Raw genomic sequence first — 60,948 nt, 5'->3', positions numbered from 1 at the left:
ATTCACAGTTAGGAACTTTATGTCATGGTGAAGAGCTTGTTCTATTCAGGGAGAGCGCTCTGATTTCAAATCCTGCTTACAACACTGACTAACAATGTGACCTTGGAAGAGTTACTTTTCTTTCCTTATACCAAGCTTCTGAGTGTGTCACATGAGGGAAGAACATGACATTGAATTGTTTAGATATTAAGATTCTACATGCACAACATTTAATTGTCCCAATAAACTGGTTTGCCTTTTTTCTACCATGGAATTTTTTGCATAGTGTAATACATAAGCAATTGTTCATTATTTGCTTACATATATGATTCTCTATAGAAGAATTTGATAGTCAATAGGTTACAGTTTGTAGAATTTATTAAATTAAAAGTTAGCTCAGATGTGTCCAATAGTTTTGAATGTCATTTTACAAAATTATTCCTGGTGATTTTCCTGTTGCAGTTTTTACCCCATTCAGGGGACACAAACCATACACCTTTCTATTTTTTTACTTGGTGTTTTCCTATTTCATCTTCCTCAAGATTACTAATTTCCTTAATTAAATACCTTTATCCTGCCAGTGCTTTCTCATTTTCTGTAACTAAGGTCCCCCCTCTCAATTTCTGGCCTTTATAAGTAACAGCTAGGAGAGATGGGTATTTTAGTATTCTGAAATCAGAAAAGACTCTTGTAGTTCTACAATTATCTTCTACATAGCTGCTAATATTTTAAATTTTTTGTAATAATTTCAAACCAAACAATTTCCAGTGCCTAAGAATCCTGGTAACAAAAATCCTATTGTATCCAAGACCTCACAAGTGGCTCTTAGGACATAGTCACAGCAGAAGGAACATCCCCAACCACATAAGTTCAACCACAGACTGCAGGTTCCCACTGTGGTCCTCGATACTTTAAGGAACAAGGTGTCTGACAAGGATCTCTCACCTTTTGGTAAGTGATGAAACTCATTCCCCCCCTTTCTTTTCCTTAAAGTGAGTTTTATTATTGTTTCTGAAAATTTGTTTTTTTTTTATACTTACACCCTGTAGTTGGGTTCATTCCAACTTTGTTTTATTTTTTGGTATTATGTATTGCTGTAATTTTCAGATTAGTTAAAAAAATGTTTATTTGGACTAACTTGTCTATCATGCTTGAATGTCTTTGTGACTATTATCTCCAAACTAAACAAATACTCAGCAAGGTACACTTTATTTTTACCAGTGATCAGACAGTTTCTAAACATAATATATTATTAAATAACATTTTTTGACTTGGCAAAATAAGGAAATAAATGTACAAGTTACACATTTAGTAACTTAATTTTTCTAGTAATGAGTTTATGTTCATATATGATTTTTCAACTAGTTTTGCCTTATAATCAATGAATTGTAGAAATATAGTCACAATATTTTCAGCTATGTGATCTGTGTGGAAATGATTATGTTTCTTTTTTATTCTACTATGGTACTGGGGATGGAACTCTGGGCCTTGTGCATGGTAGGCATGAAGGTGATTTCTTTTTATTAAATCACTGATTCTGAAACTTGGGAGCAGTGAGAATACATCTAATGCCTGAATGTTAAACAGCAAAAAACATTTTTAATTTTCCCTTTGAAAATAACTCACCTAAGGCTGGGGTTGTGGCTCATGGGTAGAGCACTCACCTAGCATGTTTGGGTGCTAGGTTCAATCCTGAGCACCACATAAATAAAATAAAGATATTGTGTCCACCTAAAACTAAAAAAAAAATGTTAAAAATAACTTATCTACTAACTTGGGCCCTTTATATGAATGTAAAACAAGTAAGTTTTATGAAATGGATGGGCTCTCTATTTCTACATATAGGTAGAAGGAAACAATGCTAATAAAACTAAAGAAATTTTAAAAAGGGGATGGATAGCAAAGAGTTTGTTTAGATAAAATTATTGGGCAGTAATGGAGTTCCTGCATTATGTGAGTTGGACATTATTAATGTGTTGGAACACTCACGGACTCTATCCTTGCCCTGTTTCTCTTGACCAGTGAGTGTCTTGTTGAGTTTTATGGGAATGTGTGAAAAGAACACCTTTACTTGACATCAGTCCTCTTTTAAATATTTTGTGTCATTCTTCCTATCTGAAAAAATCAAACTACAGGTGTCTTGATTGCTGTTGCTCTCAACAGATATGTATTCCTAAATTCCCTGCAGACTGACTTCTGTCTCCTGTGCTGACATTTTTATTTGGAAGATGATCAGTCTTCCTTTTAGCTAAAAACAGATTTTTAGCCATATTTTATATAATGCATGTGTGCCTACATATGAAGCTCTCTCCCACTTTCTATACAGAATAACTCAATATATTTTAGCTCATTTTGGATTTATGAAATTACATGTGCTTGAAATATTACTTGACATCTTATTATGTTTAGTATAATATATTTAAAGCAATGTTATATAAAATAGTAACTTAAAGGTAATAAGAGGGATTTTCCCCATTCTAATTAATGAAATAATTTTGTTTCAAAGTAAAATTTGACTTCTTTATTTCTGAAAAATAATGTTGATCCACTTTAAATCCTCATGCTACTGGATCCTGCAGTGGCCTACTTCTCTGCTGAGGTCTTCTGTCATTGTCTCTCTGACACAGTGTTTTTACATGGTGTCTCCTGCTCCTCTTTCATGTGCTTGTTTAAGTATCAGGGCACAGAATTCCTACAGCTCTTTCATTCACTGTTTGAGAAAGTTCCTCTTAACCCTTGCCCCTTTGCTTTTCTCCATCATTTCCACTTCTCCACAGCTAACATTTCCAGCCACACTACAATGTGTTTCCATCCTAAAGCTGAAACAACTGGAGTTGAAATTGGCTGTGACATTGTCATCCTAAATTCAGATGTTTTATAATTGTATGTTTATTCTTCATTGTTGAATAAAAGTGACAACTTTCAGGTTTGAAATACAAAGTAAAATATCAAAAACAATCTGTAGTAGTCTTGTAGATACCAGTCAAAACTAAAACCTCAGGACTGGGGTTGTGGTTCAAAGGTAGAACACTCACCTGGTGTGCGTGAGGCAATGGGTTCAATCCTCAGCACCACGTGAAAATAAAGATATTGTGTACACATACAACTAAAACTACATGTTTATGAAAAAAATCCAGGTATCTTGTGCCTTTGGTGATCTGTTTGTACCATGAGTAGTAACACAAAGAACATTTAGATTGTAGGTAAGATGAATCAGACTGTAAAAGTAAATCTTAACACAAAAATGTATTTAGTCATTACTATTTATTTTTGTCTTCAAAATGCATAACCTAAGTTATTTTTTCTTTTATAGGCATTGGCTCTCCAGAAGCTTTAAAGAAAATTCTTTCCCTAACTGAGGAAGGAACTTTGGAATGTCACAAGAATCCAGCTGATGATAAAATACAAAGGCATCTTCTCAGCTGTCTCCTCCTCCAACTTCCCCACAGAGTTCTCCAAGGAAAGGTAGAACAAAATGAGTTGTTCTTTTCCTTTATCAAAATTTATACTTTTCAGTTTTAGTAAATTCTTGAATTATTATATTGTATCGTATTATAGAATTTTAATATTATAATAATTTTTAATTATCTCTTTTATGATGTTCAATGGAGTTTTTGCCCTCCATGAATAAACTTGGAATTTTTAAATTTCTTTTTAATATTATTCTTATACTTGATAGAATTAAATTAATAAATATAAAATCATTCTAAAATTTAAGGTTTATATTGGCCCTGTGTATAAAAGATACTGTTTATGTGAAAATTCCTTATAACTAATTTTGATCGAAAAACATTAATACAGAAAAAAAGCTCTTTGGAAACAAAAAAATACTGATGTTCCTGATTTATATTTCCACTGTGTTAATATGGGTCTTGTGTTTTAGGCAATATAAATATTCTCCTTATATGGATACTTTTTTATGTTAAAATAGATGATAATTCTCTTCCCCATAACTCTCCAAGTTCCTTCCTTCTCCTGCCCTTTAATTAAAAGGGTGGGTGTCAATCATAAGTAAAAGAGCTAAGAATTAGTTTTCTTTCAAGGAAGATCTAAAAGGTTAATCAATTATTAGATTTTACTCACTCAACAAATGACTGCTCTTTTTGTATACATTTCAGGCATCTGTGCATTTTGTGTGGTTGTCTGTTCTAGGCCCTTGTTAAATGGTGGATATGTCTCAATTCATTTCTCATCTGGTTGTTAGGTGGTAGTGGAAGTCAGCTAAGATGTTCTGGCTCTGGGTATTAACCAGTACCTCCATTTCTCTTGAGAGTGAAAACAGTAATTAGAAAACCAAGGCACCACTGATCCATGGGATGATTCCTCTCTTTCCCACCCCAGTTTTGCTTCATCTCAATAGATGAAGGAAATGGGAGAATTCCTCCAATGTCAGGTGCTCCATCTGAGTGATGATTTTTCTAAGCAGTGTTTTCTTTCTTATTGTTTTTTTTTTTTTTGTTTTGCTTTTGGTTTGGGTTTGGGTTTGGGCTTTTTTAGCAAAATTTCAGGGAGGGATTTAAATCTTTCTTATTAGAATTTGTAGTTTTGTTTATAAAAGATATTTCATATAAGAATATGTTAAATCTTTAAACCCAGGTGTAAACTCTAAATGAGTAAATACCTGACTATTATATAGTTGGAAACATACTTCGGTTAGGAGCCCTTACAATACATATATATATTCTAAATATTTATACATAAAATAATATATTTAGGATATATATCTACTGTGGTGTCCTTAATACATTATAGAAAAGAAAAAAGTAAATCCTGAGAAGGTTTGCTTTTCTTTTCTATTAAACTTATCAAGACAAGCCTCTTCCTTGATATTTTCAGAAATATTTTAGGAACAAAGGAAATTTAAGGATATGGTGAACCTGGAGAATTATGTGGAAGAAAATTAACTATTTTTAATATAAGAATGAATCCATAGAAGGAAAAGATTTTGAATGCCTAAAATGTAGTCTCTTTAAAAATACAACAAAAAGATAATCAAGATTCATATTAATATAAGGAAAAAAATAAATCTGGAGTATCAGCATGTTTTATATTTTCAAAGAGCTCTTCTGCATTAATGTTATATGATCTGTTTAGGACAGGAAATGGAGATGTGTTGAGGCATTTTACAATGATGGTCTTGGGGAAAGTACACATTGTATCCTAAACAATTAGCTTTTTATGTGATTCAGCTAACACATTCTTCACTTATTTATGTATTTCTTTATTTAGTTGTGATTGGAAACAATACATTTCTTTTATTTATTTATTTTTATTTGTGCTGAGGCTCGAACCCAGGGACTAACATGTGCTAGGTGAGCACTCTACCACTGAGCCACAACCCCATCCTGCTAATACATTCTTAATGTTGAAAAATGAGTAGCAAAATTCCAAAGAGACACTCTTCAGGTGTTATTTCTTATTGTTTTTTGAAGACAATCTTCAGTTTAATTTTTCTCTGCTGCACTTATCACTCTAAAAATTGAAAACAAGATTAATGACTTTGAAGTTTGGAAAAAATCTCACTTTCTTTTTTTTTGGCACTGTAAAATTGGTTTTGTTTTTTAATGGCAGGTCAAATATCCTGAAACATAACATATATTTTGATAGTCTTCTAATCCCAGTTGAGTTCAAATATTAAAGTAACACACACAAGCTAAGAGAATTCAATATTGTTCCAAGGCACTTACTGAATCTCCATGACTAGATGAAAACAAGAACAATTAGGATGACGATTAGACAGTATATAATATAAAAATAACTTTTTGCTTACAATTTACAAAATGTATTATTATTACAATCTTTGATCTCTGATAACCTGCAATGCTGGCTGCATAAATCCAGCATTTTTAAAATTCAAAAACTATTTTCTAAAACTTCAGGGCAAATAATTTACAAATAAGGTACACAAAGATTTAGACCATGCAGAAATTTCTTACATCTTCTGTTAATAATATTTTATGACTGCAACTTTATCAAATTATACACCTACTTGCCCTGTACATATACAAAATAATGCATACATGATAAAACAGCAAAAGAGTAGTCCTTAAACTCAATTTATCATAAAAGTATTACTATATTAACATGTCTACAAGCAGCATGTAACAGGGTTAAGAGAAATTAATTCAATAATACTTGAAGTTACAAAATAAACCATATTTAATACTTTTTCCTAAGGCAGGTAGATGGTCCCAGCAAAGTAATATCATGGTAACAATCTACACTGCTGTTAGTCCCACATTTTAAAGATGGAATACTATAAATCTGGCTTTCAGTGGCACTTGGATTTTCCAGTAAATTTAAAGTGTCTTTTAGCTCCCTGAATCATGTTCGTTCTGAAGGTGGATCTCTTGGTCCTTTGGGTTTTCCACAGCGATTACCAAAACCAATATCTGTGGCTTCTGTTGGACTCTCTGCTATTTGATCTTTCTTCTCACTGGAAGTAGATGGACATTCTGTACAAGTCTCTGTGTGAATATCTCCTGCTGGATGATCACATTTTCCATTTCCAGAGGTTTTCAAGCCTTTAGATTCTATTTGTTCAGACCATTCCTGACTTTGGAGTTCATTCCATTCTGATCTTATAGGTATATTATGTTCACTTGCCAATACAAAAGATTCAGGAGTTCTTTCAGGTAGGGGCGGTGGTGAATCTTCACTAACATCACCATCTTTTTCAGCACCCAAAAGTATTGTTTCTGCCATATCATGTCTAGCAATGGACATTGGCGATACTTTCCTAGTAGAAATGCTTTCAGTACTAGTGGCAGCAGAAACCGTGGCACTTGCTGTTGAAATATTAGTTTTATTCTTGGTCACAGCACCATCAGAGTTCCTTTCATCTGAATCCAAGTCCTCAGAGTGAAGAGGATTAGTAAAGCTAAGGGGTGCTCTGAATAGAGGTGAACTATTTTGATGATCCACAAAGGTTTCAACTTGTGCTGTAGGAATTGGTGTTAAACTCAGTTTTCATAGTTTGACAGTGCATATCTGAGGATTTGCCTTCAGATAAATCAGGTGTGGCATTTTCAGGTCCATGAAATGACCACATTACATGCCCTTTTTTATCAAGAGGCAAGCAATCTGGCCTTGGAGATGTGTCTGAATTCTTCTGTGATTCTTCTGGTGCAGTAATAGGAGCTTTATTTGACTGTGCTGCGCTACAGTCCACACAAGAATTCTGTGATATGTCATCAACTTTTAGATCCCCTGAATTTACTTCCTGTGGCTTAGACATTTTATCAATTATACAAGATGAAGTAGATTTAATTTTAATTGCATGTCCCCTATTCAAGAGTGCGTTCCCATCGAAACTTTTTGGTCCCTCTTGGAGAGGGACTTTCTTAATCTCAAAAATTAAATTTTGCTCCAAGTTTTTATCTATTTGTTCAATAGTTGATTCATTTTTCCCTGGAGGATCTGTTGATTTATTATAGTTTCTGTTGAGGTCTGTTGAATGCTGTTCTGAAGAAACCACGTGCAATACTGGCTTTGGGTGGTATCTGTCATTGTCCTGCCACACAGTAGTGACTGTTGGAAAAGCTGAAGGGGGAGAAGGTGTCAAGATGGGCGGCACTGGATGAGGTTCTGGTGGTTGCAATATTTCTTCCTTAGCATCCCCTTCTACAAGGCAACTTCGAGTCCTTGGTGGTTTTGGAGAAGGATAATCTTGTTTTTCTGTATCTATGGAGCTGACCAAACTTTCAGTGCTAATTTCATTCCCTTCATCAGCAATTTTCTGGGTTCCATGAATTTCATACAACTGTAGCTGTTTTTCAAACAGTTGGGCAATAGCTCTATGAACAAGCTCATATTGCTCCTTTGTTTGCACTGCAGAGTGCCTTTGAGTTCTCATTTCTTGTATTAAATTAAATACATTAAATTCTTCTGGTATTTTCCCAGCTTTTAGTAAATTCCACGTATAATCTATGGCACAAATGGCACCTGTTCTTCCACAGCCTGCACTGCAATGAATACATATAGGAACATCTTCAGGTTCTTGGTGTTTCCTCATTAAGCTTAGCATATCCAGAATAGAATCAAATGATGAAGGAACATCATGGTCTGGCCAGTTCACATAATGAAACTGATAGAGCCTACGAGATTCATTTTGAAATTCAAGTAACAGTGTCCTAATGAAGTAGTCTGTCCTTGCTTGTTCATCTTCACAAGAAATTTTGAATGCTGCAAATGTTATAGGGTCTTCACCACACAAAGGCCAGTAGCCCTCACATTTTTTCCTTCCCATCTCAAATTCTTGACAGGCCATTACAATGATTACAACGTTGTACTCCCATATCATCCTCCAAAAATCGATTACTGGATTTGCTAATGGTCCTTGGGTCGCCACATATGCTTTTGGCCCATAGACACCCTTAATAAAATTTGCATTGATATAGGCTGAATCTTGAGAAGGAGTCTTTAAGGTCAATTTAACTCGGCTGTGATCAAATGGCAGTATGTCCTTATATCTGTTCTTTTTAACATTTTCTTCTTTTTCTCCAGTGGCTGTGGGATAAATCTTTTCTGTTCTATATTTGGTAGATAATCTTCTTAATCACATGAAGTCCCGGGCGAAGTTGTCCTCCCCATTGTGGTCCGGACTCTTCATGGCCTGGACCCTCTGGATGAATTTCCTCAGGATTTCCACTTGCTCCATCCTCCCGCGTCCCCCAGGCTGCGGTCGCTGCCTCCCCCCCCCCCCCTTCCCCCCGCAGAGCCAGCTCCGTCTTCCCCAGCTCGCTCCCCCTGCCCGTCCCTCCCTCCGGACCCCGCCAACCCTGCCGCTCCCTCCTCCTCCCCACCGCCCAGGCGGCGGCTGTGGTGGCACCTGCCTGGCTCCCGACACCACAACTTCCAGGAGCAGCCAGCCGTTCTCCCACAGTACGAGGACAGCCGCTGTGGCTAGCGCCAACCCCAACCCCCAGCTTGCTCCATCCTCCTTCCCCGCCCTCCTCCTCCGCCCGAGACGCCGCTGCCGCCTCAGGAACACTGCTCTCCGCTCGCCCTGCCCCCTTCCCAGGTTCTTCCCCCCCCACCCCCCACTCGCAGCCGCAGCCGCCGCCTCTCCCCACAGGCGCGCCCCCGCCGCCACCCCAAAAATCTCACTTTCAAGTCTACTCAGTTGTTTTTATTTTTTCCCAATATTGGAATTCAAACCGAGGCCATGGTTATATGCTAGGCAAGCACTACTGTGAATTGTCTCCAGCCCAATTTATACTTTTGGTAGGGAGGGTGATGTGAATTGAACTCAGGGGATTTCAACCACTGAGTCACATCCACAGTACAATGTGCTATTTTATTTAGAGATTCACTGAGTGGTTTAGCACATCACTTTTGCTGGGGCTGGCTTTGAACTCATGATCCTCATGCTTCAGCCTTCAGAGCTGCTGGGATTGCAGGTGTGTGTAATTGCCCCCAGACCCAGTGTCCCTTTATGCGTTATAATAGTAGTGTAACTCAAAGCCAAGGGAGCTAAAAATACTCAAGTTATGCTGTGGTTTCTGCATCATTTCATAGCTTTATGACAGTATAAATACACTTAGGGCAGTATACATACACACACACACAAAAAAATACAGATGTATGTGTCCCTTTTTAACATTTAATTACATAATTTAGCTCCATCAGATTAAACACTTACTTTAATGTTGTATTCACTTTGTTAATGAAACCCTACTTCAATGATGATAATCCATGGCTACTTTCTTTGTTGCTTGTATTTGGTGGACTTCATTCTGATGTTGTGAACCTAGAATGTCTAACTTATGTTGTTTTATTTCTCATGTAGGTCATCCTTTGGCTCCCAGTGGTACTGTATATAATTTTTCAGATTCTGGTCACAGTAAAATTTCTTCATGATCCAGTATTCTCAGCAATTCTTTGTTTGACTCTGTGCCAGTCTTGCTCTAGAGGCAACCTGTCAGCATTGTGGAAACAAACTTCGGTGTGGCAGGACAGAATGGTGGACCATGACTAAACCCCATCTACCCCTGAGGGTAGATGGCTTTCCTTAGCATTCTTTCACATACCTTCTTCCAAGTCCCTGTTAAGAAGGAGTTCCCCATGTGGACTATTAAGTATGGGTGACAGTATGCTATAGACCTCTTCTTTGATGTAAGCCGCTTTCCTTAAGTATATTTGTATTTACATTTGATAAAGAATAGTTTAGATATTCGAGTTTTATGACATCTGCTGTCTTACCTGCAAATAACAACAGTGATTTAAATGGAAAAGAGTTCCTTTTTTCCCTGCAAATTGTTTTGCTTCAAGTTGTGATAACAATTTAAGGTTTTCAAAGTGTGTGCTTTTTTATGTGAAAGATAAATGAATGATAAAGCTGATTTTGGAATTGTTTTCAAAACTTCAAATTAGTGACATATGACTACACTACTTCCCTAGAGTCTTGAAACTTTTACAAACACCCCTTCCCAAACACGCCTGAATGTGCACATATTCACACATAAACACTCACAGAATTTTTATCACTCTCAGTAAACACCTTTAATTTCTATTTGGGTAAATCGGAAAGAATTAAATTAAAATATTGATTACAACTCTATTCACACTTGTACTGGAATAGAAATCTCCATTTGGGGTAATCTGAGAGGACTATGGAAAAGTGGAGAGTTAGGAATTTGAAGCAAAATCCTCTCAGAAAACTTATGAATCTCCATTTTTCTCCTAACTGGACCTTTCCCATGCACATTTAAATGTGTCCCAGAAGCTCCCATTAAGACACATCACCATGGATCCCATGTCTCCTCCTCGAATCTTTCCTATCTCATCTTCCTTCCAGAGCTACATATGCTGGCCCTCTCCTTTTATTATCTCTCCCTCCCTTTCAGGTATCTCTGAACTGGCTTCCACCCATCATTCCATCTGTAGTATTAATGTCTCAAGGCCTCTACTCCACTAGGTCCTTTGACTATTTTGGAATTCTTCCTTAATTCATTGAGCTTCATGTACAATGTTGAGTATTTCCTCCTTCTGAAAACATTGTCTTCCACCACTGGTTTTTCTCCTGCTACTCTGGCCCCTCCTTCTCAGCCATATCTTCTGGCACAATCTCTAACACTTAGGGCTTTGTTTCTGGAGTTTTTGTCTTGACTTTGCTCCTTTTCACTATATACTCTTTTCCTAGGAAATCACGCCCAAGCCTTGTTATCATCATCATATAAAACTTAAAAATCATATCTCCCCCCCAGATACTATAAAGTATCAGTCAAGATATCCAGCTGCCTATTTAGCACCTATCTTAGCTTTTACCCCTTGTCCTTGTCCAACAGCCCCCACCTCAGTGAATGGTACCACAATCCTTCCAGTGGTCCATGCCAAGAAGCTTTGAAATGATTCATGTCATCTCTTACCTGCCACTCTATATTCACTTATAAACCAATCCTGTCCATTTTCCCTACAAAAATTCCAAATAACCTTTATCTTTAACTCACCTTTGCTCTCCAAACATGTGATACATTCCCAGATCCACAGTAATCTTTTCAAGGCAAAGATGACCAAGCTTGCTTAAACATTTCTGGCTTACAAGACATGCAAATCTATCCTGTGCCTGCTTCTTCTGTGTTCCATTACTTCCCCCTTCAGCTAGAAAGATCCTGATCTTTACATCCTTGGACTTTCTGTTCCCCTTCCCATAGGGCCTTTAGGTAATTCCTGACCCATAGCATATAAACTTCATGGGGCAGGGGCTTTATGCTTTTTACTGGTCATTATAATAACTAGCACAAAAAATGATGTGCAGTGTTCCTTGGAAAATTACTATTACAACATGACATAGTACACTGTGTGAAGTTCCTTGTTTCCATTGTAATTTTAATATTTCCTTCCGCAGAAAGATTTCCATATGCATTGTCCATGATAACTTCTAGTGTCTCTGAAGTATTGGTTCCATCCAATTACTCCCTAAATGACTCAATATGCCCTGGCTGAAGAGGGCCACATCTGTATTTGCAGATCTTTGGGATGCTGAGGCAGGCTGATGTCATCCATGTAGCCAGGGAATATATACACATCCTGTCTCAAACATGAAAAGGCTTGGGATGTGATGTAAGTGCTGTTGTTCTTGCCAAGAACACACATGTCCCTGTGTACAACTACCAGGACAACAAAACAATCAAAAAGTTTCAAACAATATAAATATTCACCTGCAATTAAACACAATTTAAAGGTTAATTTTGAAAATAAAATTTTATCCACAAACTCACACACACACACACACACACACACACACACACACGTACACCTCAATAATTTTAATTGTGTATACATCTCTATATGCATTTATACATTCCAGATACAAATCATATGTCAGGTATGACCTTTCTAAATATTTTTCCCATTCAGTTGCTCATCTTTTTTCCACTTAGCAGAGTCTTTTTCCCAAAAAATCTAATTAAATATACCATAGAACAAAAAAATGTAATCAGTAATTTAGAATTGAAAGATATTACATATATATATATATGATAGATAGATATAGATATAGATATAGATAATATTTCATCAATCAATGAACAAATATACTTTTTTTCTCCACAGCAAGGCTCATTGTCTAAAATAGACTATATCTTACACAACAAAGGAAGTCCTAATAAATACAAAATAACAGATAATACTCTGCATTCTCTCAGATCACAATGGAATGAAATTAGATATCAATGATAAAGTAAAATATCTAACAAATTGAGACTAAATAATACACTATTGATTGGTGAATGGACAGTTGAAGAAATCAAGGGTGAAATACAAAAAAATTCTTAGAAGTAAATGGGAACACTTATACAACATGTAAAATTCTCTAACACTACATCTCAAAGCCCCAGAAAAAGAACAAATCAACACCCAAAGCAGTAAAGACAGGAAATAAATAAAAAATCAGAGCTGAAACCAATGAAATTCAAACAAAAGAAACAAGTGAAATAAATGACAAGACAAAAAGATGTTCTTTGAAAAATAAAATAGATAAACCTCTGTCCATGCTAATGAAGGAAGAACGAGAAAAAAGTCAGATTACTAACTAAAACACAAGATGAAGAAGGAAATGCCACTGCCAAAGTCCCACGTGCCTCTCCTGGTGTTCCAGTGATGAGTCTCCCACGTGCCTCTCCTGGTGTTCCAGTGATGAGTCTGCAGTGTCTGGTAAGCTCATGGTCCTGGTTTTCTGGATGAGGTTCTGATGTGCCCAGGAGTCCATGTGTCTCTGATTTAATTTAGTGAATGCACAGGGAGTAATTTTTTTACTAACCTGATTCACTTATGTATCTATTTGTGCCTTATGCTGCTGCTGCACAGCTGGGTCATTGCCTTCTTTCTTATTTCTTTGTGTGTTGTTCTGGGGATTGAACTTCATAGCATGGCATGTTTCCACTGAGCTACCTATCAGAGTTTTATTTTTTATTTTGAGACGGGAACTCACTAAGTTGCCTAGGCTAGCCTGACACCAGTGATCCTCCTGCCTCAGCTTTCTGTGAGTCTAGGATTACAGACATGCACCATTGTGCCCAGTTGGGTTAATTCTTTCCAGTAAATTTTGTATACCCAGCATCTGACGGTTATCCACTTGGTCTGACAAGGCATGAGTCATTCTGCCTCATCACTTGGACTCAGAAGTGTGTAGCCCAGGAAAATCTGCTGCTTTATAAAACAGGGTAGCTCAGGTATGGGCAGTGTTCTTCTGCATAGTGTGGAATGGCTTGGAGCCAGCACAGCCTGCTCTCCACAAACCTCCTAACTGCTCTGCACCTCAGAGTGGGTGAAAGCTACCGAGTGGTCACCCGGCTCTACAGAGTGGTAAGAAAGTAGTCCATGGTCCCACTAAGCAAGGGCAATAGGAGTCACTAAAGCTGGGAGGCACAGGAGACTTCTGTGAATGGATAAGGAACCCCACCTGAACCCAGCACTATGCATCTATATGCCTGAACTCCTGGGCTAGGAGGGGTCCACACTGAGTGGGAGGGGCCTGAACACTCAACGTAAGTTCAGCTTTTCTGTTCTCCATTCTCCTCCTCAATTCACTGGTTGGGAGTTTCCTGTTTGAACTTGACCTCTAGAAGCCTCAGGGTAAACATGGCCCCATTTTAATGGTAATAAGTATTTATCATGTTATGATTTTCCCCAACTTTGTGTGTTTCTTGTGTTATTTTTCCTTTCTCTTGCATTTTCACTTATTGATCTGCTATTATTATAGCATTCATGACAGTATGCATGCACCTGTGGACATGTGTCAAGCATATTGGAGTCAGCATGCCACAATGCCTGGCCTCAGAACTCAGATTGTGCAGCCTTTGCAAATGGTGCTATCTGTAACCCCGAGGGACCCCTGGGCTTTGAGTCTTGGTGAGCCCATATTTTCAGGGACATTCCAAAAGGGCAGTAGCCCCTGGATCTCAAGAAGACCCACCTGTGTATGGCCTCACCTGTGCTAAGATGGGAAGTACACTTCCCTGAGCTCCTACCCAAAAGCCAGGTCTGTAGAAGGCTGTGGCTCCTGTGGCTCTGATAGTGCTCCTCCAAGGAGTCCTCCCAGTGAAGGTTCATGTGGAAATGCAGAAGCCAAAGTTTGGTTACTGCCTCAAGCACAGTCAATAGCCTTCCCTTTGTTACAGGCTCACTTTCTGCAGTTTAGTTACTTGCAGCCCCCCAAAAGGCTAAATGGGATACTCTAGAAATACATAATTCCTAAGTTTTAAATAACTTTTATTAGAGAAAATTATATAGTCATTCTAATTTTCAAAATTGTTGATCTCTGTGTCTACTTTATAAATTAAACTGTACGGTAAATGTGTATGTCTAGGAGAATGCGTAGTAAATACATAAAATATACATAATGAGTCAGGTACTTTCCAGGTTTCAGGGGATCTTGGGATATATCTGGTGCAGATGACAGGGGAGAAATGTAATTAGTTGGTCTATGGTAAGTAGAAAGTATGCATTTCCTGTGCAGCTTTTTCTTAGGTCTGCTAAGAATGTAAAAGCAGCGCTGCCTTCAACCTTCAACAGGGATTGTGTGAGGGGATGTCTCACTGGTGCTGGGAGCAGAGGAGCCCTGGCCGATCCAGGCTCACATTTTCTGCATTTCCGTCTCCAGACATCTGCCCACCACCTCCCTCCCCAACACCACCTGAAGAGATTCTAAAACACATTCAGCACTTTGAATGCTGTGCCTTTCATGCCACTCACCCACACTAACCCTCCAGTTTGCTCTGTGGCAGTTCTCTCTTTATTCTTGCTCAGCTTGACTGTGTGTGCCAGGTGTGTCCACATAGCAACATCATGAATGCTACCTCAATGCTGGCACACTTTCACACTTTCAGGAATGCACTTTTAGGAAACAAAGTTCTTTATTAAAGAAATAACTTACAGACTAAGAGAACTCTGTTCATTCTATGCATAGGTTTGTAGCCTGTAATAGTCTTCTTTTGTTTTAAATGTAACTCTGCAAAACTATTAACATCCCAAACAGCATTATGAAGCCATTTTTGTTCCATATCCTGTGCAAATACAACTTACCACAGAGATATAAAACTTTTATAAAGAACACATTTCAGTGAAGAATGGTGTATATTTATATATATGCATATACATGTATATAAATACATAACTTTAAATTAGTTAAAAATGACACCCTTAGTAAAACTAAAGTCAAACTAATCTTAAAACTACAGCAATCTGAGTAGGATTATACCTCCCATGCAATATTTAAAATACATTTAACTTTCCAATACTTTTTATGCAGTATGCCAATAGTGAGAAAATGAAGACTTAAGTATAATTCAACATATAAAAATTTCAGGAAGAGCAGAAGGTTCTGTTGTATAGATGTCCAGTCAAGTGTTTCCTGAAGCTGACTTTGACAGACAGCACTGGATAGAGAGTAAGATGCACAATGTGACATCTTACTCTCTATGACGCCTTCTCCTCTTCATGTCACTTGGGCATCAAGACCCAAAGCTCCCTTGCTCTCTTATGAAGACCATAAGCCATGTTCACAAGCTCCATGACGTGGCCTCTGCACAGCAGGTCATTTGGAGTTTTGCTCCAGCACCAAGTACTCTGTCTCTGACACTCTGGAGGTGTTGGTGAGCTGGGTGAGGCCTATTTGGGCAGAATACTGGAAGGTGAAGGCCTTCATCAGCTTGTACCTGTACTTGTGGTTGATGAAGCTGTAGAGCACAGGATTGATGCAGCAGTGCACCAGGGACAGGCTCTGTGTGACATGTAGTGCTGTGAGGAGCGTGTTCTCCAGCTGGCAGGTGAAGGGGAGGTTGTTCAGGATGGAGAAGATGTCCAGCAGCACTGCCACATGGTAGGGGAGCCAGCACACAAGGAAGACCACCACATAGGAAAAGATGATCTTCCGGATACTCTGATTCTCCTGATCACCAGAGGCTGAGATGGCCCTGGAGAGTAGGCAGTAGAAGACAGTGATGATGGAGAAGGGGACAATGAAGCCCAAGACAACAGAGACAAGCTCCATGCCGATCAGCCACTCCTTGATGCTGTGCTCAGGGTAGAACGACCAGCAGTAGGTCTCGTTGTTGGAAGCAGACACCACAGTCTTCAGGTAGTAGGTGTTGGGCAGAGACAAGCACAAGGCCAGCAGCCACACCAGAACGCACACGATGTGGCACACCATCTTCTTCCTGCGGCTGGAGGTGCTGGTGAAGTAGATGATGAAGAGGTAGCAGTCGATGCTCATGCATGTGAGGAAGAAGATGCTGCCAACGAGGTTGACAAAGAAGGTGAGGTGCGTGACCTTGCAGGTTAGCTCACCCATTTGCCACTGGTTGTCCTGCACCAGGCTGACCACCCAGACGGGGATGGTGATGACCACCCACAGGTCCGTGATGGCAAGTTTCAAGATGTAGCAGTGGGTGTCATAGCCTGTGTTCTTGGCCTGGATGTTCACCCAGACCACCACAGAGTTGGCAATCATGCCGATCACGAAGATGAAAATGTAAATAAAGGAAAGTGTGTAGAGTAGGATGCTTTTGTGGGGCATGGTTGGGCAGTGCACTGTATCAATCAGGATGCAGTTGCTGCTGTTGCATGGCCAGTTAATGTCAGAGAAGTTTCTTGGCTCTGTGTAGTCAAAGAGATGCATATCCATGGTAGGGGGAGTGAGAAGGACCTACAGCAACCCAGAGAGATGGGAGAGAGAAATCACTCATCAAGGAACCTCGACTTCCAGTCAAAACATTTTTCTGGGGTCCTAATAAGGCCCAGCAGTTTTGCCCAAGTTCTGAGGTGTCTCACAAAGAAAGGAGAAAAGAAATCAATCAATCAATCATAAACAAACAGCCAGAGTCTCATTGACACAGTGTCCAAAGACAGACACAATGTTGGTTTTCTATCTTTCATTGGCTGTCTTCTTCAGACACCATCAGCCTGGCTGTGCTCAGAATGTGAAATCAACATGGTACAGGGCCAAAGAAACACCAGACTTGACTTGTCTCCTCTATGTAGGTGGCAATTCTGTCACTTGCCACAGGTGGTGACTAGCCAAGATTCAGTCTACCATGGGTTACTCAAAGTGACTCCATGTTACACATAGCAACTTCTGCAGGATCCAGGATAAGAGTCAATGTGTGCCAAGTGGCCTTGACAACTGTTTCAGAAACCAAAGCAGGAACATTCCAAGGTTGGAATTATGGCTCCTCCAACCAATAGTGTCCAACATAAGATATACTGGTTATCCTGACCATGTCTGCTGCACTAGAACAGCTTCACCCACCTCAGCATTACCTTAGGGACAAAGGGCCTATCCCCAAATATGAAGGGGGATACATATTACTCAATGACCTGTCACCTGCAACTGTCCAGGAGAAGCAATCAGCTTCTCCTCTTTAGCAGAAATGCAAAACCTCATCTTGGCTCTTCTCCACTTGGGAAACTGTTGCATAACATCCACCCCCAAAGAGGGCCCAGGAACCCACAGAGGACATGCAGCTGAATCAGGCCCTCCTTAGGAAAGCATGGAACAGAGTCCCTAACTATGGAAGACACCTGCTGCCTACCTCCACAGCCTCAAAACTTAACAGGTGGCCCACTCCTGAATCCCAACAAGGAAGACTGTGGGAGGCCTGGCAGCTCCCTCTGTGGGAGGTAGGGGATAGAGGTGGTTGTAGGATCCCCTCCTGGTTGTCCAACCCAGGCTTCATGTGCAGAAAGAAGGCCTGAGCATCCCAGGGTAGTGATATACCTTCTGCTCTACAACCAGGTCACTGGCCCAGCAACCAGGAAATCCCCACAGCCCAGTGACCCCAAGTGTTTGGAAGCTGACATTCAGGCACAGGAGGCCACTCACAGGGGGCAACACAGAATCAGGACAAAAAACCCTCATCAGCAGATGTCCTGTCCTAAGACAGCTTCAAGGATTCTAAAAGGATATCTGGCTAACAAGGCTGTGGAGGGTGATGCCAGAAGATGGGCTCCTGGCCTCCCAGACTGATCTCAGTTTATCCAGCCACCCCAAGCTGCCCTGAAGATACTCCTGCCACCTCCCCTAGGACATAAAGTGTCTGCGCAGACCCTCACCCTGCATCTGTGAACCCAGATGGATGTTGCCCCTGCTCTTCCACATGGCTCCAGTGCAGAGGCCTCTGGCAGCAGCCCTGCTTCTTCCTTCCCATTTCCTTAAAATGGAACACATTTGCAGTTTGACTTAGTTTAAGGCACTATTTCTCCCCCAAATCTCATCTGCTCTCATAGTCACTGGAAGTAGAGGAGCCCCACAGGCATGGAAACCCAAAAATGCTTTGTTGGAGGTGGCTGTGGCAATTCTCTGCCCTACTGGCACAACCTGGGTACTTGGCGGGGACAGCATTAAATCCTAGAGCCCAAAGAAATGAAGGACCCTGAGCCTTTGAAAGCCTGCACTAGGATTTTAACCCATTTGCCACTCTCTCACACCTGGGCTGCTTTTCTGGCCTGCCCTCCCTTTCCCTCCAGGGCATGCACACTGTGGCCCTGATGCAGTCCAAAGAGAATGGTCCCAGACAAGGGCAAGGGCACAGAATAAGAGAAACCTCCTCCTGGGGCTGAGCAGTGTTCTTCTAGGCCCCTCCTCAAATCAATTCTGACACATCCCTTGCACCTGGCAGCTGCCAATCTTCAGTATCCTCCAGGCCAGAGTGGACTTGGACAATGGGAAGGCTCAGGGACTCTGATCTAACCCTGTTGCTTCTGCCTCTGCCCTCTGGGCCTGGAGTCTCACAGGATTTTTGGGACAGGCGGTCCACCCTGCAGTCACACCCTTCTCTCCCCTCAGGGGTTGAGAGTGGCACCACCGTGGAAGGTGTGGTGCAGAGACACAGCTGTTACTGCCCAAGGTTGAAGCAAGCAATGTGTGAGTGTGTGTGTGCACAGGGAGAGAGACAGAGAGTGGAGGAAAGAGCATGAGAGAGAGCAAGCACACATGCTATGTATGTCCTCATCAAATCTAAATGTAAAAGACTCTTTTTGAATTTTTTTTAAGAGAGAGAGAGAGAGAGAGAGAGAGAGAGAGAGAGAGAGATATTTAATATTTATTTTTTAGTTTACGGTGGACACAATATTTTTATTTTATTTGTATGTGGTGCTGAGGATTGAACCAAGCACACTGTGCATGCCAGGCCAGCATGCTACTGCTTGAGCCACATCCCCAGCCCTGAAAGAATCTTTATTGATTCTATACTGTAGCAGAAATACCAGAATGTTAAAACTATTATTACAGATGAAAAATTGGGGATTAAAAATTTATTTGATTAGCTTTTTCTATTCTTTTACTTTCATCCCTCTCCTAATTCTGAAGTGATTCTTTAGAATCTATATTAATCAGATTTTCTGAGAAAAATCACCTTAAAAGGAGAAAAGATTTGTTTCTGCCTGGTTTCAGCCCATGGTGGCTTGGATCTGTTGTTTGGGGCTTGTGGTAAGATAGAATATCATGGCAAAGAGAATGTAGTAGAACCAACTGCTCACTTCATGGCTGCCAGGAAAGAGACAGAAAGGGATGGTTTGGAGTTGAGTCCAAGTATAATCTTCAAGGGCACAAACCCAATGACTTCACTTCCTTCAACTAGGCCCTACATTCTACATTGTCCACCTCCTAGAAGTAGTGCCATCAGCTGGGACCAAGCCTTTAGTATATGACACTTGTGAAGGACAATGGAGATCAAACCATAATAAAATCCTGTAAGGATTACAGCCTAAAAGTCATTTGAAAACTCAATTCCACAATATTTTTATAGCATCCTACAATATGTTCATATTCTGCTTTAAATTATTATAGAGCAAGAAGGGGCTGGGCATATAGCTCTGTAATCGATTACGTGCCTAGCATGCTCAAGGTCCTGGGTTTCATCCCTAGTGCTACAAAAAGAAACAAGGAAGGGTCAGTGCTTCATGAGGTAGTTGTCTAAATCTGAACAACTCCAGACATTAAAAGATCCTAATACTACCTAATGAAGTAAAGAGAACAAGTGTCTTCCATGTGGAAACCCTTCAAATGCTTGAAGTCAACTATGTTATCTCATTTCAGCCTTCTTGAAGTTAATATTTTAACTCACTCAAAAATCATTTTGGGACACCTACCATACACACTATGTAATATATCTGTCTGATCTGATTTTTATAATCCAATCCTGGCAGGATTTATAATCATTGTAATATCTGTTTTGGAAAAAAATGGATGTTTTACTTCTTTTTAAATACTCTTTAAAAACTTAAAAATTACTAGAATTATCTGTTTCTTAAATACTTGGTAGGTTTCTCCATAAAGTTGTCTTTTTTTTAAATGCTAATAAACATTTTTCTACTCTTATCTTATGGAAAGTTGTACATTTAGATTATACACATATACACACACATAATATAAGTCATAGAACCACCTGTATTTATGAAGAGGGTTCATTCATAATCCTGCCAGTTTGCCTTTCATTTTCCTCTTCTGGCAATACCAGGAATCTCCTAATGGCCAAAAGTTATGTTAATTCTTTGTGCATAATTCTCAGTACCTTTCAGTTTCATCTTTTAACACTGCCTATCTTAATCTCTGTACTGCACTGGTAGCTGCTCTCACCTTTCCTCACCCACAGAGATAAATGGTGCCTGCAGAGTAAATCACAGCCTGGTCCCTTCCTTCTCCCTCCAGTACCCGTCAGTTGGAAAATGCACACATTCATGCACACATAAGATATATTTTTAAGATCCTTGTATTTTCCATTTTAGGGACCAAATCTAAATTTCAGTCAGCCAAGAGACATTCATGAACATATTATCTTCAATCAACCCTATATTTGGTTAAAGCAATGTAAGAACATAAAGATGTGAGCCACTCATGTTTACTTGGCAATTATGGTTGATATGCTTTTCAGTAGCTTTAGAGGATTACTGAAAGATGAATTGATGAAAACAGGGCACACCTACACTTTCTTAAAATTCTTACATGCCCTTACATGCTAACCACTACTTTCAGCGTGCAAAGTAGATTTTCATTTAAACAAACACATCATATGCATGAAACAAACCAATGAAATCATCTTGAGAAACTATCAACATATTCTGTGGCTGGTTTTATATACTAAATATCAAGTCTTACATACAGTTATAATTCATTCCTTTCATTCCTTCACCATTCTGTCCATTTATTATCCAATTTATCTTGACCTCCAAAGCCTTCACAAATCAATCCCTGGATTCCTGCCCTTTGCCTCCTCCAGGGCCAAGCCACCATCTCTACTGAGCAGGTGCAATGCTGTATGATGGCTTCCTCAGGGACCACTTTTGATCTCTGTGCTGTCCGTAAAGCAGTGAGTACTTTTAGACTCTGCACCTGCTTTCTTACTCTTTCTCTTAAAACCCCCAATAGCTGCCATCACCAGGTGACCTCAACTGAGCCCCATCCCCTGGCTGCAGCGGGAGGCCCCAGGTCCTCATCCCTACTTGCTCCCTGCTCTCCCCAGGCTCTTGCCTCTCTTCCAGGCACAGCGGCTCCTCCTGGGCTGGAGACGCTGTCACCACTGGTATCGCCAGGTCTTCTCCTCCTGTCACTGTGTTCTTTTTGACATTTATATTAAAATGTCGACTCTCCAAAGCACCTGTCTCTACCACCCATTTTCAAGACCTCACCCAACTGGTCACAGACTGTAGTGTGGCCTTTCCCGTCATCCTCGCATAAACCCACAGCCATGCACGGTTTCCTTTGTTGTTCCATTTTATTTTTTAAATTCAAGCTTTGTGATGTGAGGATTGCTTGTACCATACAGTTCACTGCATCTGCTATTCTCACAATATCCATCAGCCCACAGTAAAATGTTCAGCATCAATGAAATTACTGGGAATCCCCATCATGTTAACATCCAACAAAATCGATGCTATGTGAAACTTTCCAAGGGACAACGAAGCCTATTAGCAGGGGAGCTGTATTTTTTTGTTGTTGTTGTCCTGGGGATTGAATCCAGAGGCACTTGACCACGAAGCCTCATCCCAGGGCTCCCCCACCCCTTTTTTGAGACAGTGCTTCATGAAGTTACTTGGGGCTTCGCTGGGTTGCTGAGGCTGGTCTTGAACTTGCAGTTCTCCTGCCTTAGCCCCTGGAGTCACTGGGATACAAGCCTGTGCCCCTGAACCTGGCAGGGAGCTGGTTTTGCTTAGAGCTCTCTGGCTGGCTCATGCCACAACTCCTGGAGGAACCTGCCCCCTCATCTCCACTCCATAATGCCCCGTTCCCCAGTGCCTCAGCCAAATTATCAATCTATTTTGAAATCATAAGATGTAAAGAATCTTGACCCTCTCGCAGCAGTTTAGAAGTGTGGAGAGAATAGGAAGGAAAAGAGGTGTGTGTTTCTCCCCAGAGACAACAGAAGAGAGTGGCCCCCAGTCCCTGGTCGGCTTCACAGAGCACCGACCCTCCTCCCGGCCGGATGACTCACTCTGCTCAGGCAGAGGTCATCTGAATATGTCTCCTAGGAGGCTACTTGACAGCTTGTTCAAATGGTGACATCTTTCTGACCTTGGCTTTTATTTTTTCCCATTTCCGAATCACTTGGGAGACTACCGGGAGACGTTTTAATTTGGGCTATAAGTGTTCTCATTCTGTCACACCCCCGACATATGGCAGATGCACTGCTGGATGACCTAGCTTTCAGCTCAATCCTTTTAGGAAGAAAAAGTCGAATTTCTTACATTCACAGCTAATCTATCTGTCAATAACAGAGAAGTCGCACTATATTTTTAAAATCACATTTTCAGGCAAAAATTTAACCTGTATTTATTTCTTTTGACTGAAGTAGTATGTATAGGTAAATAAATTGGTTGGCTGTATGATAAGTTCAAATTATTGTAAATGTCATCCTCATTACAACAGAACACTGTTTTGCTCGCAGATGTACCCTAGTGCTCAGAGCAGTGTCTGAGATGTAGTTGCACTCAGTCAGAATTGACCACCTAAACAAATCATCCACCTTTAGAGCAAGGGACAAGATTGTACAATTTCATACATAACCATGTCTTAAGATAACTCAAAAAAGATAAAGTATATTAAAGTATTTTATAAACTCCCCCAATGATTTTAGAAATATTCCATTGAATTTAAAAATCTGAAAAAAGCATACATTTCAAGACTCTGATCTTTTAAAGAATTCTCATTAGCACAGTCTTCCATAAAAAGTATCCGTTTGTAAGCATCATTTACCTTTATTTTAATTATTATTTATACAAATAACCTTTAGAATCCACGAGACTACCAGATAAAATTACTAGACAAAAAAACTAAGTTTATTAGGCATATTGCAATAGAGAATCTGCCTTGATAGAATCTTAATAGTTTCCCCAAATGAGTAAATGGGTAAAATATACCTATGGTTCTGTGACTGGGGCTGGGTATTTCTGAGGTACACCCTGGAAACGTGGGGCCTGGGGTGGAGTGTGTGTGTAGGGTAAACTCCCTTTGCATGAGAGCACAGAACGGTGTCTGAAAGGGAATCTTCATGAGCAAACTCAGCCTTCAGTTTCAGTTGGTCACACACAGTCTTACCAGGAGCAAATATTTCTTGAGGCAAGCAGTCAATCTTTTGAATATAATCTTCATGCCTTATCATGCATGTTTTTAGACATACATAAGCACACCATAATAGGTCAATCAGGTAACTTTAAATTTTTACATGAAATAAAAACTATCTTAGCATACTAAATATAGCTCCTTGAATTTATCATTTTAACCAACTAAATTTTTCTTATGTAAATATCATATTGATTTTCTTGCATCCATATTCAGGGTTCATCACCTGGTGAGTGCTGCTTTCACCACTTATATTTTTATCAACTTTAACTAATATTAGAAATAAAACCTTCTGCTCTTAAAAAGTGTACAAGTGAAATGTGGAATAGAAGACAGGAAATGTTGCTGCATGCTCATACATTTTCTATCACTCAAACACAATTTAAGGTCATCATTCAGACATTTCATGTGTATGTCACATGTGGGCACAGCACCTTTTAAAGACAATCCATATATGCATGTCTGTGCATGTGGACATGGTGCCTCTAATGACATTTCATATATGCATGTCTGCTTGTGATCACAGAATGATTTAAAGAATTATTTCAGCATTGAGGATTGAACCCAGTGGTGCTTTGCCACTGTGCTAGGTTCCCAGCCTTTTAAATTTTTACTTTGGGACAGGATCTTTCTAAGCTGCTGAGACTGGCCTCAAACTTGTGATTGTCCTGCCTCAGCTTCTCAAAGGATCTGAAATTACAGGTGTGATCAATGGCAGTTGAAAGACATTTTTTAGATTTTATTAACCTATTATCATTCCATGTAGGATAACAAGTGGAAAGGTATTAAAAATTATGTTTAAACACCAATTTTTGTATATCTTTTCCTTTATTAGAACGTGTGGAGATTTCTAACCATTTTACTACCTTAATTTAATATTAGTTTGTAGTCCTAAAGTTGAATAAAGGTATGAAAATTATAATTAATCCAATATCTTTCTCCTCTTATATTAAGGATCATAAAATTCATAAGGTCAAACCATTGAAAAGGTATCTGACTTTACAATCCAATCCAATTAAGAACAGTTTGCAACTTTTTACGTGCTGAGCAATTTGTGGAAGAGTAATTCACTTGATCCATAGAAACAAAGTATGGATTTTAATAAATTTAATCATAAAATATAAAATTAAAGTCTTTTACATTGGGCTAATGTTACTTTTACCTGGTGATAAAGAAACATTAGAGTTTTTATGCTAAAGCCAAATCACTTTTATCTGCCCAAATATTCTCCTATTTTTGAAAATGTGTGTGAATATTTTAAATTAAAATAAACCTATGTGGTCAATGTCAGAAAATGTTGAGCAGCACTTCAATTTAAGCTCTGCGTGTCTCACTTTTCTTTCTATATAGAGGCCAAACCACTACCCAAGTCACAGTCAGTCTTCATCCTTTCTCCACAAGCAGAAACAGTAAAGGAAAGGGAAGGGCCAAAGGCAGAGTTCAAGGGCGAGTCCACGGATGTTAAGCACAGTGACCTGTCCTGCACCTGCTTCTAAAGTGACCACGCCATTGATGCTGAGGCTCCCCAGTGCCTGGTACTGCTTCCTGTGGTGTTGAAGGGTGGATTCTATTCCCGTTGGGGGTGCATGTGAGTGAAAAGAGGCAGGGACCCTGAACTCGAGGGCCAGAGGGCAAGAGGAACGCCAGTCGCTGCTGAGATGCTCACGCAGAACACGCGTCTCCAGAGCATCCCAGCGCAGCCACCGGGGAAGGGGCACGCTCCAGGCAGACAGGCCTGCAGAGCCGTTCTCAGTGGCGCAGGAAGAGAAGGCACTGGCTCGGTCGTGAAGGTGACTTGAGCTGCTGTCTTACAGGCAGGCGGGTGGACGTGGCCCCTGAAGCCCATGGCTCCTGGACAGCTGGAGGGAGAGGCTGGCTGCGGCTTCCCCCACCCTCGTCCTAGGATCTTCCTCTTCCAGGCTCACAAAGTCACTTGCCAAAGACAGCAAAGCCCAGAAAAGAGACAGAATAGGAACAAAAGCAGAACTGGGCGGAGGCTGTGTTGAGGTGTGCACAAAGCCGTCCTTCCCAAAGGGGGACAGTCTCCACCCGATTCAGATAATAAAAAGATTCATGAATAAATCCATGTTTGAGAGCTTGAAGAAAGGAAATTTGAGCTCAGGAAAACAAAAGAAGCCACATATTATTACCCTTGTGGGCTGCCCGTGGAGGATCGGATGATTGTGCGAGGACGCTTCCCTCTGATCTCTGAGGGACATCCAGAGTGACTGACCCTCAGTTTTCTCAAAGATCAGCAGAAACTTCTCTGTTCAGCAAATTTGACTTGAGTTGCTCTAACCAGAAAGATGACCACTTTGCCAGAGGTCACCAGTATTTCAAAGAGGAAAATTCTGGAAGGGTATTTACAGTGTCTTCGGTCTCATCCTGGTGATTTTAAAGCAGCCCGGGATGGGACTACATTCTCATAATAATGATTCTGGACGGTGGGCACCAGAGGGCAGGCGTCTTCAGCTGTCCTTGGTGCCCGCAGCGTGGGCTCATTCACACCTGTCCTACCCAGTAGTAAGTACTTCCAAAAGCAGGCAATCCAAAGTGTTGCCCAGGTCTAGGAGTGTTCAAGGGGGACAGGAAAGTATGCTTGGTCCCAGGGCGGTTTATTCCTGTCAGTGATGATTCATTGTGCACATACTACAAGGTAGGAAAGGCAGAGGAGGACTAGAACGAGCTGATGGAATAGAAAAGGTGATATTTGAAGAGAAGCAATGACCGTCCTAGACAGCTAGGTCAAAATGGTGCATGCATACACTAGATTCTGAGGTACTTTTTTTCTGGCATATTAACACAAATGCTACTTGCAAATATATTTAGGTATAGTAACAAACATTGATGAGGATTAATGATGCTTAGCCCCAAAGCAATGTCTGTAATATGTAGGAAAAATCAACTAATTTCTGATTAAGAAAAGTTTCTTAAAAATCAACTTTTTCGTTCATATTTTTCATGAGATATGGCTTTGTAATACTTTGGTATCATTGGTCTGTTGATTTTGCTCCTAATCTTATAAAAATACAATAAATAGAATTTAAATTTTTTAGTGTTTTATTGATTCAGCTTAGATGAATAATTAAAAATAATAATTTTTATATGACTTTATGCAAATTATCACCCACAAAAACCCTAGGATCTCCTCTCTCTTTTATAATCACACTTTTTGGATCAGCAAGTCCTCTGGGATTTACAAGAACGTGGAGGAGACACTGTCCCCTTGGGAAGCTTCTTTTGAGAATGCTGAACTCCACATCCTCATGGGGAAGACTAGCGCTCTGAAGCAAGCTTAACAATTACCATTTTATGCAAATTGAGATAACAAAAAACCTTAGAAAGAAGATTGTAAGTTGCTGTGCTAAACTATACTACACATTAAGTTGAAAATAAGGGGATAGGTATGTGTGGATGGGGGGGTCACTTGAAGACCCCCACAATAATGTGTATGTGGAGTACAACAGAGTGAAGAAGTCTCAGATGCTAGTTTATCCTCTCCCAGCTCCATTCAGCAGTCTGTGGCTCTGCAGGTTAACAGGCCTGTCAAAGGTCTAGTGCCCAGTTCTTCACAGAAGTGTCCCGCCCTCCTGTACCAGTCCTCCTTAAAAAGTGCATGTACTTTGCTTTTATTCCACAACAGAGTCTTCTCATATCTCCAGTTCTACTCTGTATCTCTCACATCTTTAGGCTGCAGGATAAATCTAACTGAAGCATCCTCCTATGAATCTCCGTGTAGTTGTTCCCGTATTTTCATAATTGACCTAAGAATGCAGTTCTCCAGAAAGAAGATCGAATCCCTATGGATAGAATCACTCTTTTTCTAAAAACTCCACTAATAATGAAAATAAACAAAACTACAAATTGCCTGAACTTGAGACATGTATATTTTAAAAACAGCCCAGACATCAGCTCTGAGTTCTGAACTCACATCCAACCTCCTACTTGAAATCTTTTGCAACCATGACCTTTGCTCCCTGGGTCCCTAAGTCTTTCTCAGAGTCCCCTGTATTAGTAATAGGTGTATCAATCTTTTCACTTCATAAGACAACACTTAGGGCCATTCCCCACCATTTCTGCTTCCCCAGAACTGTGTCTATTTTAAGTTCATGACATTTCCTTCACCATTATTCCATGTCAGGCAACAGCTATCCCTGGACAACTGTGGGAACCACATGTTGACACTCTCCATACGCAGCTGTGTCCTCTTGCAGACTATTCTGTATGATGTTCTGTATGACGTGGCCAAAGCAATTATTTCAAAACTTAAATCTGCAGCTGTGGTCTTTTCTCCTGAGCTGAACCTGATCCCTTTAGTGGCTCACTTGTCTTCAGGAAGGACCTCACCTTGACAGACAGAGACCTGGGTGGTCAGGCTGCTACTGACTTTCAGCACATCTCTTGCATGATCTCTTGAGTCTCTGCACCCCAAACAACCTGGACACAGTACTCTGTTTTCACCACGATACTCTGTTTTTCAATATTCTGTCACATTTTAGTGCAAGAGTGACTTCCTCAACAAATTCACAATTTTACATTTAAGTAAGCATTACATATCTCACCTTCTAGAATATTCCTCCCCAAAAGATTTACCTTTTCTGTTTGTGTACACTGTTTATCCTTCATATAGGATTAGTGCAAACCCTGGCATCTACTAAACACACACACACACACACACACACACACACACACATACGTGCGCTCTCGCGCGCAGGCATATATGTACCCGTGAATGAGTCCAGGCTTCCTTTGGAGACATACTGAAATAGTCACAAGTTTTACTAGTTAGAACTTCCATCATAATCAGAGGATGGTATTTCCTCTCATTCAGGATTAAGGAAAGCTAGTGAACTGCTTCTAACAACAATTTCTTAATTGGTTATTAGACTTTTAGTGGATCTTGTTTTGATTTGGATCTGGAATGTTTTCCCAAAAAACTCACATATGGAAAGCATGACCCCCAAAGCAGCAAGGTTAAAAAATGGGGACTTTTAGGGAATGAATGGATCATGTGGGCTATAACCCCACCAGTGGGTTAACCCAGTTGATGGAATAATAGTTGAAGTGGGCCCTTGGTTGATAACTTCAGGAAGGTAGGGTGTGACTGGAACACGAGGGGGACTGGGGTCATGACCCTGGAGACTACATCTACTCTACCGTGGGGTCCCTGCTGTCTCCTTCTCCTTTTCTGCTGCCATGAACTGAGGCACTGTCCTCTACCATGACCTTCTACCCTGATGTTTCTGTCTTGGAGCCAGCTGACCATGGACTGAACCTTTGAAACTGAGACAAAATGAATCTTTTCTAAATTGTTCTTATCAGTTATTTTGTCCGAAGTGTGAAAAACTGACTAACACAGAAATTGATACTGAAAGGAGGGGTAATTGTTATGACCATACTTGGCCATGTGGTTCAAAAGCCCCTGGAACTGATATACAGCAGGATTTGGAAAAGTTTGGGGATGCAGGGTGGAGAAACCTTAGAATGCAGTAATCTGGGCTTAGTGGGTGATGCTCAGAGGAATCCGGAAGACCAGAATGCTCCCAGCAATGTGAGCAGTGAAACCTGGCTTGTGAGGTTTCAAATGGAGACGAGGACTAGAGGTGGGGCCACACGGGTTCCACTCTGGCAACAAACTTGTTCCTTCGCCTGTGTCCTGGGACTCTCTCAGGCTGAATTTAAAAGTGATGGACTAATTAATCTGACAGAGGAAATCGCAAGGCAGAGGTCTGGATATCGCTGGCTGCTCTGAGCCAGGTTTACTGTGAGAATCAGAAGTAAAAGAGAGAAGGCTTTGAACACTTGGAGTGTGTCCAGAAAAGTGTCTACACAGAGGACATTGCACAGGTTGATGGCGCCCTAGTGTCTAGTTTTCACTCTGGTTCTTGTGACCCAAGCTCCTTTTTAAATTTATTTTGAAACTAGTCTGTTTTCCCCTTTCTAAATTGAACATCGGTCTCAAGATCAATATGCAGTACAATCATCATAATTTTTTTTTAAATTTTTTTAAATATTTTTTAGTTGTGGTTGGGCACAATATCTTTATTTTATGTTTTAGATATAAAATGTGTTTTAACTGTGTTATAGTCACATTTTTATTTTTTATGGTTTTTTTTAGATTTATAGATTTTTTTAAAATACATGACAGCGAAATGCATTACAGTTCTTATTACACATATAGAGTACAATTTTTCATATCTTTGTATATAGAGTATGTTCATACCAAATCATGCCTTTATACATGTACTTTGTTTTTTGTTTGCATTCCAATTCTTATTATACATATACCACAATTTTTCATATCTGTTTATATATAAAATATGTTGACACCCAATTCGAGTCTTCATACATGTATTTTATCAACAGATATATGAAAAAATGCTCTTCATCTCTAGCAATCAGAGAAATGCAAATCAAATCTACTCTAAGATATCATTTCACTCCAGTCAGAATGGCAGCTATTATGAAGACAAACAACAATAAGTGTTGGTGAGCAAGTAGGGAAAAGGCACACTGATACATTGCTGGTAGGATTGCAAATTGGTAAAGCCAATATGGAAAGCAGTATGGAGATTCCTTGGAAATCTGGAAATGGGGCCACCATTTGGCCCAGCTATCCCTCTCCTCAGATTATACCCAAAGGACTTAAAAACAGCATACTACGGGGACACAGCCACTTCAATGTTTATAGCAGCACAATTCAAAATAGCTAAAGTGTATAGAGCCATCCTAGATGCCCTTCAGTGGATGAATGGATTTAAAAAAATGTGGCATTTATACATAATGGAATTTTACTCAGCATTAAAAGAGAATAAAATCATGGCATTTGCAGGTAAATTGATGACATTGGAGAAGATAATGCTAAGTAAAGTTAGCCAATCCCCCCAAAACAAATACTGAATGTTTATTTTATTTTTAATGTGGTGATGAGGATCCACCCTAGTGCCCCACACGTGCTAGGCGAGCGCTCTACTGCTGAGCCACAACCCCAGCCCCTACAATCGTCATAATTTCTAAATTCAATGAGGTCCCAAGAAGCATACTAATGATTTGATGGAATAATGCAAGGTAATTGTAGAGTCTGTGTGGAGTAATAAATACATCAGGATTTATTAACACTAAGAAGGAAGGTCTTGTGAAATGAGTAATCCTACTAGATATTAAAATATACTTCAAAGCTGCTTTAGAAAGCACTTGGCAAACAAAACCAAAGAAAAAACAAAAGACACAGTGCTCAGCCCTGAGCACAGATGCTGATAATGGAGCAAATGATAGACATGGAATCCTGTGTGTGGTGACATGCCATCTCAGATACTGTGTCAGAGAAAATAGGCATGTGTGGTGACATGGCATCTCAGATACTGTGCCAGAAGCGGACTTCTTGCCAAGTGGTCCTGGACAGTTGGGTATTGGTTGGGGAAAAGGTAGGTGTATTCATTCTTCACCACCCCACACAGATGAACTTGTAATCGACCCATAGTACCAATGTAAAATATGACAATAGGATTACAAAAAAACATAAGTAATTTTTTTTCTGTCAAAATATTAGAGAAAGCATTCTAAGGATCATACAGAGTCAACATGGAATTCTAAAACATACTGATGTATTTTACATTAAATGTCATTACTTGTCAACAAAAAATAAACAAAGCCAAAGATCATTGACAATCTGGGAACCAAAATACACAGAAAGAGACCAAATGACAAAACAATAGACAGAAGATAAAAATAAGTGAATTGCAGAAAAACATGGACAAGTCCCCCCCCTTAACTATTATTGTATTTTTATTTGTTGGAAAATGTTCTAAAAAACAATCTAAAATTTTAGATAAATAAAAATCTGTCTTTATAAATGTCCTATAACAACACTATATATATGGAGTCTTAGAGCTCAAATCAAAAACCTAATGATCCATGAAATGAGTGATTACAAAAGAAAATCCACACTCTTCTAAAATTAGCATGCTTTTAAAGAAGAATTAGACTATTATTTTCTTATATATAAATGACTTTTAAAACACAAAGGACATGTAAATTATAGGCCACTTTCTGCCTTTTAATATCACCCAAATGACCAACTCTTTCAACAGATGGCAAATGTTTTCATTCCTCCTGCTCAAAGCTCAAAGCTGTATACTAATGCAAATACATGTGTGGATGGCTGCAGAGACAGGTAGAAAGAGGGAGAGACAGGAGGCAGCTACTGTGAATATGGACAAAGTAGGAGCTGCCCAGCCAATTTAAACACACCAGGAAGGCTTCCCAGGGCTGCTGATAGAGAGGGAGACTCAGTCAGAGCTCAAGGTCCTGAAACTGGTTGTGGAGAGTTGCTAAGAGCTAGGGGTGGGGGCTTCGGGTCACTATAGGACCTAATGGGCCTGACCCAAAGGAAAAGTAAATTCTCTTGTCCTTCTATGATAAGAATTTGTGTCGACCCATGAGGTGGATGGACACAGGTGTTCTTCCTCCACAGGTGCCTTGCAGAGATGGCCCAGGACACTGAGACTAACACTTCTTCCTCACTAGAACTGGCAAAAGAATTTTTAAAAAGACTTTCATCTTAAAGGCAAAAGAGAACGATTTACAGAGAGAAATTTTCTAAAGAAAAAAATTCTAAGGCCAGGGAGGCCAGGGTCCTGGCATCAGGAAGAAACCCACCCAACGTGAGTGCCCTCAAACAGAAGGTCAGGACACTCTGGGTGCGTGCTGACGGACGGGAGGAGTTCCAGGGAAGGCTGAGGACCCTCTGGACCGTCCAGCTCCTCAGATTCTGTTCGTGCTTTAGACATCATCAGAAAGCTCTAGGGTTTTAAGGGGATAATCTGTGCTGTGGTATTGATGACAGCCTTTCTCTGGTTTCCCACATTTTATCTTAATTAGTTGTCATATTTTCCCAATTTATCTTCTTCAGTGACCACTTACTAATGTTGTGTCCTGAGTTAATGTGTTCAAAGGCTCTATTTCTTGGCATTAATGGATAAACTTGCACCAAATTTTTTAGGTAGTGTGTTAGAGACATGTTTCAAAATAATTTGTAAGAAAAAGCAGTATACATCCTCAAATAAATAGGTACAAACAAATCATTTCAATGGGTAATGAGACATATTATCTCTGTTTTATCTATTATCACACTTGTTCCAACATCCTAAGTTTGTATAAAGTTTATTCTATATTTTCATAGCAAATTTCCAAAGATAATGCTGGAATTCAACACTCAGATGGTGACATTAGTTAGCTTATAAATCGAAGAAGTAATCATGGGCATATAAGGAAGTTTTACTTGTATATATTACCTGACAATATAGGTCCTTAAGAAAAATTATATCTAGTTAAAGTCCGTAACAAACAAGTTATATGACAATACTCATTATTACCAATCGTACTAGTACAGATCCTTAAGCAACATCTAAGCACAGGAAGCTTGGTGGGCACCCAGTGTTTTCTGCTATGACCTGCATTATAATCTCATTTAATATTTGGAAAGGAAAAAAGGGGTTAGTTTTCCTTATCAGTCTCACTCACAGATGATAAATATCATGTTTGTCTCATGAACTCAAACAATATGTAATTTATTAATGCTATTTACAAAGGGAAAACTGATTAATTGATAGGAAACTAACATATTAATAATTTCCTTTTATAGATCAATATATGTATATTTTATGTCAAACAATATGACATGATTTTCATTGATTTCTTTTTTATGAAAGACAAAAATTATTTTGTTCAAAAAGTATGAACTTGGAAACATTGATAAAAAAGTGTAAGTTAGTATGTTTTGTTAGAATATGATTATTTCATTTTTGACATGTAACCTGCCTTTTAGTTAACACATTTTATGGCAAGATCTTCAAAGAAGCCATAAAAGGCAATTTCTAATAATCCTATAAACTTTCATGCAATAGATATTATTTAGCAAATCCACACTCATTTACAGAAATATCTGTTATAAATCATCTTTGAAATGTGAAATATTTAATATATTTTGAAAACGAAGCAAACTATGTAGCACTGCATTCTTTTCCCCACATCAGTTAGGGATTAAAAAGTAACTTAAATTTCTAGGTTTAAAGAGAAATCAAGTTTTTTTAACTTTATTTTGAAGATTGAGCAGTTTTTATACTACAATTACAATATGAAATAATTTTATTGAAAATAGAAAATGGAAGTGCTTATAGAATTGAAAATTGTATAATAAAAGTGAAGATATTTTAGAATGAAAAAGCATTCTGGCATCAATAATCTAACAAAATGTTACCATTCTTTACATTTTGAAAGTAAAGTTAGCAGTAGTTTCATAGTGATTAAGTGAACACAAATAAAAGGCTGAAAATAATGCCTGTCATAGTAAACGTTCAATAGATATTAGCTAGTATTTCTATCATCACTGTGACAAGCAATTACAATCTAAACTGATTGTTACAGAGAGTTGAGTAAATTCAACAACACCGTGATGGTTTGGTTCTGTGTCTGAAGCACAGAGGTGGTTTCTTTAGTCATCTGTTGCTATTGCCCCCAACCTGGGTCACTGGACACATTTAGCAATCTGCACATGGACACCACCAGGTCAGCCAAGCAAAGCATGAGGTCCACCAAACCACTGTTTTCTACTCTCATCCAGATGAATTTCTCTGTGGCAGGACATCTTCCATTTTTTAGGAATCTGGCAAAGTTGTGGAAATTTCCCTCCTGCTTCCTATTACCTTCTAAAACACATAAAATCCAATTTTTAAAGTTCTTCCTTACATACACCTCTTGGAAAGCCCTCTCCCCAAATGATCCCCATTTCTGTAGGAGTCCTGGTCTGCAGCTCCCTGTCCCTGGCTGGTTTGGGTTTGTAGCACGGTCTATTGACAATGCTGTCAGGGTTACACTCTCCACCATCACTCCTTCCTGAGAAGGTAAGATGTCTTTCCTACTTCTTTGTACACTTCCCACAAGATGTGCTTTCATAACATGTCTGATTTTTAAAATAAATGCACCGATTAATGAGCAAAAGCAAATCATTCTCTAATGAAGTGCAACATTTACAAAGGCAACATAACTTATTTATAGACATGCTCTAATGTACAGGAAGGATCTAGAATGGTACTGTTTTGGATGCTGGCATCAACCAGTACCTTAAGCTGACTTCGACTCCATGTAAGGACAAGGTGTGCACCTAAGAAGTACTTCTGAGAGGTGTGCACTAGAAGCAGATGGGAAGCTGCAGATCAATTGTATGCCTAATTCAAAACCAGGCTCTGAATTTCACATCAAATTCAAACAATTCTAAGTAATATTTGTGGCTGGATCTTAGCTCTGCTGCTGAAAGATATTTTATAATGAAAACATTCCAAAGACTGTCAAGAGTGAAACAAGTCTTTCAATGAGGCCTCGTTCCTGCTGCCTGTATGAAAGATGAGTGGTTGTTAACTCACACTCCAGGAGCAGGAATGGAAGCCCACCTGTCACTCTCTCCTGGGCTGTTGCAGAAATCACAGCTCAGCCTTCCCTGAGCAGCAGAAACCAGGTTCCCAGTGCCCAGGCCCTGCTCACATGAAGCTGGTCTCCCCATGGTCCGAAGGCTGAGTCCATTCACTTTGGTGACCAATGCAGGGGTCTGCATGGGACATATCATAGATCAAGGAGACTGACCAGAGAGTTCTGCAACAGCTTTATTGATCTTTTGCTGGTCACTGGGAAGGATGTAAGAGAACAATTGCCAGTAGGCATCTTTTGCATGACTCTGAAGAAAGCCAGTTCTTAGGAGAATAAAGCTGAGAGACAGGGAAAAAGAGAAACTGAGAAAAAAGAGGAAATAAATCAGATAGATAGTAATAGATAAATAGTAGATAGATAGATGATGGCTTTTATTTCTGATCATTATTAATAAGTGTGAAAATGTTACTAGAGTCTTATTACAATCACCCCTCTTCCTTTAATTATTGATTCCACAAGTTAGTACATTTTCATCCTATTGATTGAACTTGATTTTTTACCATTTGCAGTTAAAAACTTTTGGTCTTTAAAATCATGATTCTATGTAAATGAAAGTACCAGTTCTTTTATTAATGTATACTGAGGTTAAAATTAATCTCACAGGAGGGGAATAAGTATAAAAGTTAAACTGTTAAATCATTTTAATTCTGAAATCATTGGAAATGTCTTTCATTTATAGAGTAAACATGACTGGATTCTGTAAATATGCCAGCTGCTGTTGATAGGATTGATAATTACAAAATAAAACCTGAAAACATATTTTATGCCAGGTACAGTGGCCCAGGCCTGTGATCCCAGTGGCTTGGGAGGCTGAGGCAGTAGGATCACAAGTTCAAAGCCAGCTACTTAGCCAGATCCTGTCTTAAAAAAAAATAGGAAGAAAGAAAGGAAGAAAGAAAGAAGGAAAGAAAGAAAGAAAGAAAGAAAGAAAGAAAGAAAGCTGGGAATGTTGCTCAGTGGTTAATTGCCACTGGGTTCAATTCCCAGTACAAAAAAGAATTGTATTGATTCATTAATCAAAATTCTTCATCATAAACGTCCTGTATTCTGCCTCTGGGACCTGAAGATGGTAGTCATTGATGGGTCTTTTGCCTTTACTGATTGGATAGTTTAGTAGAAGGGACAGGCATGATGAGTTAATCATCACACAATAAACAAAGGATTACAATTAAGTTTTCAAAAGGAGGATTTAGTCTCATCACACAATCAACAGAAGCTAAGAACTGACAGGTAAACATAAGAGTTCACATGATTATAAATGATTTTAAGAAAGAAAAAGAGAAGGGTGCTCTCAAGGACACATAGTCATCAAAATACAAATACTCAATGTGACAACCAAGACATCAACGACAAAAAGACTCTTAAAGAATTCCTAATAAATATAATTACTAATTTGTAAGCATGTTGGTAAGAAAAAAAAACTATATTATTTTAAAGTATCAGTATTTATTGTTTTTATCCTCTCACGCTCACTGAGCATAGTCAATAATACATGTGAATCTTATTTTCTCCAAGCAATAAAATGTTTCCTGCAAGTGACTAGAAATCACATATTTGGGTAATCTGTTCAACAGTTCATGGTGGACACTGAGGGGAAACAAAGTTCCCACATTAACTTCTCTCCTTGGTGTACTACAGGTATGTACATATGCACACACATGCATACCCGTGCACACACATGTGGATCCATGCACACAATCAGACTTGTGGACACACCAGAGAGATAGCATGCAGTGTCGATCTTGTCAGGGAGAGTTACATGCAGAAATGCTAAAAGAATGGGAAGAGTATAGTCCAAGTGATAGAAAAATAACAGATGGAAAACCACTGCTGACGGAAGAGATGTGGCCACAAGGTTTGGAGAGTGTGAGAGAGAGAGAGAGAGAGAGAGTGTGTGTGTGTGTGTGTGTGTGTGTGTGTGTGTGTGTGTGTGTGTAATTACAGATGGTTTGTACACAGGAGAAAGCACCACTGAGGCAAGAAACAGCTGCACCACATGCAAGAATGCGAAGTGCAGAAAGTAAGAGCTTGGAAGAAATCAACACTCTTTGCAAGGCTTTTTAAGAGAGATGAAATTTGAAGGGAAAGAAAAAAAACTTCAATTTTTAGTCTGCTAAGGATCATGTGTCAAAGGGATGCTTGTGTGATTTTTGTTAGCAATGAAGAATTGAAGGAAAAAAGAGATTCAATGTTAGCCTCACAGTGCAGATTTTCTGAATATCTGAAAAAAAGATAATCATTAGAGGTAAAGAAGTATAAAACTGAAGGGGGATGTTCCCAAGAGTGAAAAACTCACAAAATGACATGAACTGCTGTGGCTCCTCTGTTGTCGGAGTCAAGCTGCATGGGATGAGAATGTCTTTGAAGTGCAGGAGAACAGGTCTGCACAACTCAGAGGTGGATGGATCCTGACAATTGGAGACCACAGCAAATCACTCAGTCAACCAATTACATTCAGGAAAAGTGAGAAATGAAGTCTATACTTCAGAGCAAGGGAAATTACTATAAAGTGCAAGAAGAGAATACTTTTGTAGGAGGAGAAAAATTAGACTGTCAATATACCATTTTCAAGGGTGAAGCAAGTCTATTTTATATGGGAAGAAATCCTAATTGGATATCAATTCAGGATACATGCCTCAGACTATGCAGTAGCCAATAATCCTTAAGGAACCTGCTGCCACAACAATCCTGACATGTAAAGTATTCACAGCCACACCGCCCTTTAAAAAGCCATGCTCACCCTGTGAATCCAGACCCACCTTATGGCAATTGCTGTCGGGAGGTATTTCTTATGCAATGACATTTTGATGCAGTAATCAATCAAAATTTCATAATTGTTGACAGCCCAACACAGGTATTTATAATGCTTGCTTCAAAAATCAGTGGCAAACTGTCAGTAAGAATATCCTGAGTGTCTTTCTCTTAATCCTAGGTTGCTTTTGTGATGCCCATGTAGCTGGTCACAGAGCATTGTGTGTGTATGTGCTTAAAAGCTGCAGGATAGCAGATAAATGTAGATGTTATCAGAATAAACATTCAACTTTGCCATTTAAGAAAATGTCTGAGTCGTACACATATATGGCTTGAGAAATGTCACTTGAAACTCATTATGAATTTTCAAAATTGAGTAACTTTTGTGCTCTGTGACCTGATAAGATGGCAACTTAAAAAAAGGTATTTTTGACACTTGTTAGAATCATTTTAATAGTAAAAAATCAAGATTTCCTGCCTTTTTCAGGGAAAGCATTCTGACTGTCAGAATATAAAAACTGGAAGGAAAAAAAAATAAACTCTTCACCATTAATTATCTATTATGGGGAGGTGGACAGAGCCTCTCCAGGAAATCCTTTTTCCTGTCTGGGAGGGTATAAGCCACTGGAGAAAATAAGTCCAAAATAATTAGTGAAGAACAAAAGGCAGTGTCAGAATTACATTTTGAAGCAGATCCAGCCCACACAGGAGCTGGAGCTGGACAATTAGAAAATGGCTCCCATGGTTTATTTAAGGGGGTACAATAAAGGCAGGGATAAGGTTTCAGGGGCAGAGTGTTGCTTTAAGATGTCTAGCAGTCAGCACCTTGATTGGCATCTTGGATGAGAGGCTGTGTGGCTGCAGCAGGTCACACCATCTCCAGTGCTGTGTGGGACCAGGAAGAGCTGAATAGGGGTCCCATGTGTCTGGGTGGTCTTGGCCACAAGAAATTTCCACTGGAAGTTCCGAGGCACCAGGTTCTCCTATTCACTGGCTGCAATGCCAATTTTGGTTCACACATAGCGCACGGATGGTCCTCAACAATCCTTAACCAGACAACAAAAATGTGAGAAGACATAGATAATAACAGTCCTGAATCACAACCAAATTCAATTTTATGCATTTCATAACTTCTGTTCTAGATATCTGCATGAAGTAGAGAATAACAAAATGAAACATGAGATAACTTCTGATAGTATCAGAATGTGCACAGATGTTTCAGGAAATAACAGCTACCTCAGAACATTAGCAATATGGACATGGAATTTCCTTTTACAGAAAGCTATCTCTCTTTTTAAATAAAACATTCATGTAAACATCTTTCTCCCTATCAGTAAGGCTGGAACCTCTCCCCCTACACCCAGTTATTAATAGTGATCTACTTGGGTTTTCTTTTTGGCTCAAGTGTTAAGTCAGATTTCTATTGCTGCAACAAAATACATGAAAGTAATTGACTTAAAAGAGAAAACATCTATTTGGCTCATAGAATCAGAAGTTTCATGTGAATCTGATGGGCATGTGAATCTGTTGTTTCTGGGCATGTGGTGAGGTGGTTGCAGAACATGGTGCTCACATCATGGAATCTAGAAGGGAGATAGATAAGTAGATACATAAATAGATAGATTGATAGATAGAAAGAAATTGACCATGAACAAAATATAAAATATACAGTGACCCACTTCTTCTAAAAGGCACCACTTCTCTAATTTCCCAATAAGTTCCAATAGCCCATTAAGTTAAGAATTCATCAATGGATTAACCGACTGATGAGGTTGGAGCCCTCATGATCCAGCCATTTTCCAATGACTCACCTCTGAACACTTCTGCATTGGAGAGCAAGACTTCAACACTTAAGACTTTGGAAATGTCTTGGAAATGGGATGTTTCAGATCTAAAATATAACAACTCAGATGAAAGTCCCAGAATTGGGGATGAAGAAATGAGCAATCTTGGGACCCCAATAAAACTCATATCTCTTTGCTAAAGGGGAAAGGGACAGTGGAGGGTGACAGAAGACTTTTCGGCAATAACTATTCCTACTCCAGGCAAGCAGGACAGAAGAAGCAGTGCCTCAGCTAGTCCTCATTAGCCAAGGCCTTTCCAGTCATTTCGCAATCCTCCTACAGAACAGGTAGGGAGACAAGCCTCCCACCTCCTATCCTACCTCCAGGAGAAACCAAGGGGGGACCTAAATTTCTACCCCACCCAGAATTAATGAGGAACTTACACCCTCATCCAACTGGGATGGAGTCAGTGGAAGCCAAGGGATAAGAATGGTAGATTTTGATTAGGCCAAATGTCACTCTATGACAGTGGGAAAATGCTTAAAAGAAGTAAAATTGACACAATAAGAGAGACGACATAGTAAAATATTTTAAAATGCTGAAAATAACTCGTGAGAGTCAGGAAAAGAAGTGTATGTCTCAATAGTACAAAATAGAAACATGTTTGTTACCTGAATGAGAAGAATGAAAAATCAACCTGAAAATCACTGTCATATCTGAATGCTAAAAATTAATATATGGAACCTGAAATTTGAAATAGAACTATTTATATTTTCTACAAGGACAAAAAGGTCATCATTTTGTATAATCTAAGAAGATCTATATGAGGAAAAGAAAATCCTTATAAAAAAATAAGTCTGAATCAATGAGGAGATATACTATGTTCATTGATTGAGTCAGTATACTAAATACATTGTTTCTCATCAGATCAAAATCCCAAAAAGATTGTACATATAGCTGAGATTATATAAAATTTTATAACAATAAAATAAACTAGAGTAGCTAAAATCATTTTAAGAAAGAACAATGAAGAGGAAAAAATTTTTCTACCTGATTTCAATATTAATATATAGTAATAAAGATTGAGTAATATTGATGGAGAGATAGGCATATATTTCAATGGAACATAGTAAAAGACCAAAAAATACATGAACATAAATATTTATTTGAAACATATGAAAGCTACTCATTGGAAAAAGCATAGCTTCTTTTAATAATGCTGTTGTAGCAATTAAATGCCCATAGGCAAAAAAAAAAAAAAAACCTCATCTACTTCACATCTTAAGTCAAAATGAATGATGAAGTTAAATGTAAAATGTTAAGAGTAAAGGTTAGAGAAAAAATACATAGGAGGAAATTTTAGAGATCTGTGGTGAAGCAAAGAATTCTTTATACTTGACACCATTGTGATGATCCCTAAAATGAAGAGTTGATAAATTGCACCACATCAAAATTAATCCCTAATACAGTCTGAGAGCTCATATGAAGAAGAAAAAGACAAACCTTACAAAATTGGAGAATGTATTTGAAAACTATGTATCTGACAATATTTATTTGCCAATTTGGGGGGATATATATCAGGAGTCTACAGAATTTACAGTGTTAGTTATTCCCTGATATGAAATTCACAAATCATTTCAAAAAAGTGATGTAAGTTTAAAATAACACATGCTCTCCCACATGATTCATAAAAAATGTTCTTTCTGCCTTATTAAGGAAGAATTTTCCTCAGTATGTCAAAGTTTGAAACCATCTAGGGTCTTATAAACATTTTTATAACATGGTTTTTTAATGTAAACCCACCTATAACACTGTGATGGTCAGCTCTTCATCATAATGGTCAAAAAGGAAAAGTTTATCTGGGCTCACGGTTCTGAGATTCAGGCCCTGGAGGGTGGACTCCACTGCTCTGGGCCTGAGGAAGGCAGAGAGACGTAGAGCGTGGCAGAGGAAATCTGCTCAGATGGTGGCAGCCGGGAAGCAGAGATGGAGGAGCCACGCAAGACACACATGTCCCCTGCACCTGCTTCCTCCTCCCACCTGCCTCAAGTCACCACCCAGCAATCCATTTAAATTATTAATTTATTGATGATGAAAAGGGCCCTTAATCTAGTCATTTCATGTCTGGACATGTCTTCACTGCCTAAGTCACGAGCTTCGCAGGTGAAATTCCTAGATCCAAGCCTAATAAACAGAACAATTTAACCATCTAAATAACCATAGCTTGAAGGTTGTCCATCATCATTGACTAATAAATCATAAAGCAACAAAAATATGAAAATATATAAAATGAAAGCATTTAGGTGAATATCAGTCCTTCAAAATAAACTAAAAAACATACGTACCAATAAATATGTTATGGCTAATATTTAAACTTACTGCTTATTATATATCTGTTTCTGTGTTAAATATTTTATATATTCACAATTCTTTCATTAGGTTTAAGCAGATTCTACAGCTATAGTTTAAAAGTTGGTATTTAAAAATTAAGTTGAGATAGTCACTTTTATCATTGCACACACACACATTGTAATTCTATATACATAAAGACAATTAGGATTCTCTTAACTAAACCTGAAGATCTCTGTCAGTGCTGACCTCAGAAGCAGGAAGAACAGATGCTCAGATTACTGACCTTAATGGGGCCTTGCATGTTACTCAAGTCATAGCCATATAGAAGAAAAAACTGCAACGCTTTTTTTTTAAATTAAGACTATGAAAGGGGGATGACTTACTTTTGTTTTTACCAAGCCAGCAAAATTGATAAAGCAAGCACAAAATACTTTGTTTTATATCTTGATTTTGTAACTGAAAACCCATAATGAAGCATCTAAAATATTATAAGTAGAAAGAGAATGTAATGAGGAGACTAGTTAACAAAATTAATAAGCAAAATTTAATAGCTAAAATATAAATAGCCATTTAAATATCATATAATTAAATATGCCACTTAGAACAGTTAAAGAAATATTGTCTCACCCAAGGCAAAGTGGAAAGTCACAAGCCTATAATAATAGCTCAATTTATTGAGCATTCTGACTGCCAGGAAATAGTCTATCCTAAAACAACTTACATAAACACTTCTTAAAAACCTTCCTTTTAAATTAAAAAAAATGTTGTAAACAAATTTTAAAGCTTAACTTGCTCTTGGAGCTCCTAGGATGATGCTGACAATTATCTGTAATTGTTTTAGCATTCAACAGGACAACAATTTACCCCAAGCATGTGTTTGCTTGTTTTGGTTTTTTGTTTTGCTCGGAGGCATCAAGTTAATTTGCTTGTCTAAAGGAAAAACATAAACAAGAAAAAGCAAAAATTCTAAGATAGTTTTAGTAAGTGGAAAATTCTTTCTCATGAGGTTTGACTTTTTAAAGGTAATTTTGAAATTTGAAAGAAAAAAATGCTGATCAATAAGTTACAACAGAAAATATGAAAGATATAAAGGACTTGTTCCAGTTTTATTGCCGTAGAAACAAACCACTTCACAATTAATTTCAAATGAGAGATATGCAACATGCGCTCAGAACGCAGCTCCTCTGAGCTTCTCTTTGTGTGAGTAGGAAAGAGTAGAAGTGTGGAACCATCTCCAGGGCCTCTAACTTCCCTGGCCCTGGAATAGGAAGTCTCAAACTTCTGACTGTAATTCCCCCAGCTCTTCTCCATTGGTGTTTTTAGGGTAACTGAATTCCAAATGAGCAAGCAAGAGAGAGAATGCAGGCAGAAGCTTTAGGACTCAGTGTAGAAGTAACATGGCATCCCTCTACCCTAGTCTAACAGTCCAGTTGGATACAAAGATCTGTCCAGATTCAAAGAGCAAAGAATCAAAGTCAAATAAAAAGAGGTTCAAGTATTGGAATGTACATAGATTTGTGTGGTCAATGTTGGAGAATATGACCTGTTACACAAATGTATCCACGACTTTGGTAGAATTCAAATTGGTGACATAATAAATAATTATGCATTGCATTTTGTTAGCTTTTCAATACTATAACAAAAGATTAGTCAACTAAATAAGAGAAAAGGTTTGTTTTGGCTCATAGTTTTGAATATTTCAGTCCATGGTTGGTTGGCTCTATTGCTCATGGGCCAGTGGCCAGATGGACACCGTGGCCAGGAGTGTGTGCTGGAGGAAGCTGCTTACCTCTTACCTCCCAGTGGCCAACAAGCAGAGAAAGGAAGGAGTCCCATGAAGCTTTCAAGGAAGTGCCCCTGACCACCGGCAACCTCTCGCTGGGTACCAGCTCTCCTAGGTCCCACGGCCTCTGCACTGGGCCAAGTTGGTGCATGAGCCTTTAACACGTGGGCCTTAGTGGGGAAAATCAAGATCCAAGCTATGATGTGTATTTGGAAGTGGCTTTAAAAAGGTGGATTTTAAATGTTTCCTCATACACAAAAGCATATGAGTGATGGATTTCAGTAGTTTGATTTAAATCACTCTGCAGTGCAAACATGTAGCAAAACATCAAATTGTACCCCATAAACTTATGCAATTATTGTCCATCAAGATGTGATTTTAAAAATAAATCAATAAAAATAAAGATGTTAGATGAAATGAAGAAAGGTGAGTATTCAACAACAAATATGTCTCCCAACAAAAGGTATGTAGCTTTTTATTCATTAATAAGTATAAACAAGATCGGCTCACCTCAGCAGAATAATGTTCTCACCATTTAAATATTTTAAATGAAGCGAAATAAAAGTTATTTCAAAATACTAGAAACAACTTGTTTAATTCCCAAATGTCTAAGAGTTTCCCAGAAAGACAGGAAATGATAAAGGAAAAAATAAAAATCATCTCCATAGGGTAGAATCTATGAGAGAAAAACTTGCAATTGCGTACAAAAAATTAAATAAGACTCAAAAAATTTTTACTTATCCTAAGGTAAATGCTTTATTCATGAAGTGCTCAGAAGAAAAAATAATAAAAAGAAAAATCCAATACAAAAATCTGTAAGAATATGAAAAATTACTTTATAGAAAACAGGACAAAAAGGGAATTTCCAAAAAACGTATAGGGAAAATATTTATCATTTAAAATACCATTCTTCATTTTAAAAAAATACCTCTCAAAATCAATGGCTATGATTGGCTAGGACTACTTCCTTAATATGGACACATATTGTTTAAGAAGCAGGAATAATTTCAGGGCTATTCTATAATATTTATGCACATATTCATAAATCCAAGATTTTTCTTTCAAATATTTTTCCCTGGGTGACAGTGTATGCCAAAGCAAAAGAATGCTGAGTATTGCTCTTTTCATCAGCTTTTGTGCTGCTGTGACCAAATGAAATGAAAAAAACAATTGGTGGAAGAAAACTTCATTTGGGGCGAATGGTTTCAGAGGTTCAGCCCATGGTCAGTGAACTTCATAGCTCTGGGCTTCAGTCAGACACAGTATCATGGCAGAGGGCATGACAGAGGGCAGCAGCTCAGGACATGGCCGCAGGGAAACAGAGAAAGCCTCACTCACCAGGGACAAGATTCGAACCCCAAGGTCATTCCCACAGGGTCCTCCTTCCTCCAGCCATAACCTGCCTGCCTATAGTTAACACCCAACTCATCCCAATTAGTGGATTTATTCACTCTCATAACTTAATTATTTCACCTCTGAACACTCATGCATTGTCTCATACATGAGCTTTTGGGGGACACAACAAACCCAACACATAAAAATTCCCATAGCATTGATATACAAAGTTAAGGCTTAAATCAATATTTGATGAAGAGGTGATGGATATTTAGATCATCAAATTCTAGTATGCATAATCTGAGTCATATTTCTATGCCTGAATAGAAAATATTCAACCTCCCCTCACAATTGAGCCTCTTTCAGACAGTGGTACCCCATTGAGAAGAGGTCAACATTTGACTCTTTGTGCCAATAAGAGAAGAAGAATGCCGAGTTTGCCCAGGACAGCAAAGACTCTGATTTCCATATAAAAGTTAGATGAATATTAAGAACAGACTCTCTTTTTACTTTTAATTGAGCTTATGAATGTTTCTTTTATTGTTTATTGGAATATCAACTTCCAAATCAGGTCTTTTGTTATTTGTCCCTGGGCTCAATAACAAAAATAAAAAAATGTTAAATGATGGATGGATGGATGGATAGATGGATTGGATAAATAGATGGATGGGTGGATGGGTGGATGGATGGGTGCATGGATGGGTGCATGGATGGTTGGGTGGATGGATGGCAAAGGAAACAGTCATGTAAGGTGCATCCCACACATGCATCCCACACATGCTCATATCTGTGGCTACTAAATTACACATTCACCTGTCATAGTGAGCTTGCACTCTCCATTCTAGTAGCAGAGAATTAACAGCTGAAACTGGGAAAAGGCTTTGAAAGGTCAGGACCAGATGTAATGGTAAAGAGGCACCAGGCAAGCTTTGCTATTATGAGTTCTTTCAGCACAGGGACTTCCTTTCTCTAGGTCTCTAATGGATGGACTCAGTCTCTAGGAAGAGAAGTTGGATTGTGTCTTATATTTTGGAGACCACTGAGGAAGGACTACAACTTTCTGAAAGGCCTCAATTTCAGGCTAACTGACTTTGACTCCTTTTCATCAGTCATATTTTAAATTTATAAGTTGCTTTATCAATTTAGAAAAAGTGGTCTTGCTTTTAAAGTATTTTAGTGCATGCAGAGTCATTTTTGATTTTTTCTAACATGTCTTTTGATTTCTATTTTACATCTTTTTTCTCTTATTACTATTTTCTTTCTCCACTGATTGTATTTTTCTATTTCTTTCTGACTTCTTTGCTTGGATATTTGAATAATTGCTTTTCAACCTGAATTATCAATTATTTAAATGTATGCAACTAAAGTTTTAAATTACCATAATGTATTTAACGACATCACTGATGTCTTGTTAGGTAGCATTGTTACTTTTTGATTACTTTTAGTGGGAAAAGATTTAAGCTCCACTTCTCATACATAAGCAGAAGAATATTAACCATGCGAATCCCATTCTTCCCAACTCACTGAATACACAGAAAGCCAGGGTTCAGGTAATGCTCATCTATTAAGATGCCTTAACGTAATTTTAGATGAAATGCCTTCTGTCAAATGTTGACTCCCCAGAAGGCTTCAGAAAAACACATTAATCAAGCAAAACTAAGTTTATTAGATTTAGTGCAGCAACTGAGAAAACGACCTTGACAGAATCTTAATAGTGTATCACATTGAGGAAATGAAGGGAGAGGTTTACCAGGATTTAGAAGCCACTCTGGATGAATTAGGGAAGTCTTTGAAGCCTGGGATCAGCTGGATTTGGAGTTCAAGGAGTGTGTATAAAATAATTTCCATTTGACTTCCAACCTGATCCATGAAACGCTTTAATGTACGGTTTCCCTCTGATGTTCAATCATCACTTACCTTTGGGTTACTGACTTCTGACTACTTCATTCTGATCAAAGGACTAACCTGTAAGACACGAATCTTCAAATTTTTTTAAATACTTGTGGCCTACTACATATACGATTCTTGTGATATTTTTACTTTGGAAAAAGTCACGCAGTACACATTTCTATGTACATTTGTTCAATTAGATTTCTGTGTGTTATTTAAATCTCCTTTACCCTCGAGTATTTTTGTCAGCTTTAACAAGCTTTTATAAATGATAAATTTGTCATTTTCTTCTTTTAGAGATGGTAGTTCCAGATAATTGCATTTTTCTCCTCTTTGTTTCTTTCTCCCCTTTCTACTTCATATTTTTTACTTCATGTTCATGTAGTTCATAACTTATAAACTCTACATTGATTCTTAGTTACCCTTGAAGTTTCCTGCATTCTTAAATTATTCAAGACAAAATTTAATCACTCTAAATTATTGACGACTAAAATTAATCTTCATTTTTAGCCTCTAAATAATGAAAGATTATTAAAATCATCTTGCTCCACTTTGCCCAAATATTTCTTACATTAATATTGTTGTTACAGCTTCATGAATTAGGCATAAGTATTGATTTCTACAACAGGACAGCAGTATTGCTATCGATATTGTAGATCCTTATCAAGTCTTTGCTCCTTGTCCTCCAAATGTTGACCTTTATATTGGTTTTGGCTTCAGGACAGCAGCAGCCTCACATTCCTTCCATCATCAAGAAGGAATATTTTTGAAGTGGGCTGCTTGATTTGAAACATGATGTGCGACCCAGCCCCTGGGTTTTTCTCCTCCCACCATTTCAGCAGGGAGCATTTGCATGCTGGTATCTTCTACAAGGGGGTTTCTTAGGAAAATCATGTTTAACTTGCAGGCGTTTCACTTAAACGTGCACCCGTCACAGGGAATTTTGCGATGTTCTAATGGTCCTAGGTGTATTATTCAGCTTTTAGGAATTCAGGCAGATTGACTGTTATTGGTTTTCCTGTAATGACTCATGATGGGTGTTCACCAGTCAAGGATATTTATTTTCCAAAGCATTTAGTGTTTAACTTTGAATGTTGTGTTTTACTTATGTGGAAAAAGTTTTATATTAGTGCATAAGTTATATAAACCTTATTCACTGTATAGTATTCACTGTAGAGCTTCAAACACCCAAATCATGATCTGTTATTGATCTGTTATTGATGGCAATGTCTCATAATTCCTATCAATGTCCCTTTTCTCTCATTCCTCTTTGCAATATTAAAGACATTAAAATTTATTCACTAAAATGTTCTCTAAATTGTCCACAACCAAGTGACAATTAAACCAAAGCAGGTGCTAATCCTCAAAACCAAAAATGTTTTCCTGCCTCCTGGCTCCTGCCAGTGTTTGATATGAAGCAGGTCCCTGTAAGCAGACATGACAGTGGGAAAAGGTGGGGTGTTAGGGGGCCTCTGTCATGGTTTCCTCTTGCAAATTGTTCTTTTGAAGGAATATTTTCCCTTATATCCCCATTGCTTAATTATTTCATGATACTGATAATTTAAAAATAAGTCACAGCCAGTATGTTCCTCATTTATTTATTTTGTTCCACTTTATAATGTTTTATTAGAGGATCAGAGGAAAATACCATCTGGGCCCTCTCTTCTCATTTACAGGGTCTGGGAATTTCAGCTGGGTCTGAGAACTGAGGGGAGCAAGGAGGGTGAGCAAGGTGAGCAGGACACACCGTGGGGCCCCCTTGGAATGGCAGCGCAGTGGGAGCCAACACCAGGTCCAAGCTTGGAGACCACTCTTCTAGGAAATTCTCATCAGGAAGAGAAACCTACAAAGCAGTAAGTACCTTTGATTTTACTTTGCGATGTTTCTGTAGAACCATCTACCCAGAGCGATACTTAACCCCTGGGAAGACAGCTCTCACCCGGGACAAAGCTTGTTCACCAGACAAGACACCTGCTGGTGAACATTTCCCTTGGCAAGACTTGCCTCAAGAGCTTCCTGTTGCTGGGTCCATGAAGCCTAAGCTCTTATGGACCAACATGTTTCCAATGTCACCTTTCTAACTGCAAAGACCTATCCACAACATCCATATCAAGAAACCCTGAAACTATGACCTGTGGTCCCCTGCCCACTACGCCTCTGACAAGGTGGTGTTCCCTGTGACTTCTGGAGGCCAAGAAACCCACCTCTGCTGGGGCGACCTGTTTCTAGAGATAGGGACAGGGCTTTGAGGACATGAAGTGAAAAGCGTGGAGAGGAGCATTGATATGTGTCTCAGGTTACAGATGGTGGGAAAATCAGGCAGAAAGTATCTTTCCATTTTTAGTTAATAATGCATGAAGTTACTTAGTTCATGGATGATGAAGTCTTCAAGGATCTCTTACTCTAGTTCATGCACCTTATCGTTTAGATGATCCTTATAATCTCTGACTGTACTGGCACCCCCTTTCTCCACAGAAAAGTCTTAACGGGGCTTCCCCAGAAATCTTCCCTATGGCTGATTTTAGGACTGTCAGCAAAAGAGTTCACTGTAGATAAACTTCCTATCTTCATGTTGCCCTGTTTTGCTTGGCCACTGGCCAGGAAAAAATCAGCATTCCAGGTGCTGGACACCCCCTTACTAGATTTTCACAAATGTATCCAGTATAGTAGTTTGTAGAAATGTGCAAACAAGGCCTCTGGCCTTGAGCTGGGCTTCACAGAGATGTCTACATTTTTAAGTTACCCAGTTGGGCTCCATGGTAACAGCTGGCAGAGGGAGGAAAGAAAGAGGAGAAGCAGCTCTCTCCCCTTCTCAGGGGTTGTCCTTGAGGGTTAACTTGCCCAAAACAGTGAAAGAAAAAGCTGCTTTTATGTGAACTTCTGCAGACTGTGAATTTCTGAGCCCCTCCCCTTACATGCTGGGTATAAAGTTCTGAAACTCCCTGAACTCGGGGTTCAGGAGATTGATTGATCACAGCAAAAGCTGTGCCCTCTGAACCTGGCGGCAGCCAAATAAAACGTTTCCTGTTAACTTCAGTGCCTTGCCTCATCTGTCCCTACAACATGATGTCTGAGTATTATCAGTGTTTTGGAACATAGGGATTCTGAATTCCTTACAAACATCTTCACATGTGTTAGAGGAACAAGTTGAGAGAGGCATCAAGGGCTGATTCTCAAACTGAAAGAGAATCCCTAATTTCAAATGATCCTCATTGCCTCTAAGGACAGTATTATCAGAGTCCATTCAGAGGGCAGAGTTGGTACCATGCACAGAGAGGAATGAGTGTGTTGTCTGTAGAGTTCAGCATCCATGTGGTTGCTTCTCATATGAATCTAATATTTAAAGAAGTATGATCTGTGAGGTGCAATAATGTGTAATTGGTACCAGTCATACAAAATATTTGACTACATTTGAGTAGCACTCTCAAGTCTGATATTCATTTTTTTATTCTGAGTTGCTAGTTTGAAACAAATGAAGGTCTCAAAAACATAAAAACTAAATTTGTGGCAGATGCCAAAGTTGTGACTTGTGCAGACAGTTTAGATAAAAGTAGTAATTAATGTACTTGATGATTATTTATGTAAACTAATATAATAGCATACTGTAACCATAAGATCAAAGTTCAAATTTTTAGGTGGTGATAGAAACTCTTGAACATAGTTAAACTTCTTGTAGGGATTTGGAGGAACTTGATATTATCTCAACATGTTTGTGAAACCTGCCTAACATTTCATTATTCACCCCCACATCCTCTCCAACACTTCTTGTTGCTTATATTCTTGATAACTGCCATTCTGACAGGAGTGACTTGAAATCTTAGAGTACTTTTGATTTGCATTTCTCTAATTACTAGAGCTATTGATCATTTTTTATACATATTTGTTGATGGATTGTATATCTTCTCCTGAGAAGTGTCTGTTCCATTCCTTAGCCCACTTATTAATTGTGTTATTTGTTGTTTGTTTGTTTGTTTTGTTTTTGGTTTTTGGTGCTAAGTTTTTTGAGGTCTTAATATATCCTGGAGATTAGTGTCCTATTTGAAGTGAGGTGTCCTTACTGACCCAGCATTATTGATGTAATAGAGCTCAAGTAACAAATAAGCTAATAAGAAAGGAAAAAGTGGAGACAAAGCAATGTTTCTAGCTCTTTTGAAACACATGGCACATTTTGTGAGGATTACCAAAGCACTTTTGTCATGGGGAGCAGAAGGTATTCAGATGATCTCCCTGGATATCAAACAGGCAAGACTTGCTCTTGCTGGGTTCAAAGTAGGACATGCTATTGTCTAGTGATTTTATTTTTCCCAAGCATGATTAGCTTTACAAATTTCAGCTCTGAAGAATTAGAGTGTTATTCAATATTGACATGTGATCTTTTGGCATCACATTCTAAAAATTAATAACATTTCTACTTGGATTAGAAAGAAACACTTGGAAAAATGCTTTGAAGACCCAAAAGGTTTAATTTCAACAGATGGATTGAGAAACATCTTTCAGTGATGGAAGTTGATTTATTCATTGTGCACTGACCTTTTTGTTAATTAGTTGCTTAAATGGTTTCACTTCATGTAGCAAATGAACTCAAGGGTGTGTGTTATTTTGTTCAAGAAAATAGTAAAATCTCTATAATATCAATTGTTTCAAACAAGCTCATGAACATTAATTATTTTTTCTAAATATCGCTGCATGCAATTACTAATCCACTAGGTTCATTGAAATACAGCCAGCAGGATGTCTATGGAAACACTCCTTGAAATAGTTTTCTCTTAACATTATCTCAATACTAATAAGCAATCTTTTAATGCATTTAGTAAAGTAGTCTCAATTTTCAAAGGATGTGGGTTTAAATAATTTCATATTTACAGAAGAAAGCGTCGTCTTTTAGCAAGGCCAGATTCAGCCGGACGCCACAGAGTGGTTCAGCAGCTCACATCTGCTGTGAGTTGGGGTCTTAATGGAGTGGCCGCCTTTCTTCTACGATAAATCCACGTTCACCTGGGATTTCATTCAGAAAGCAACGTGACTAATGATGATAATGGCCACAGCAACACACCCTCAGCAACTGCAGTGGTGATTTACCACATGCCACCTCTGCGGTGTCCTTTCCTCCTCTCAGTGAGCCTACCAGGGGGGCCATAGCTTTCTGGCTTTGTGGATGCAAAGAAGAAGCAGGCAGCAGCCTGTGGATACCTTGCCCAAACCAAAGGGCCGGTGGCACCCCAGGCAGAGCCCACGACTCTCTTCAGAGCTGCACAATGATCTTTTCTCCCCAGCATCCTGGTGGCCAATCGCAGGTGCGAGATGGAAAGATTCATGAGAGCAAGTGGCCTGTCCTGAGGTATGTCAAGGGACGGCCAAAGAGATTAAGAAGATTTTTTTAAAAGGTAGAGCTGGACGGTCTTCAATCCGCAATGAGCATTCAGAGAGAGGCTTGAGTGTCTAAGCTGGAGTCAGCGCTGGCCTCCGACATCCCAGGGTGTGGTACACCTAAGCGTGGGTGCAGTGGAGGACAATATGGAGTGTGGCAGCACACACACACACACAGCAGGGGACACAAACTACACACACACACACACACACACAGGTCTGCTGCAGACCAACAAGAGGCCTGGTCACACAGGTCAGTGGACGGATCAGTGTCTTAAGGAGAACCTAGTAGTTTACTTCAGAATCCCAATCCATACAGTTTACAGAAAGCATAGTTATGTCAGAGTCAGTGTTAAGCAAAATATCTATGCTTTTTATTTCTTCATGGAGACTCACTCACCAGGTATATACACACGTGGCCACCTGTGATACACTAAGGTTTCACAAAAGTGCTGACCTGATGATAATCAAGACCCCCTGTGTGTTATGACAAACAGTAACTTTTTTGAATACCATGGCAAAGGAATCCTAGTGATACAGTCTCTAGAAGGCAGCATCTCAGGCACAGATTAATATACAGAAAATTGGCAAGGCCAGAGCACGAGTAACAGGCTGGCCATCTTATCTGCACTTTTCTATAAATGCAGATGATTCTTTAATTCATGAAAAGTAAGCCATGGAGTTTGTGTATGAAGAGATACAGAGAAATGAGCCTTCGGGATCTACAGTATGTGTATGTGGGCATGGACACACACACATACACACTATGCACACAGGTACACACACAGAAAGGTCTGTGGTGATATATATGAAGAAATATTTTATGTTTATGTTTATATTTATCATATTTCCACATGTATAAATATAAATATATAAATAATCATAGGAATACAAGTGTGTATGTGTATGTGTAATCCAATACTGATTACAATTATTTGGTAGTAATTTGCAGACTGAATAATACTTAACCTGTACATACACTTCAGCTTTCACTTTCTAGGCATAAAAATCTTCTTTACATAACGGCAACATCACTACTACATATGAGGAAGTTAACAATAATCTTAAAATAGCATCTCAAATCGCTCCCTGTTGAAATTTTATCTATTTATTGCCCATTGTATTAGTGGAACTGTTCCTATTTAATTCAAGATATAATTGAGAGACACATGGTCTAATCTAATTACTGAATTTTACTCTGGAAGAGTCACATAGATTTTTTTTTAAAAATCAAGGACTTACTGTTTGATTTGCTTTCTTCCAAAGTTCAGGGTTTGTCTAATATTTCACTTAGGAGTGGTTTTCTCACAACCAATGCTTGATCCACAATGTGAGGTAATAGATGGCTCTTTTCATTGCATCACAACGGAAATGCTGGTCATGCTGTGCTGGCTTAGCTGGGTGGACCCCAGTTCTTCCTACTGCAAGGCATGCGTGGAGGTGGGGTTCAGGTCCTGCTTCAATAATGCCTTGTGCAAAGTCTTTACACTGTTTGGCATCTGTTGATGACACTCATCTCAATCCATTTTGCTTTGATGGCTGGAAAATTAAGATTTCTCTATTCTTTTATTGTTTCTATATTTAACAGCAGAAATTATTATATAAGAAATTGCTTTATTTTTGCTCTTCTCTGTTTTCACGATACATAAATTCGTGTGTAATCTAAATTATCTTCTGCTTCAAGTAAATATGCATTTTATTGTCCCTGAGGAAACAATACAATTTTCCAATACTTAAGTTGTTTTAGTTGAAATGGTCTAACTGATGTGATCATGTGGCACTTGGAAGTATGACTCAAGAGGGTAAATAAAAAGATCACAAATTATTAGTTGTATCTAGTAATTTAAGGGAAGTTTTTAAACAAACTTAGATGGACCTTTTAAAATGGTTGTGAATCATGAGTTGTTAAAATAGGAACAAACATTACTTAAACAATTCAAAATATTAATTTAATGGCTCATTCTGCTTAAATATATTTATCAGAACATTTCACTCACTGAATTACTTCCATTATTTCCAACAATGTCCTTTCTGAATTTTAGTTTTCAAAATTAATGATATATAAATTTGGAAATGTCCCTTAATGTCTCTTGGAACAGAAAATATGGATACTAAAGTGATTCCTAAATATTTAATGACCAAATATATACAAAAATACAGGAAAAAGTCATTCATTACATGAACAAATTTATATTTTTCACTCATAATAATTTTAAATTCAAATTTCATTATTTTCCAGACTTTATTGCCTTCCAATGGTGCAAATTGTAAAAGGCACTCTCCTGCCACCCTTCCCCTGCCTTCAGCCACTCCAGCGGCGGCCCCTCCCAGGTTTGCCAGGGAATCTCTGTAATTGTGTGTGACTGTATACACATTTGCACACATACACAAAGACACATCTGCTACTTTTCACAAGGCTCAGCAAACTCTTACCTTTTTGCCTTATTTGTTCAATTGTCTGTATATTAGGAGATTCTACAAGAGAGTACTGCATAGAACCCCTTAATCATTTTTAACAGCTACATGGTATTCCACTATACCATTGTATCAGCTCATTTGTGGATTGCTTTTTATTGAGTATTCAAATATTTAAAACTTTAACACTTAAAAATGCTGCAGCAAATATTCTAAGAACAGTTTCTTAGAGATGTGATTCTTTGGGGGAGACATTTGCCTCCTTAATTGGAGAAGATTCTGAATTCCTTTCCATAGAAACCACATTACATTATCCCTCCATGAGTAAAACATAAATTGCCTTAATAGATTTTTTAATTCACAGTTTTATTTCCTTTAAACAACTATTAAATTACTGTATGAGTTTTTATTAACTTATATTAATAATAATTTTAAATTATACCAGAAATTATCTATTTACTTGGTGCCAGGCACTCAGGTAGATACTGGAAATCCTCCTGATTCCCTTGATAACCAAACACACAGGATGCCTTCCCTGGCCCAGTCCCTGCCATCGCCAGCCTGACCCCACCCTGGAGTCATGCAGATGCAGTGGGTGGAGAGGAGGGTCTGAGAACAAAGGTTTCCGAGTGTAAGTGCTTGTTTTCAGGAGTGCAATGGATGCAGTCAAATTCCCCTTATTAATTTTCCTCCCTTCCAGCAAGAACAGAAGGACCAGGGTTTGTGTTCCCCATTCTTCCGTGACCCCTGGAGAGATCTCTTGGGAAATCATACAGAGCTTTCTGAGAAGTCTGAAATGAATCTCTGTCACTACCAAGCAATTTTCTTGTACAAACAAAAACTCTTTGCTCCCCGAGGCTTGCCCTGCCATTTAATAGTCAAGCTGCAATATCTCAGTTTTCATTTCTGTGGCGGCAGGCAGCCAGCTGGTCTTACGACAGGGTGACAAGGTTTTCAATTCCTCAATACATGTCATGGTCCTCTCTAGCGTGACAACACACAAACACTATTTTTTAAAATCACTGAACACGTGCTAAAATAATGTGTAGTACTAAATCTTGGTCTGCTTACACATAATCTGCACTCACAGTTAATTAAAAAATCATCACAAGAGGCCACGAATAATTTGTCACATGTCATAGGCGAATCTTACCAAGACTGCTCGAAAGAAATTGTCAATATCGCCCAGTGAGCACTGTCGTCCTGCTTGTGGATTTGTTTCCTGAAAATGGGAGACAACAATTAAACTAGAAAGTAAACACATTTTCACTGCCACTCCATCAGCAAATCAGTGAATCATCTTCCTTCCTCAGAGCAGAATAGGAACTTCATCATGGCAGCGACATTATCTGTTTGAAGCATACACATACCCGCAAGCAGTTGGCACTCCGTATATCCCTGTTGAATCGATAAATCAATAATGAAAATGAGGAAATCCTCCAGAAAGCCGCAGTCTAGACTGAGGAACAGTTTTCTAACCCTTGATCTTTGATTTTCATTTCTTAATTAATAAACAAAGTAAAGCAAAAACAAAATAAAACAGACACATTCTGCCTGATCTCAACTAATTATTCATGTTGATGAGTACAAAAAGATGAATCCCATAATTAAATCATTAACTTTTACTTTTTATCACTTGAATGTGGTTCTGTGAAGAATTATAACACTTCAGATTGGCTCACGATGCCTCCTCATAAAAGGTGAGCCCTCAGCATTGCTGGGAACCCCCTCTCGGCTCTCTCTGTTCCTTGTTGGCTCCTCTGTGCCCCCAAGTCATGGCAAAAGAGTGCAGATGCCACTCCAGCCTGCCTGGGACGAAAGCTGAGTCATGCTTCTCACATGTCACTGTGTTACAACGCGCAGTCCCATGCCAGGTCTCTTTAGTCAGGAATGTGTCCTAAAGATGAGGGTTTGCATATTTTTTAAGTGAGTTTTTTTTCTCCAAATGGGAAATGTGTGACCCTAATTCTACAATAAGATTAGTACTGAAGATTAAGGCACAAGTAGCTAAAAAGTCAAAGTATGCTTGCTCGTCGATTAAAGAATATGTGATGTGGGGAGAACACCCATGCAGCATGGTAGTGTGCATGTCTGACTAATGCCCTGGAATTCATGGTTGATAATGATCCCACCACAGACGAGTGTTTTAGAACGTGTAATTCTATTCCTGAATCCATTGTCCCCTTCTTTTGTCAATATCTATTGCATTAGCTTGATGATGTCTTTACTTTGTCTCCCTATGTAAGCCAGCTATTAGAAAATAGCTGGTTGGTTCAGATGACGTTTTATATAGAAAGACAAATTTTGTGTTTTAAACCTATGAAAATGGAGTTGATCCTCATTATTTGTAGATTCAGCATTTGTGCATTTTCCCACTCACCAAAATTTATTTGTGACCATCAATGACATTGATGGCAGTTTCTAGATCATTGTGTGGACAGCTGCAGGACAGGGAGCAGCAGATGTGGATATGCAGGTCTGAGCTGAAGCCGCCAAAGCACAGCCCCACCTCCACGTTTCCCTCTGCTGTGCAGTAAAAGCCCTTCCCCTTCCTGGGGCAAGCTTTCTACCAGATTTTCACTTTTCTGTGCTTCCTGATGGTGGTTGCAAGGTTAAAAGTAGCTCCTGAGCAGAGCGCTGAGGGGTGGTCTTTTGCCCTAAGCCCGGAGGCTGTGGAGGCCTTAACAGGTGTTAGATCAGCTTCATTCTGTCAGGAGCACAGGGCTGTTGGCCAGGAGTGCAGTGTTAGTAAATCAATAATTCATCCTCAGTGAGGTATTTTTAAACAGAAGCACACATGGAGCAAGCTTCTGGGCTGACTTGAAAACGCGGCCAGACGCTTGTGGGATAGCACTCTGTGTTTCCTGAGAAGTACTGGTTCAGGGTTAGCTCATTAAGGACTCCACCTTATGGAGCACAGCTAGTGCAGACCACAGGAACTGACCCTATTTAGACATCTTCCGATTATTTCCGAGTTATTGTAAAGAAATTTCTTGTTATTTTTTCTCTTCCAAAAAGAGATAAAAAATTGTTTGTCCTTAATGCTGTGTCACAGGAAATCCGTGTCAGTTCTTTTTTACCTACCTTGCTTCACATATGGCCAGTGTGGCCTCACTGGATGAGTAACTGTTCATAAATATTAGGACTATAGATTTTCAGAAAATATCTCCAGATATTAAGATAGTCTATTATTTTCACTTGCAACCTGTGTTATCCTTTGAACTATGGGGCAAAGCTAAAATTCACACAAAATAATGATATACACAAAATGGCTACTTCTACCTTGATGAATTACATTGAGTATCAGTACTGTGTTTCCCTTTGTCTATTCCAATGGACTTATGTTCTTCACCTCCCCACTCTCTCTTGTGTGGGTTAGTATACACATATCAGAAGGAACATTTGGCCTTCAGCTTTTGAGACAGGCTTATTTCACTTAGCATGATATTTTTCGGTTTCATCCATTAGTTTTCTCACTCCTTGGTCTATACCAAAATGACTTAAAATCAGCATACTGCAGTGACACAGCCACATCAATGTTTATGGCATCTCAAATCACAATAGCCAAGCTATGCAACCAACCTAGGTGTCCTTCAACAGATGAATGGATAAGGTTCTGTAGAATAGCAAGGGCCAATATATTCCTATGTGTCTGGACTTTCTACTCTGTTCCATTGGTCTATTTATCTATCCTTGCCCAGTGGGCTACAGTCTATATATATATATATATATATATATATATATATATATATATATATATATATATATAGATAGATAGATAGATAGATAGATAGATAGATATGGATAGATATATACAGTCTATCTCTCTCTATCTATCTATCTATCTATCTATCTATCTATCTATCTATATACACACACCTGGATCTTTAAAATGCATTTTGAGTATCATTAAACTTTTGCCCTTCCATATAGAATTTAGAACAAAATTACTTTTATGGATATTTTAGTGTCAATACAGTGTCAAAATAAGAATAAAGTGGTTTCGTAATGTATGCAGATTATATTGACTAAATTATGTGTATACATGAATATATCACAATAAATCCCCCACTATTATGCATAATTATAATGCACCAATAAAAATTCATTTAAAAAACACTAAAATTATGAATAGTATTTATTCATTCAATGAAATCAATAAGAAACTGAAAATACAAGGGAGTAGGTGATAAGCAACTATTATAAAGAATATAAAAACTAGTCATGGATTTTTCAGAAAAAGACAAGTGAGTCAAATAAGGGGCCAAAAACTTAATCAGGATAATTCTAATGAGGATTGATCAACAATTACATAACAATACACCCAACATTATAAATCAAAGAAATGTCAATAAAATAAAATTAGTAGTTAAAATTAGCAGCTGGATTTTGTTGCATAATCTTGCCGTTACATAATTATTTGTTTCTAAATCATTGGCAATTTAACATCAGTACACATTCCATATACTTTCTATACTGATGATGTATTTCATAATTGACTTAAAAAGTCAGAAAAAAATTATTTCTTTAGAAAAAACATTTTCTGTGGGAAGCATAATTTTTTCATAATGGTATATTTTACATAAACTAGTAACTATGCAACTAGCTCCCTAGTCTCTAAAAATTTTCCGTATGGAAAAGAAAACACAAAATTAAAAGACTAGCATAAGTGTGTTCCAATGTGTAAAGAGAAATATTAAGAAAAATAATAATATGAAAAGGGAAAGTGTAATAAAATTGCCCTGTACACTGAAGTAACATAATTAGCAGACTTAATGATGCATACATCAGTAGCCAATTAAGCCTGCTTTGTGGTTCCCACTTGTCTTGCTCCCAGCTGAGGGGCCTAGTTTTCATGCCTATGTTGTTGGTTGGACCTTGGTTGTGCATCTGCGAGCCCCTCACCCCTGCCCGTCTCCCCAGTCATGCTGCTGGGAAGACGTGGCTCCAGGCCCTGCAGCAACCTCTCTGGCATGGCTTATTGCTATCCCCATGTTGACTTCTTAACCACTGTGCCTTTAAACCTCTTGACACACCTGCCACCATCTGCCCTAAGACCACGAAGACCTCTGGAAGCCGGAGACATCCGTTTTCCCTCTTGTCCTTACTTTTCCTTGACTTCTTCCTGCTCCACTCAGATGGACCCAGGTTTTCTTAGATCATGTTTTCCTCATTCTTTGTTTATCAAGGGATACATGGGAGCAAATTTGTGAGCCCTTATGGGTAAAAATGGTGTTTCCCTTTTTCCTTACACTTGGCAAACATATATAGTATGCTTATATTTTATTTTCCCAAGTATGTAAGGACCAGGAAGATGCAGACTTATAAATTACAATTATACTTTAACAGAATTAATAAAAAGAGAAAAGTAGAAGTAATTGTTAGCCAAATAAAACCACTGAATCTCAGGCTAGTAGACATCTTTCCTGCCTCTTGTTACAGAGACACGGGTCAGTAGTGTCCAGAGGGACAATTGGCAAATCCCTCCTTAATGTTGGAGCCACACAAGCTGGTGTCAGCAGGAGAGTGAAAAGGGAAGGCCACTGTTGCAAAGGAAGTTAGAAATAAAGCCAAACAGGCCCAAAGAGGTATTTTTAAGTTTCTTATTTGTGTTCTTTTTTCTCTTCTTGAATTACTTACTCACAGCTTTCTGTGGATGATGACTGCGACACATATTTCTTGAAGGAAATGAAAATTTCTGAGTGTGGACTCCGTAGATAGATGAACTAACTGTTGCATGTGAACTAAGTTCCTCA

At 38.7% G+C, this 60,948-nt stretch overlaps 1 protein-coding gene, 1 long non-coding RNA gene and 1 pseudogene across 2 annotated transcripts; 1 reads left to right on the top strand and 2 right to left on the bottom strand.

Moving 5' to 3' along the window:
- The first annotated feature begins 842 nt into the window (after nt 1-842).
- On the top strand, nt 843-10,158 carry LOC144372395 (uncharacterized). Its single transcript, XR_013432422.1, has 3 exons — nt 843-930; nt 3,293-3,444; nt 9,770-10,158. It is a non-coding gene; the product is annotated as an uncharacterized LOC144372395 (long non-coding RNA).
- LOC144372388 (tyrosine-protein phosphatase non-receptor type 12 pseudogene) lies at nt 6,146-8,662 on the bottom strand (annotated as a pseudogene).
- Nucleotides 10,159-15,918: 5,760 nt separating the features above from the next.
- On the bottom strand, nt 15,919-17,120 carry LOC144372394 (atypical chemokine receptor 3-like). The gene has a single exon (XM_078035788.1). The coding sequence runs from the start codon at nt 17,102-17,104 to the stop codon at nt 16,016-16,018; it is 1,089 nt and encodes a 362-aa protein (XP_077891914.1). The 5' UTR covers nt 17,105-17,120; the 3' UTR covers nt 15,919-16,015.
- Nucleotides 17,121-60,948: the final 43,828 nt, after the last annotated feature.

Source organism: Ictidomys tridecemlineatus, unplaced genomic scaffold (assembly GCF_052094955.1).
Source record: "Ictidomys tridecemlineatus isolate mIctTri1 unplaced genomic scaffold, mIctTri1.hap1 Scaffold_100, whole genome shotgun sequence".
NCBI classification, from domain to species: Eukaryota; Metazoa; Chordata; class Mammalia; order Rodentia; family Sciuridae; genus Ictidomys; species Ictidomys tridecemlineatus.
Note: the sequence above shows the minus strand (reverse complement) of the source record. Positions and strands in the feature narration are given on the sequence as shown.

Bases quoted from the DNA above. Each gene is read 5' to 3' on its own strand.
- LOC144372394 (XM_078035788.1), bottom strand. From the start codon at position 17,104: ATGGATATGCATCTCTTTGACTACACAGAGCCAAGAAACTTCTCTGAC.